General features: G+C 39.6%; 4 protein-coding genes and 1 long non-coding RNA gene across 6 annotated transcripts; 3 read left to right on the plus strand and 2 right to left on the minus strand.

The window, feature by feature from the left end:
* The first annotated feature begins 2,191 nt into the window (after positions 1-2,191).
* On the plus strand, positions 2,192-7,881 carry lrrc3ca (leucine rich repeat containing 3Ca). The gene is made up of 2 exons (XM_006801006.3): positions 2,192-2,656; positions 6,616-7,881. Exon 2 carries the CDS (start codon positions 6,701-6,703, stop codon positions 7,493-7,495), a length of 795 nt encoding a protein of 264 aa, XP_006801069.2. The 5' UTR covers positions 2,192-2,656; positions 6,616-6,700; the 3' UTR covers positions 7,496-7,881.
* Positions 7,882-20,550: 12,669 nt separating this feature from the next.
* Positions 20,551-22,739, plus strand: csf3a (colony stimulating factor 3 (granulocyte) a). The gene is made up of 4 exons (XM_087845390.1): positions 20,551-21,105; positions 21,344-21,451; positions 21,549-21,695; positions 21,793-22,739. Exons 1-4 carry the CDS (start codon positions 20,953-20,955, stop codon positions 21,982-21,984), a joined length of 600 nt encoding a protein of 199 aa, XP_087701516.1. The 5' UTR covers positions 20,551-20,952; the 3' UTR covers positions 21,985-22,739.
* Positions 22,740-22,745: 6 nt separating this feature from the next.
* On the minus strand, positions 22,746-35,166 carry med24 (mediator complex subunit 24). 2 transcript variants are annotated; one of them, XM_006801008.3, is made up of 26 exons: positions 35,070-35,166; positions 34,714-34,844; positions 34,553-34,635; positions 34,389-34,427; positions 34,226-34,299; positions 33,750-33,973; positions 33,294-33,405; positions 33,040-33,190; positions 32,751-32,864; positions 32,421-32,474; positions 32,219-32,301; positions 31,654-31,740; positions 31,325-31,424; positions 30,922-31,064; positions 30,735-30,772; positions 30,542-30,624; positions 29,583-29,761; positions 29,078-29,177; positions 28,412-28,587; positions 28,019-28,283; positions 27,318-27,499; positions 27,136-27,229; positions 26,917-27,016; positions 25,984-26,064; positions 23,782-23,930; positions 22,746-23,060 (listed from the first exon to the last, which is right to left on the minus strand). In XM_006801008.3, exons 2-26 carry the CDS (start codon positions 34,841-34,843, stop codon positions 22,944-22,946), a joined length of 2,958 nt encoding a protein of 985 aa, XP_006801071.1. In that variant the 5' UTR covers position 34,844; positions 35,070-35,166; the 3' UTR covers positions 22,746-22,943. The 2 variants fall into 2 exon arrangements, with proteins under 2 accessions (XP_006801071.1, XP_035768069.1); XM_035912176.2 differs by having other exon boundaries at positions 31,325-31,436.
* A 75-nt stretch (positions 35,167-35,241) lies between these two features.
* LOC148101738 (uncharacterized) lies at positions 35,242-37,579 on the plus strand. Its single transcript, XR_015719420.1, has 3 exons — positions 35,242-35,280; positions 36,500-36,645; positions 37,513-37,579. It is a non-coding gene; the product is annotated as an uncharacterized LOC148101738 (long non-coding RNA).
* A 10,887-nt stretch (positions 37,580-48,466) lies between these two features.
* Positions 48,467-49,802, minus strand: kcnj12a (potassium inwardly rectifying channel subfamily J member 12a). Its single transcript, XM_006801009.1, has one exon. The coding sequence runs from the start codon at positions 49,766-49,768 to the stop codon at positions 48,467-48,469; it is 1,302 nt and encodes a 433-aa protein (XP_006801072.1). The 5' UTR covers positions 49,769-49,802.
* Between the last annotated feature and the right edge of the window lie 22,287 nt (positions 49,803-72,089).

Below are 72,089 nucleotides of genomic sequence, written 5' to 3' on the forward strand. Positions count from 1 at the left end.
GTTTTAAATCTTTTTTTTTTAAAACATAAACCAACATTGACAGTAATTTCCAGTAATTCTCTGTCACTTGGTTAATGTCACAGTGGTAATCCATCTTTTGTATACAGTCTATGGGATCAACATGTCAGCAACTGTGATCAACTGACTAATTCTAAAAACTTGATCATGTACAGTTTATGAAAAAAGGTTTTCTATCCTTGACACATCTTTTGACCACGTAGGTCCACTTTTGGGTCTCCTACCCACAAATCTGAAAGTGAGAGCCACTGCCCTGGAGCATATCAAAAACAAGATTTATGTACAGAAACAACATTACCGTTTTCCAGCATACCGCTAGTGCATAAAGCCATTGATAACCTGCTTTTAGTGAGATTTAAGACACCAAGGTTTGCACTTAGAAGCTTTTGAAATGGCTCTGGCAGCCGTAGCTCTGTGAGCGGCGAAGGCTCAAATGAATATCTGCAATACTTTCATATTGGCACCCTATTGTTTAATGTCAATAATATCAGACTTCAAAGACAAGACTCCTCGCAGAGAAGATGAGGTGAGGTGACCTAAGCAGGCGAGAAATCCTTTTAATACACTGTTCTCGCAGCTTTTGATTAAAAGGCTCAAGACAGGCAAGGAAATAAATAAATAAAGAAGGTTAGTGTTGTATTCACAAAGACAAGACAGGGCTTTGATCTTGAGGATGAGTAACCTGGGAGCAGGAGACAGCGTGTGCGTGTTCCCGTGCTCTTAACTATATATGTATGCATGTGTAAGACTTTGTGTGAGCAGACCAAATGAGAATGAAAGAGCGGGATCTCATTAATATGAGTCCTTTTGTTCCACTGGAACTCAGAGTACATAGAAAAAAAAATTACATTCCCACCCTTTTGAGATGACATTGTAAAAAGTTTGGTGCTAGCATTTTCTCAGCCAAATCCCCACTCAGCAATTTGACTTCATGGATTAATGTTAGCTTGTAGGTATGCCACCTGCACAGGTACTGGGGTAATACAGAGGACGCTTGAAGCTGATCATGAATGCAGACTAAAAAACCCCCAGTTACATAGAAAAAAAGGGAAACTTTGATCCACTTGGAAGTTCACTCTGTCAGGACTAATGCATGGTTTTTAATGCACCATCTAGCTGCCAACCACCGTGGAGCATTTAAAATAATCTGATTAAGCTGAGAAAGACTGACTGCCAGTGCACTTTCCTCTGTCGATGAGGAAAGTAATCCTATTTTCGGCTGTTTCTCTGTCATATGCTTTTCCACCTATCTGATCCTTGTCTAATTGACAAGAGCAGTCTCATAACCTGAGGGCTGCAGAAGGAGCAGCAGCACGGAACGCCATGTTTCATGTATCTCTCATGAGGACTGAGACCCACAGATGTGTTATGATGCTTTTATCCAGCCTGAATCTCATAACACAAACAATTACTAGTCCCTAAAATAATCTTACAGTAATATGTCTGGACAGACAAAGAAATTACACGTTCTAAATTGAAACAGGCACTGGGATGGGAATTTGAAAAGGATATGTTGGAAAACAGTGATTTTTATTTTATTTTATTCTTTATCTCTCACTGCTCCAGGATTATACAAAAAGCAGTTCATAGATGCATAAAATACTGTATTTCAACCCAAATAATCAGAAATTCTTTATGTTTATGCTTGACTCTCTTCCTTAGCACACATTCATCACTATCAATGAAAGAAAAAAAGAAGTGAATCATATGCCTTCTGTTATTCCAGAGCACCAGGGAGGGAGTTTGGGTGAAGTATCCCATTTTATTGATTTTAATTCCATTAATACCTTATGACTGGCTGCTTGGCAGGCTCTCCCAGGCTAGTGGCCATGCACGTCTGTTTTTATAGTGGATTTGATTGGACATCCTTATCGGGTGGCAGCAGGCAGGAAAGGGGACTGGAGACCGGCTCCAGATCCACAGCGCTGGCAGCCAGGCTGCATGTTTGAAACAACAAGCTTCAGATCAAACATGATCAGTGTAGGCTGCCAGCACAACCGAGCCATGTTTGTGCACTGGATTGTGCATGAGCTCATTTCTGCGTTTGTGTGTGATGGTGTGGGAGGGACACTCTTTTACTTTCCTGGCACCTGATGCATACACACTGAACTCACGTCAATCCCAGCAATTAGTAGATTCAAACGAATGAATGGATTAAGTCATGCCATCACATGGACTTTTCCTCTGTATATATGTCCAGCACTCAGCTCTAAGCAGTGGGAGAAAATATCCGACCAGTGCGTAAATGCGCCTTGAGACTGTGCATTAATATCAATTTTGCCATGTATTTGGATCAAAGTCAGTGAGACACCGCCGTCACTGAAAGTCATGCCCTCGCTCTGTTTGCTTGCCAGTTCGCTGAGGCTTGGGCAATGTTGCCTAGTTTTCTCGTTGCGTGGAAACTAAAAGGCTGCTCTGAGTGAGAGCCCTGGAGTGAAGGGGCATTTCCACTGGCGCGTTGTAGTTTCCAGAGCGGCTTTCGCCGCAAGTTTGACGAGCTGCAGGAGGACTTACTGGAGGCGAACCAAAATATCGAACGAGCCGCTTGTTGGAAAGCGCACTGATCTGGTGGAAGATATTATTTTTGGACACTTGCCTAGAAACGCGCCATGGAAAGAAGAGGGAAAGCGGCAAAGACGTGAGTGTTTGTGTTTGTGATACTGGGCACGATGCATGTGTTTTTGTTCTTTGTGATAATTTATGCAGCTAATTCCCCCCCCCCCCAAAAAAAACCCAAACAAAAAAAAAAAAATCGCCGTTTAAACAAAGATTTTAAAAACGTAGCTGCTGTTGGGAAAAGGCGCTTAATGGTGCTGACTATAAACAGGATGAAAGACAAACTTAACAAAGGTATCGGTTCCACGAGGTATCACCTTTATCTGCTTTCAGTTCATTTTAACCAGATGCTTGTACGTGAGGAAAACTGGTATTTCTGCAGGACCCGGTAGCCGGTTTAAGCCACTCGTTTTAGCTCCTGTGATGTCAGCTGGTGTTGTCATTATCATAAATTAAAGTTTAAAACTAATGGCATCACTAGGCTGTAAAACTTTATGTTGAGGATTTAAAGATTCAAGTCAATCTTGAGGATACACCGATGAGTCAGTGACACAGTTTTCTAATCTCCAGCACGGAGTGAGAGCCATTGCATCAGAAGAGCTGGCTGCTCGGCAGTATTACTGTTTACTGTACTGCTCTCTAAGTCAAGTCAAAAAGATTTTTATTTGGAAATGGAAATCTACCGAGTGCAGTGTTCTGCACGGAGCCAGAAAAGTGTATCCAGAATAGGGCTTCATGAGCTGAAATCAGTGAAATAATATTTGGCCTGCATTAAAAGGACCAATCCAAGTTAAACAAGCTATATCGAGGATGTTCATTTGTCCTTTCCTTGTTGCTGTTTACCCAGGCCGCCACAAATAACTGTCAGCTCAGGGGAGAGTGGGGTGAATCATGCCAGTTTTTAGTTAACATGACTTTAAAGCGAGGCCATGACAGTAATGCTTTCAAATAAAATATGTACATATATTTTAGGATGTGGTGCAGCCTTGGGCACAATCACTTTGAATCGGAATATAGTATTTAAGAAATACAGCTTTCTGGGGAAAAAAAAAGTGGCACAGCATGCCCCGGGTGTGGGGTAAGTTGTGCCTTTGGAAAGAATACATTGGGGTAAATTGTGCAACTGATTATAAATGATTCTTTGTGCATACTCAAAAGCCAGTTCAAGGCATTTCATGGGACTCAGACCATAAAACATTGCTTCTAGTGCCTTTATATTTTCTGCGAGTTCTTTCTCCTATGCTCATCAAAGACTTGATTGGCAAGTCCAGTTCTTTTATTTCCTGGCCTTATTTCTTTTCCATCTATCTTTCTCTTCTCACAGTATTGTTTTAATGTTATCCTGCATATGTTCATCCTCCTTGCCACCTGACGAATGGACTCCCCCTTCTCCATCTCGGTCTCTGTCCATGTCCTCTAAAGGAGTGGAAACCCTGCCTGTCCTCCTCATTATAACTCCTTGGCATGATAGTCTAGTATTAATTGTTGGTCTGAAATAAAGATTGTAGTATAGTTTTAGTGGTAAAGTGTAGAAATAAAAGCTACAATTACAATAAAATAATATGTTTAAAATATTCATAATTGGGGGTGAGTTGTGCCAGTGACATAGCTTAACCCAGGCCCCTTTGGCACAAATCACTCCAACCCTACTATTTTGGAAAAAATGCATCATCCAGCAGTTTTGAACAAACATCATGCTAGCTGTGTGGACTCATAGTGTAGCTTGTCAAAGCATTAAAACATTTTTGCAATGTTTTCAAACTTGTCTATAACTGCTCAGACAAATCAACTGAAAAACCTTGAGCCTAGAAATTTTACTTTGAAAACCGAAAAACTGTTGTTTTCTAAACTTCAATGTGCTTAATTCTCATGCAGTGTCGTTCCCTTCTTTGCAGGATAAGTAAAATGGCTGACTGTTCAAAAATGTGTGGTCACATGACCAATTTCTTCTATGGTTCCCTAGAAACAGGGGGTGGCACAACTTCCCCACTGGCACAAATCACCCCACTTTCCCCTATTTAAAATTCACGTGGTGTTCACAGCTGCCGCAATAGGCTACTGTTGTGAGACTACACACAACAGACACTAACATATATTAGATCTTAATGACTCGGATGTCTGGGTGTGTGTGTCCACGTCATTGCTCCATATTAAAATGGTCCCCGAGTGTGCGCAGGCCTGACAGCAGTGAATTTAGGAAGTGAGAGATTGACCTGTGGCTGCAAAAGCAATGCATTTGCAGTGCCAGCTGCATCGTTATTTATCACATTACTTTAAGAAGACTAACTGTTCCTCGAACATTTGCATGCATGCAATCTTTTGCAAATGCATTACAGATTTTTATTAATTTTTTTTATTTTTGCAGACCCGTGCCCCACCCTGCTACTCATCCAGCTTACACCATGTCTACTGTCTTGATCTTATTTACAAGTGTCCCTTGCCTTTTCCCTCTCCTGCCTATGTTTTCTCTTCCAGCTGTCTTTTTCAGCTGCCTCTTTGGCTTACTAACATCTGCCCTTTTCCTCGATCTCTCATTAGTGTCACGCAATGTTCTCTGTGCTGTCACTGCAATGTTACCCCTCTCCTTAAATCGTTGTGATATCATTCTTTCTCTCACAACCCTGTGCTTGTGTGTCCAATTTCCCCATCTCACCCACATGCTTTCCCCATCTCTGTCACCAGCCCTTTTACTTCTGCTCCCCCATTATCTCTCAGCCAAATACCAGGCTGGCATGCTATGTGATGGGAAAAGTACTGCTTTTACAGAAGCATAACACTAGCCGTACAAGACCCTTAATTTCCTTGGGTTTTAAGCTTTTCTGTCGTGCTGTTTTACTTTCTCGTACACCCTGCTGCCACAGAGTGCAGAGGGAAATCCTTTGAAAGTTGCTCTGCCTGGCCTTGATGAAGACGGATAAATGGCATATCTGAAGGAGGCAAACCGCAGCAGTCAGTGCTTAATAGCACAAGCTTCATCTGTGCTTTGCATCAGTCTCCCCAAATGGCTCATTATTGAGGTTGTCTGACACTCATTTGTTAACTAGTGTGCACTGAGGGTTTTAGCTGCATCTCATGTACACACCACCAGTGCCACTACTCACTACCCCCAACCCCCCCAGTCATGTGATACTTTGAGGTACTTAGAGATCGATTTCATTTTTAATCTTGGTAAGTGGATCTTGCTCAGTCCCTGACCATTTTGGAGAAATTAAGCAGCCTGGTGAATTCTTCTTTCTCTTCAAACAAGGCAGATCATCACATTGTCTGTTTAGTTGTTTTGGGGGCATTAGCATTTACCTCAGCATAAGGATTGGGTGGCCAGCGCTAACGTTACACTGACTTAAGGAGTTTTTCCTGAAGAGGATTAGTAACAGGATAGGAGTAAGCCCTTATCAGCTATTAATGAAGTGTGTTAAGGTGGGTTGACCTGCAATTTTCAAAGACTTACCTACAAAATATAAAAGTTTTATCATTTACAGGACACAAAGACAAGCTCTTATCTCTGTGTTACTTGCACTTCCCAGTAAAACTAGAACATGTTAAATAAAAAATCTGGAAATGTGACAAAAGATGTTAAAGAAAAAAAGTTAAAATGTAGGTGGAGTTATGTTCTGTTTAGAATATTTTTCTTAGTGTCACACTACTATGTTAATGCCCGTCTATGTGTACTGAAATAGCCCTGCACTGCAGGGATGTCAATTATAAAAGAGGCACAGTGACAGCAAAGTATTTTCTTAGCTTGTTTATTGTTCTGGGATGAAGGGAATCTTTGATCCTTTGAGTTTCTTGGAAACACCAGTTGTTGCTAGTTGGCAACACGCTGAAATGAGCGTACAGTATTCCCGTTGCCTCCACAGTGCAATTAGATAAGCTCCTGTTGCTCCCTTAAATAACATCACCGCTTCTGAAGAACATTTACAATCATCAGTGTTTTACAAAAGAAAAGTTTTTCACTGTACAAGCTGTTCTTCATTTCTTTTTTTTCAGAAGGTAAACTTCCCACAGCCTGTGTCACTTTCTGTTGTTTTTTTTATGCAACAGGTTCAACAGTTATTGGGGAGGTTGATGTGGACTTCAGCCCTCAGCTGAGGTGGTCCTCCCTGGAGCATGCCCACTGTATCCCACAATGTCCCTTCTTGCAGACTGGCTGCTACGCCACTCAGTGGTCATGTGTTTGCTGCTGCATAGTTTGGTGCTGATGACCTTCTGCTTTCATCATGCTGCCACGAGTTGCTCCAAGAACTGCTACTGCACCGAGAGCGAGAGTGGCGGAAAGACGGTGCGCTGCAGCAACCTGCAGCTCACAGAGATCCCACAGGACATCCCCAATGACACACGGCGTGTCTACCTGGATTTTAACCTCCTCACCACAGTTCCAACAAATGCTTTTGCCGATTTAACCCAACTGGTTGAATTAGACCTTTCACACAATGAACTAAGTGAGTTAGAACCAGGTGCGTTCAGAGGCCTCGGCTCCTCGCTACAGTTCCTGGACCTTTCTTCTAACAAGTTAGGAAACTTGACCCCTGATGCCTTTGAGGGGCTGCGAGCTCGCGCCAACCTAACAAACAATCCGTGGCACTGTAATTGCAATTTACAGATGGCCATGCCTCGTGTGGACCTGGAGCCTGCATCACTGACAGGCGTTGTGTGCCACACTTCAGAACCTGAGAAAATAGGAGTTGAAGGACTTGCCTTCCTGTTGGCACCAGACATAGACCTCTGTGTGGAGATGAAGAGGACTACAGATGTGGCCATGCTGGTTGTTATGTTTGGCTGGTTCACCATGGTCATCTCCTACCTTGTCTACTATGTCAGGGCTAATCAGGAGGACGCACGTCGACATCTGGAGTATCTCAAGTCACTGCCCAGCAGACAGGGCAAGTCAGAAGAATCTTCCACCATTAGTACTGTGGTCTAGGACTGATAATGGAGCTTTGCGTGGGAACGGAAATGGTATCCCACAACAAATAGGACTGAGGTACTGCCCAGCTGATGTCACGGAGCCAAGTTGGGCAATAAAACATGTGCCTGCACAAGAAAACCAGGCAACCTAGCCCAGATGAATAATTCATGTTTCAGCAGCCCATTAGGAGTTTTCGTTGGCTGAGTTGATGGTTTAGTCTGCGCGCTAAAGAAGTAAAAGCTGTGGCATCTTTTTTCTTGAACTCCAAACATGGGATACAAATAGAATTTATCCAGTGGTGCATGCACATTGATGTACCTCTCTCACAAACAGACAAGTGAGGAGGAAGCATCAAACAGCAATGTAAACTGTAGGACAAGGCAACACTACAGTATGGAACTCTGTACACCTGTTTCCCATTAAAGTCCTTACAGTATTCACCACTATAATATAAGTGAAGTGTTGTTTTGGGGGGTTTCTTATATTGAACTGAGCTGAAAATATATACAGCATTTGGAATCCTAGTCACTCTTTCGCAGATGCATCACTTCTCATATCTCCCTGCAGATGTATGCACGATGAAGCAATACTCAGTTATTCTGTGATGAGTTTGATAGCAGCTATAGTACCAGAGCACCATATCGATGAGAACAGCCGACGGCCAACTGGCTCTACAAAAGACTTGCCTTTTTCTTTTTCTGGTTGTTAAAGATTTAAGAGGATAGATTTGAGAGATTTGGTGGTTTATCTACTTCTTAACAAGCAACCTTTGCAAAGTCATGACAATTATAGCCTACATGATATCACAAACACATTGAAGCTCTGGAAAATGTGCTAATCATATATCATTCTCAGGAAAAAAAAAGATTTCAGGAGGTAAGAATTTGCAATTATTTGTTATTTCATATCCAAGCTTCCTTTTCTTAGCTGGTCGGAAAAGCCCAAACATACATTGCTTTTATCCCTTTACACAGAGGAATCCTTTATGATACCTGGTTATCTAGTGTCTGCTTTTGTGCTGTTTTTCATATTCTCTCAAGCCTTTAAAAGGCTCCCATGGTGCCTGTGGGAACCATATTGTCTGATGCGGTCACTGGCATGGGTTTTCAAAATAACATTTATGAGGCCATGACCTGCTGGGTCCATTTAAAGAGCTGGCGGGGAAGTGAATCTCCGATTTCACCAGAGAATGGAAAATAGGAGGATGCATTTGTATCTCCTTTGATGAAATCATGTTTTTTTTCTTTTTCCTGGTATAGAAAGGTAAGAATAGCCCAGTGCAGTGCTGAATAATGAAATTTGATGTCGAAGATGAGGGGAATGGTTTGTCAACAAGGGCTTCCCTGTGTCGGACACACAAATTGCCTCTAGAGCAGAGCAAGACCAATGAATGATTTATGGTGGCCATAAAACACTTGAGCAGAAAGACTGGGACTGCACCCTTCATCTTCTATGACCCAGTTCTTGAGGAGAAATTGAGGGAGAATGCCACAGGGGATCATCTGCCCCCATCTCTGCAGCCCAGCTTACTCTTGCTTGGGAAAAGCACTTTCCAAATGTCCTTCGGCTGCTCATTGATGGTCCACAGAAGTTGCAGTAAACTCTGAGCCAGTTCCATCTCATTCTCAAACTCACTTTCCCAAAGGCAACCCTGTGCCTGTAAGGAATAGTCTGACAATTTAGGAAATACTCTTTCTTGCTGGGGGATTGAGATCAAAAACTGGGGTGTACTCCTAAAAAACACAAGTTTCACTTTTATATATCGATTGATTTATTAATTACCTGTACAAAAGCGAAACTACCAGATTATTTCTTGGCTAAGATCTAGGGTTAAATGAACATGTGCTACTAAATGTATTTTTAGACAGTCATGCTGGGGCTATGCTATGCTAAGCTAAGCTAAGATATGCTAAGCTAACGTCAGGGGCGAGGTAAAAAAAAATTGCTTCATACCCAAGTTATGAAGCGGTTCTTTAAGAAAAGCTTAGAAAAGATTTAAAGTTTCTGGGGAAAAAAATACAAATTTAAAGGTGGTTGTTGGTGTTACGTGCTTGAGTAACTTTTTCTGTTAGCAATATCTGATGAAGAGGTTTCCTGCTCCTGAGTTTCAGGAATTTGTTACAGAAAACGATCATCTCTTTGGATTTAATCTTAAAGAAACCCAGGTACAGCCTCCCACGATGAGCAGGAGCTTCAGCTGCACTGAAAAATAGATGGTGTACCTCCCTGTGACATTTCCTGCCACAGTCACTCACTCACACACACACACACACACACACACACACACACACACACACACACACACACACACAAACAAATAGCGATCTCTCCTACCCTCTTTCCTCCAATAACACACTCTCACGGTGGCTTTGAAACCAGCCACCGTAAAGGGAGCCTAACTGCAGGGGGAGATAAGCATTAAACTAGTAGCAGACATGTGTTTCAGTAGCTCTTCCAGCTAATATATGTGAGTGTGTACATTTGTTCGTATCAGAGGCGCGGGTGCATGGCGGGTTTTGAGGGTGCCGGTAATGCAACACCTGTTCCCCATGCACACATAAATGTTGCTGAGGTTAATTTAAATTTCAGGCCAGCTCAGCTTGCCCCGCCTGCTACCTTGGACACGTTACACTGGTGTGAGCATTACAACTGCTAGGTAATGGGACACAAACTAGGGGATAAGGTGACTCATCCAATCCCACAGAGCACAGCGCTGTTTGGGGTTGGGTTGCAGGTGAAAATGTTTCCAGGTTCTGAGATCACATAGTCCCTGAGTGAGGACCTGAGTGGGCACCTGTCAATTTGCTTTTTTAGCCAAAAAGGTAAGTGACACCTTCAAGGCTTTATCTGAGGAGACCGTCAAGGACATCCTCTGGGTAAGTGTCAATATTCTTTGAGGCTGATCTGAAGAGACTTTCAGGAGACATTGTTTCAAGGTCCCAGCTTTATTTTGTGTTATACAGCTCCCCCTGCGGTGGAAAGTGTGTAAGTGTGAGGAAAATAAATGTCCATGTCTATACATTACAAATAGAATTTATTGGTCAAAGAAGATTGCATTTAAAAGACAATAACAAGGGCAAAAGTAGATAGCATACTCTAACTAAAAATTCATTTTATTTAGAGTATACTGGGAGCAAAATGACCTGCGGGACCCAAATTGGCTTGCACGAGTTCCCCCTGACCCATTTTCCTATACTGTCATTTTTTAACCTTATCAGTGACTGCTAGAGATCAGGTTGTGATTTATTTATTTTTTTAAGAAAATAATGTAGCTGAGCAGTGCAAAAAAGGGCAAAAAAGAAAATATCTTTAAAAAATTACAAAGTTATATCTACAAAATTTCAGGATCTGGAGAAACCACCATTAACTACAACTACTGGGTAGTACTGCATTCAAAACAGATGGTTCTGTGGTGGAAATCACTGCATGGGCTTGGCAGTGCTTCTGAGAAATACTGTGAGCTAACCAGGAAAAATACAACATCTGCTTTCTGACCAATTAGAATCTGAAATTCTTTTTTAGAAATTGTGGAAACTCTTTGGGCTAAAGAGAAGAGAGGTCTTTCAACCTGTCACAGATGTTGCCAGATTAAAAGTCAACATCTCTGACGGCACTGGTGTCCATCAGTGGACGGTATAGGGGTACATCTGTTAAGGCAGAGATATACAGGTTGTGCCATCTGCAGGCTGTGTTGTTCAGGGAAAGTAAAAACTAAGTTTTGCGTGCATGTACGGGCATCTATACAGATATACAGATTCTAGTCTTACTGAACACTCAGAGAAGAATGCTCAGAATATTTTTTTGCTGGATTAATATTTGAAATGAGAATAAATTTGAAAATAAGAATGACAATTCTCAGTTTCCACGCTTTATGTTTTCAGTGCAAAAAAAACTCACATTGTTTGTAAATTATTAGTGATAGTGCTGAGGAGTATAACCAAATGCAGAACACGTGGCTGGACAAACTAAAAGCGAGCCTTTACACTGTAAAATCTAATTTGTTCCCAGAACTCAAAAACTATGCAAACTCATTGCCTCAAAAAATTGAGAAATGTTTACTTAAGATAACTAAGTTAAGGCAACTTATTCACTTTGAGTACAGAGTAAAAACCTATTTAGTTTCCAGAACTAAAAAAAAAAAATGCAAACTTGTTGCCTCAAAAAAACTAAGTAAAGCTTACTTAAGATGACTGTTAGGACAACTTATTCATTGCAAGTCTGCAGTATTAAGAATAACTTGATATTTCTGACTGTGCAATACTAATTGTTTACCTACTGACAAACATTTCAAGTTCGACTAAATGAAAAAACAATTTGTGGTAAGCTGAATATGATTAAAAACAATAAACAACACTTTTTTTTAATGATGTTAAAATCAGCCCAACTTTTATTTTCAAACACAACAAAGTATAACAGCCAACATACTGGACACTGTTCTGCTGAACAACAAACAATTATATTGCCATCACTGTTATGATCTTACAATGAAACAAAGTCTCAGATGTAATTATTCTGAAACTAAGTTTAGGCCTACCACAAGTTTGTTTTGTACTTACATTACTTATATAATCAAAATAAAATATTTGTTGTTCTGTCACAAGTGCAGTCTCTAATTTAAACAACACATTTGTTTTTCATTCCAACACAGGAGCTGGAATGTTGTAATGTTTTAAGGATGGCTTGTTTCCCGTCCAGGCATTACTGCCTGAATGACTATCATGGATCGAGGTGATCCAAATGTAGGTGCAGAAGAAAGTCTTTAACTTCCCTTAAGTACAGTGGCAGTGGATGTGGGTTGGAGATGCAATGAGCTTGAACCTGCAGGCGACCATCTTCACTGACCACACCATCTGTGACGGAGGACTCATCTCTCCTGGTGTCCTGCAAGCAAACAATCATATTTTTTGGAACATGAACTTAATTGCTTTCTTAAAACATTTTTTTCTGCATTTGGTATAGAACAGACTCCAATTTAGACAATCTCAGGCCCCATCCCCACCAGAGAGGTGACATTCAATGTCCCACTGTCAGTCTAGATAGCCGTGACCACCACCCGACACACAATAATGTCATGAAAACATCATTTTAAAAAGGGCTATGCAAACATGGCCAATAACTTTCATTCTAATGATCTGCAAAATGATTTGGGCACAAAACAAATTTTGCTGTTTGAAAACTTGCAGACTTCACTATATACAGTGTAGACCAGGGGTCGGCAACCCTAGGCACGCATGCCAACTGTGGCACGCGTGCCTAGGGTTAACTGATGGCACGACCATAGCTGGACTGGCCATTTGCTCGATGGCCCGGTGATTTTTTTTTCTTTTTTTTTTTTTTTTTGTAACGGTATAAATAATGAAAGGTGGTGGATTGGTGTGTAAAAATAACTCAGTTGTTTGGTGGTAGCTATGGCAGAGCTTCCACAGATTCAGTAAAATTAACAAGTGGTGGAGGCCAGCAGGTGGATGAGGGAAAGGGGAGGCAGGAGGAGCAGAGACCCGAAGCGGCTGCCGCTCCGAGTGTCAGGTGAACTGAACTTCAGGTAAGAAGTTAAGACCTGCAGTCTACCTGGGTCAGATATAAACCAAGTTCAGGTGGAGTTTATTTTTGTTGTGCTGACTTTTTACAGTCAGTTACAATAACTCGTACTGTGTACTAGCTAGCATGACAGAGTTTCTATACAGCTGGATCGGTGCTATGATGTTACTGATAGTGAAGTTTATTTTATTCATAAGGTTAGTAGAGTTGCCAACCGTCCCGTAAAAAGATGAATCCTCCCGCATTCAGAGAAATTATTACGCATTTCGTGTTGAGCTGAGAAGGGACGCAGTTTGTCTAGGATGGAAAAAGACATAAAGCTGGATTTATTCTGTTGTTACGCTGCACAGCTGCCTCTTCTTCTCTCATTCTCTCCCCCTCCCTCTCCTGTTTCTACTTCAATCATGAAACTGATCAGTGATCAGCTGATCGGCTTTTCTCTCTTGTTTGTTTATCGCCCACTTTGCGCCTGAAAGAGGAAACCGCCGGATGTCGCGCTAAACAGCAGCACGTTTAAGCTTGATCAGCTGTTATTATAATTTATTTAATATTAATTTCTAGTATCAGCTTATGTTTGCTGGAGCCACAGCTGTAAAAGCTGCTGGTCATGATGTTGGTTTGGATATGTGGTGAGAGGGAAACATGAAGATGAAACCAGGAGATGTCCTTACTGAATCATCAGAGCTGAACAGGTGATGGAGAAACAGGTTTACCTTTTAGGTGACATGAATCAGTTGAAGGAAAGTTATGAACTGTTTCTGAGAGACAAATAACACCAGCATCCTTTTCTAAGTAGCTGACAGCTGGTTACTGTGCAGGGGCGGGTCTAGCAAAGTTTTGCCAGGGGGGCCAGGTAGGGCATTAACAGGGAAAGGGGGGCACAAAGAAATACTTTCTTATTCTCATTTAAAATGTCTGGCTGTTATTAAATAATTATCTGAAGCTTACAACCAAAGTTTTTATCTGACATAAAATGTATAGAAATCATACATATACCAACAAGACAGTGTACATCACTGTCACAACAGCATTTGTTTTAATTCAAAGGCTTTATGGCTTTAATACCTGGTGGGCCGGTCTCTAGTCAAAATGCCCGGGCTGTTTTTTTTGTCTCAGTCCAGCCCTGGGCACGACATGCAGTGAATTAATCTGAGAAGGTGCATCAAAAAATAAATGGCCGCGCCAGCGGTGCACATCGCAAACCAGCTCGCATAGACACATTAGTTGTGCCGCTTCTTAATGACGGTATCTTAGCCAACAACCCAACGACCAGATTCAACTTGTAATTGGCTAAAAATAACTTAGCCTACCGGTGAGAGGGACGTTGTTAGCTTTCCACATTCCGACACTTCAAAAGCTTCAGCAGCTTTCCGCTCAGCACAGCATCAGCACCACAGAGATACACGGATACATCCGTAGACTCGAGACAGAATGTATTTTTGGGACTTTCAGGTGTATGGACCAATGTTTTATTTTCTGAACAAACCAGAAATCTTTAATGAGCAGCTGGATTTGTCTCGCATTAACTGGCTGAGTTAATGCCAGTTAATGCAACATCGAAGCAGCTGGAATCCACAGCTGTGCGTGTTCATGGAACTTGCATTTTCACCTGCTGGACATCACTACCTGACAAGTTTAACTGTCTTCAGAACATTGCAGAGGCCTTATTGACAGTATTTGGCTCTACATATCTGTGTGAGCAGATTTTCTCTCACATGAGTGACCATAAATAGCATTTGTATTTTCTGTTGTACAGTTCATTTGCTGTTATGGATAAAAAGTGTCTTTTTTTTGTTTCAAAATAGCTGATAACTATTCACTGATAGCTGCCAACATCTGCAAACAAATATAATTCTATAAAGTGGTTCTATATATTATGTAACTGTTCATATAGAGCGTTATTAAATTTATTGCTAATGCAATCATATGGCACACTGACTTCTGAGGAAATTTTAAATGGCACTCACCATCTGAAAGGTTGCCTACCCCTGCTGTATAGCGTTTTTCCATTCTGAGCACTCAAAGTGGTTTATACAGCTTGCCTTATTCGCCAATTCACACACGCCTTTTCTATGTAAGTGCTTTCTATCTAACATTCACACACATTCATACTATGATGGATGCATCGGAGAGCAAGCAGTGGTTAGTTTCTTGACCAGGGCTATTTAGCCTGCAGACTAGAACAGCCAGGGATCAAACCAGCAACCTTCTGATTTGCAGATGACCCCCTCTCCCACTACCAGAGCCTTGGATTATGTTCTTTATTTCAACTTTAACCTATATAAACTAGCTCATTAAAACCTTTTGTAGATTGGGCCAACCACAACCAAATGGAAAAAAACTGGGTTTATCTGTGTTGATGACACAAACTTGGTCCTAGTGATGAAGTTCATACAGGTTTTGGTTACAATCATCGAATATAAATTGTTGTTTATCATCCCGTTGGTTATCAGCTCGAACTGATTTAAAGAGGTGAAATCGGGTCCTTCAGGGAGAGTTGGGCTCTCTGAATGCTCTTGTTTGACATGTAAATGCAAATTAGATGTAACACATTTATTTCTCTTTTTTGCCCAACAAAACATAATGAAAAGCGAATGGTTCATTTGCAGGATGGAGATTAACAAATGACAAATGACTTGTGGTCTATGCAATAACAGGAAGTCATAGACCAAATCCTCATAGTTCGTGTGTACAGACAGCTACACATTTTGTCATGACAAAGTCATGGAATTACTAGTTATATCATAGTCACCATGTCTGTGACGTGACTGACACTAAAACACTTCCCCAACATGATTTTTTCCTCTTCAGACATCTTTTTTCTGAGGAACCTACCTCGTTAGTTTCAACGCATATCTACCCAGATGGGCTGAGATTCCATGTAAAACGAATGATGCAAACCATCTTTCTCAATCCACATGAAATGAAAATCTTTAAAACTGGCTTTTGTAAGCAGTTACCGGTATCGACTGGTTAAACACAACTGTCTTTATAGAAAATCAGTGCACAGGCCTTAGCTTTAGTGGAAAAAACAAATACAGAAACAGATGAGGATTTTCAGCACAGTGGCGAATGATTCTGTTTTAAGGATCATTACATTCAGAAGAGCTCTCCAAACCCAGGAATAAGACTAAAATATTAAGAAAACCCCTTTCCTTTAATTCCTTTAACTATTTGTACATTTTATGGTAATCGTTAGGGCTGGGTATCGTCACTGATTTCTAGAATTGATTGAATTGAAAAGGTCCCGAATCGATTCGATTCACGATTTGATTCAGTTCGATTTGATTCGATTTGAATCAGGGAAATTTTGCCTCAGAGAGTCAGAAATATTATAATTCAGATCATGCATCTGCATGCATATGCATTTCCATATTTTTATATCTATAAAAAAGAAAGCTGACACTTGCAAGACTTTATCAAAGGTGTAAGAATCACAGCAGATGCCTTTGTGTCAAAGTAACTGAGGATTAAACAGAAAAACGTGATCAGGACAGCCTGGGCCTGGGTTTTATAAAAAATATTCTGCAGTAGATCAAAAATGAAAGAAATCCATTAATCAACATATGAACATTACCTGATGCTGCTGACATGAAGCAGAGCAAAGTTACAGTGGTATGATTAGAGACACAGCTAAGCGTTTTGCGATTTTGCATAATTTTAAAAAGTTTAAATTTGTTCAGTAGCCTATTGAACAACAGAAATGAGGCTTTCTTTTCGTAAGTAAGTAAAAGAAAAAAAAACAGCGGCCGACAGCGCTGTAAACAGCGGTAGCCTTGTGTAATAAGCAAGCGAATAATGCAGAAAACAGATTTTTAGGCGGGAAACTGTTCTTGAAGTATAGAGAGAGAGTTGTGGATGAAGTGTGATTTTATCGTGGTTGAAGCAAAACAGCGAAAGCCAGAGGGAACTCATGACGATGTTTATGTGAAGCTTAGTTTGGATCTTCTTTTGCTGCTGGTTCAGTCAATATTGTTCGGAGAGAGATAAAACCTGCAGCTTCAGAATCGGCGCAAAAAGGGCCGAAACATCAGAATCAGCGAGCTGTCGACTTTCAGCCCCGACCGTGCCCGTGCTGTCGGGTGAGAAAGGCGACATCTCACTGATTCTGATGCGTCGGCGGGTCCGCGCTTTGTGTTTACGTCTTTGTGCAGAATCCGTGTACCTGCTCTCATTTACCGTTTTAGCTTGAAATTTTGTGAGGTTTAACCTGAGATTCTGGCTTTTCGGGCAAAATAAATTTATATAAAAAAATCGATTCAGGATTTTAATGAATCGATATCGCGTTATCCAAGCCAGAATCAATTTTAATCAATAGATAGATAATCAAAACCCACCCCTAGTAATCGTGCCCTTTAATCATTTTCTGGAGGGGTTTCAAGGCATTTAAGGTAGAACTATCTGTTTCATGTCCTCACATGCCAATTAAAATTCCATGTTAACTGCCACAGTATGTCCAGATTCATCCGTGGATCCAACGTTTACAATAAGAGCTGAGCATTTGTCAACATAATTCAAAGTTCACCACACCACAAGGCTTTCAGGCACAACTGACATATTATACAAAGTGTAATCAACTCATGCATCAGGTATCTATCCTCTTCCATTACGCAGGGCACGACTGTTCAACCCTTCTCTGCTTAGCCCAGTGCAGGGCCAGCACATTGTTCCTCTGTTACAACCAAATCATGTTTCCAACAAGGTCGCTGCTGGGCCGTAGAGAGAGATTACAGCAGTGAATGAATGCCTCCTTTCACGGAGAGGAATGATTGGAGATCAGAGCAGTGTAGATTTCAGGGATCAGATTTGACAGCTTTATTTCACAACCCATCAAGCATGGCCACATATCAGAGCTACGCCGACTGATCAAGTGCCTCATGTTAGAGCGGTAAGAGAACCGATCCTATCGACGGCTACAGAGGAGACACAGGACTGACCTGCGAGGTGATTACACTCTGATTAAGATGTTTAGACATGTTTTCAAGTCACACCTGATAACTAAGGCAATGAAACTGACCAATAATTGTACCTTTTATTGTCTGATTGTGCAAACAACAGTCTGAAGTAAGGATACAGGAAGTATGACTTTAATCATGACTTAACATAAGATCTTGTGATAGAGCTGAAATGTACATGAGGTAACTGTATCTCACACATGCCTTGCTACATCAAATCTTAATGATTCATGAGTTATAATAATGTTCCTGCCTTTTTTGTGGTCAGGTCTGCAGATCATGTAATAGACTAAAACCCAAGCCAGTAATGACTTGAAATTAATTCCTAATGCTGTAATCATGATTAATTCAGAAGAACTTTATCATCATGCCATGATGACTTCAGAGGAAGAGGTGACCAGATCCACCTTTAGCACTCTTAAATAAAGGATAAACATGTATTTACGGAACAGGTTGGCAATAAAACAAACAAACAAACAAACAAAAACACTAAAATAATACATGATACAATTAACACTCACATAAAAGCCTTCTACCACCTGAGGAACATTTCCAGACACCCATCAGACTATGCAGATGAAACCCTCAGTCCTTTCTTCATCACTTCCTGGCTAGACTCCTGCACTGGTGTGCTGTTAGGTCTGCTCAACAAAGCCCCAGAGAGACTGTAGTGTGTTCAGAACTCAGCTGACAGACTTCTTACCCTCTCTCAGTCCTGATAACTTCTGAAACCCACCCATATGCACCTCCACTGGCTCCCAGTCGACTCCAGTGTCTCCTATAAAATCCTTCTCTTCACCTGCAACTCCCAGATGCTACATGACCCCCAGCACTTACTGGACCTTCTCCTCCTCCACACCCCATCATGTAAATATCACTACTTAGGGACATAGTGTACAGTTGAAATAGCTTGTAAAATAAATAAATAAATAATAAAGAAGAAGAAAAAACGATGAGATATATATGATTATTATAATTAGATAGATCCCACACTCACTGGAATTAAGTGCATTAAATTCCATAACTGTAGCCTTTAATGTGGAGAACGTATTGAATCGTGATAATTTGCATGGCAAGTGTTCAATACATATACTAAGACGAGCCCACCAGGGGGGACTGTTGTATCTGTTGTAAGCCTTTTCCCTTCGAGGCAAAATCCGGTGATGTCACTAACCCCAAATCAGTGGGCAGCTGTGTGAATGACAAGAGGAAAAACTTTGATCATCCTTAATACCGCAACAGGAACCACAGTAAAAAAAATAAAATAAATAAAAATCTAAAAACAACGTTTACAGTGTGGGGGTGCAGCTACGTGTAGATATACGAGATTGAGGTGACTTCATCTCTTGACAGATTAGGCAGCTACTTTTCGGCTGCTCCCTTATTGACAGGGGAGCTGTTTGATCCTGGGATGAGATGTCGCATGTTTCAGTCTATTAATAGATTTAAAAAAAGTACGTCATCAGATGACTCAATGGACTAACAGGCAAAATGACGACTGACAACATTAGAAAACAAAAGAACACATTCAGCCCAAAAATCCAGTGTTTCAAAAGACAATAATTCACTGAATTCTTTTTCATTTCCGTTTCCTTCTTTCTTTCCTTTACATTTTACTATATGACGGTTTTGCACAATCTGTAGGACGACAGTAATTGAGGAAATTTCACTTCCTAAAACGTAATTCTGGAATTGTATGACTTAACTGTCAAATTTCTTTTTTCTCTCTTTTTTAAAAAAAAATATTTTGTTACAATAAATAAATAAATGAATAAATAAATAAAAAAATAAAAATCAGGTCCATCCATTTAAGAAGTTTCATTACGACTTTTTAAATTTACTTTTTAATTATTACTGTTATTATTGGGTTTTTTTTTATTTATTTATTTGATATTGTGTCCGTTTTTCAATTTAGTTATTTTATATTTGAATGTGACTCAAACATTTTTCATATTTTTTAAAACAAGTGTTTTATTTATTTATTTTTTGTTTTATTTTGTTCCTATTTCTCCCCAGATTTATTATTATTATTGTTAATAATATTAATAATAGTAATAATAATACTTATTATTATTATTGTCATTATCATCATCATCATCATTATTATTATTATTATTATTATTATTATTATTATTGCTAAAATGCTACAAATGCTAAAAAAAACAAAAAAACAAGCCATAATTTTAATGTGAACTTGATTAAATTACTACTCACTTATTGGGCCCAATAATTTGTAATTTTTTTTTTTTTTTTAAAGTGCAAACGTGTACATTTTTAATGGAAACACCATCGGATGAGTAATTGGGGGAATTTCCTCCACACAGTCCAGCTTTACATATATAAGCGTACCATAAATCATTGATGGTGTTCACTAGAGGTCAATACTTTAAGGCATTCCCTAGCAGAGGCCATGCACATTCTGACTGGTGAGTAGTGAGGCAATCCTTACAGAATACTGATTTCTCCTCTCTGCTGATCGTCCCCAGAGAGCGAAAACACTCTGTAGAGTCTGTAGAGGAAGCTACAAGAAAAATTCAAAGGATCAGCCTTTGGACAAGCAGACATCTCTGACTGATAGAAAAGCAGGTTTGCTTTAGAAGCACCAGATGTTTTGATTCATTAATAGGGCTTTTATTCTGTGTTAACATCTGGTGCTTTTTAAAACATCTGCTCGGGCTTTCTTTTCCACCATGCTGATCTACTGCAGTTACTTTTGGCTCAGGCTTCACATTACACGGGCTGTTCTCAACTGCTGCACATATTTAGCCCCAAGGGGGGACATGCCCAAATCTGCAGCAGAGAGGACCGGTTGAGAGGAGGCTTTGTTCTGCCTTTTGTTCTCTGCCTCCACACAGCATACTGGATGAATAACGGGGGTTGTTTCTATGTTATGCCGCTGATGCCTTGAGCTTCTTTTTTTTTTTTTAATTTTTGTTTTGTTTGCTTCTCTTTTTTGCAGTTTTCGCCATTTCTTGCTACATGGCCACGTTCGCCCTCAGCGCACCTCTGCCGGAAAGAAGCGCACTTGTTGAAGGTCCGGAATTTCAAAAGATTGTACAGAACTGCAAGCTGTTGACAGAGAAGATCCTTCTCTCTATCCCCGAAACACACAAATCCTGCATTAAGACGGAGGTGAGACACACTAATGCAGTTTTGCCTGATTTCTTTAAAGCTTCTGCGTCATGACTTGTGTTTGATAAAGTGCTGTCAGCGTAAGGAGCATCTTGTAAGAACACAGGACAAATATTTCTGGTCTAGTTTTTAGGATGTGACATTTTAGTGCTTTAATTTAACGATCTGCTGTTGCCTTCACTGGAATTCCTCGCTGCTATACATCCTTAACAATTTGAAGTTATTTCTTTTATCGTAGACTCTGCAGCTGAACTCCACAGATAATGCGCAGTTTGAGATCATGAGGTCCAGCCTTGGCATCCCCTCTGCTCCTCATATCAAAGCCCTGTCAGAAAACATCTCTTTGGTAAGCATTCTTTGAGAGTGAACTGTCATCATGCTTCGAGAGTCTAAAAGCAGGCATGATGACCAGTTTGTTTTTCTCTCTCTCTCTCTTCCATAAGGAGGACGGTTTGAGACAGCTCTATGAGGGTCTGCAGACGTACCGGGCCTTGCTGAGCTCCCTCAAAAACTACCCCTGGCTGGCAAACAAAGATAAAGTCACAGAGCTAATGGCTGATGTAAGAGACCTCGCCATTCAGATCAAAGAGGTAGAATTTTTCTAAATTACATCCAGTCTGACAAATAGTTTTTGCATGTTGCATCTTCTTAATGCTTAAAATCATTTTCTTTGTTTTGCTTTTTTAGATGTTAAAAATTGTCCAGCCACAAGGTTCACCCCACCCCACCAAACCCTCCGCGCCCTTAAATCTACCAGCATATTATGAATTTCAGGTGGCAGCACACCTGTCTCTGGTGGACCTCCAGTCTTACATTCAGGACCTGGTCCGCTTCCTCAGGACTCTGGACCGCAGCACAGAGGTGGAGACAGAGTCCTGACCAAAAAGTGTCATACTTTGCTTTTGGCTCATGTCCAAAATGTACGTTATGGTATTTATTGATCTGTGAAAGCATTATTTATTTTTGTATTTGCATTTCATATTTATATATTTATTAACAGAACTGGACCAGACTATTTATTTTCACAGTTTAAAACTAAGGAAATGTTAACACAATTGACTAATGCTCTGTAAAGCAGTACATTAAGGTATTTGACAGTTGATTTAAGGTGTTGGTGGCACGTTAATCGATACCAACAGCAGAACATGAGTAAAATTTTATATTTTTGTATTTTTATTTAAATAATAATAATAATGTATGTATTTTATTTTTTTAAATGAAAAAAAAAAAATTCTGACAAACATTTGTACCTCTTTGTGAAAAAACATGCATAATTATACAAAACAATAAAATTAAACCTGAACTTCCAGTGAAGTTACTATTGTAATAGAGAAGTGCAACAAAGGGTGAAATGAGGACTTTGCTGTCATTATTTCCGCTACTGAACCAGACGGATGTCCTTTAAGAAGTGTTGCAAGCGGTGTATGACTGTGACAAGAGATGACCCACAGTGCCTTGTGTATGGTGTCATGTGTTGGGCTGGCTAGCATGTGATCATTCTGACTCAAGGGACAACAACGACAGTGGCCACACGTCATGTTACCGAAACTCAAAAAACACAGAGGTGCCATATCACCATGATGTGTCACAAAAAAATCACAAAACAAATGCAACCAATAAACACAGGCAAGCAAAAAAGATTTTCTGTCTGATTTCTTTATTTATTCCAAAATTATTTACAAGCGTGAAAAAAAATATATAAAAGAATATCAAAACAATGTGAGTCCAGAGCTCTTGCAAACTGTTTTCAGCCCTCTGCTGCGCTTTTGTTGCCCACCAACAGAAGATAAATCCGTCGATGCCTCGATTTATTTCGGAGGTAAATTTAAACCCGAGCCTCACAGAGCAGAGATGGCTTTGGCAGCTACACGTCTCCCCAGCGGCAGAGTCAGGTCAGTGATTGCAAGCACAACTTTAGGTTTGGCCAGAGCGGGCAGCTTCACCAACTCGTAAACCTAAATGTGCAGAAAAAAAAAGAAAATTAACTGTTATTCTGAGAGGCGGTATTTCCCAAGAAACAGTAAGAATTTTATTGTGTTGCTCAAGGCTAATTGTCATTCCTTTTTGAGTGGGTGTGTTCCTGACCCTTGATCTGATTTTCATGGGACACTCATGGTAAAATGTAACTAGAACAAAAGAAATGAATTAAAAAATACTTTTTCTCAGAACTAGAAAAAGATGTTCCACTAAATCAGCTAAGTTGCCTCTGTCTTGCCTGTCAGTGCGCCCCAGGATGGCTGTGGCTACAATGTAGCTTGCCATCACCAGTGTGTGAATGTGAATGGGTGGATGACTGAATGTGTAAAGCGCTATACAAATACAGGCCATTTACCATTTTTTGTCCATTACTCATTTTTTCTCCTTTCTGTTATCAATTCTGGTTTGTTCTTGGCATTTTATTCCATTTCAAACTCTGCACATGTTTTGAAAATGTGGCAACCCTAACATTTCAAAGCTTGTAGGAGTGATTAATATCTCTTGCAAATGCAAGAAGCATCTGTGCTGTGACCTTCAGACTCCCTCTTGATCTTATCAGAACACTCAGTCTTTAAAGGCAGTAGAACACTTGTAAGCAGGATTCCTGAACCCTTTCCGATAATATCTAAAGAAGCAGTCATCCTTCTCCCTCCTTTATCTCCACCTGTCTGGCCTCTCCCCTCACAGCTCATAACTCACCATTGTAAAAGGCATGAACTGCAGGATGCTCCCACGGCTTCCCTGCTCCAGACACTCAACACACTCCTCCATGAAGCTCTGCACAAACTGGGTGTGAGGTCCAGCCATCTTTGAGCCAAGGATGGAGGAAATGAGGAGAAAAAGGTTGGCTAAAAGAAAGAGAACAGATAGTAAGTACTACCCTGCTGAATTATTTTATATCCCAAATCATATCATCCCCAATATCAACACCACTGACAAGATGAGTCGTCCTCTTGCTGCAGTGCACTGCTGGGCTGGGTGTTAGCATTCTTTGGCATGAACCACCCATCTAAATGTTTTGATGCATGTTTAATCATCCAGGTAAGGAAAACTGTTCATCAGGAGAGCATCTAACAAAAAAGGCTACGTCCAGATGAACCCAATCAACTTTCTAAATGTTATTGCTGATCAAGCGCTTTCATTTGTTGTAATGGCACTCCCTGATGACAGCAGTTTCCCAAAGCAGCACATTGCACTCTGCCACACTGCAGAAACTGCTTGACAAAGGTTCGAGTAAATAACAAAAAGCCTAAGAACCCCAGTCTCCCCAGATCTTAATTTAAACGAGCATACACGGAAGGCGGTTGACCCAAGGTGGTCCCACCCCAGAAACCCAGACAGACGGGGTATTTTAATTATTGTCATGTTTACCGTTTGGCCCGTGAAAGTTTGGATGATAACCCTTTTTTTGTGCCTTTTTATAACACCACAGTGGATTTTCAGCCAAATAATCTGAAATACTTGACTGGAAAGAAGATTTTCACTTTGAATTTAAAGAGCTTAACACAAGTAGTGCATTAAACATTTAGGAATTACAGCCATTTTAATATATGGGCCCCATTTTCAGGTGCTCAAAGGTAATTGGACAAACTAACATAAAGTTAACTATACTGATTGCCGCAAGCACCTTCAATTGCCGCTTATTAGTGGGTCTCTCTGCAGTGCTCACTTGGGTTGACTGACTTGGCCGCTGAAGAAGATCCCGCTTCTTTGCCTCGAGAAACTCTTGGGCTGTTTTTTTTTCAGCATGCTTTGGGTCATTATCCATTTGCATCGTGAAATGCTGACTAATCAGTTTTGCAGACTTTGGCTGATTCTGAGAGGCAGCACAGCCCCATGCACTTAACACTTCATCCTGCTACTTCCATCAGCAGTCACACCATCAACAAATTTTCCATTGACGAAGGTGTCTCTTGATGGTAGACCTTTAAATGCTACGCCTACACCCTCAATGTGTTTTTGCTGTGGTTATATGCTTAAAGGAAATAATTCTGTGATCATGCACTTTTGTTTTCTTCTGTGGTCTTTAACACTGTTTGGTTTTGCTGAGTTGACCACTTCATGCTTTTTTTTTTTCACCGTCTCTCTAAGTTTTGTTTTGATTTCTGTTAGTCTAATGAAAGTCTTCTCTGCTTGCATCTCTTTGGACTTCATTATGAAAGCTCCAGTGATAAGACACCAAATACAAGTTCAACAGATGGAATCAACTACAGATATTATAAACTGTTAGTGTGTCATGATATAAAGAGGAAACAGGCCTCACCTAGTCATGAATCTGCTTTTCAGTAAATATCCAATTATTTCCAAGCCTCAGAAAACGGGCATTATGAATAAAAATGGTTGCAATTCCTAAGCAGTTGATGTAATACTTTTGTTAAATCACTTAAACGAACACTTAAAGCTTTTGCACTTTAATTACAATGTTTTGGTCTAAAATCTATTGTGGCGTTTTGCAGAGGCAAGTTCTTTCTAATATATTTTTAAAAAAAATCATGCAAATTTTAAAAACTCACATTCATATAACATATAGCATTCTTGCTAACTTTAAATATGCAAAATATAATTCTCAGTAATGTCAGACATTTCTTTTAGCGTGACTTTGATTTAAAAAAAAAAAAAAAAAATCACACTAAAATTCACTTTACATGAAAATAATGAGTGTCTTAGCTCTGTGTTTGGCCTCGCAAACATATTCAAGGGCTGGATGACGTCCCATTGGGCCTTCAGAATGGGAGATCTTGTGGCTTTAATCACAGCAACATACCAGCCTCTCCAGTTTCACATCAAATCGTTTCCCTGATTAGTTAATTCAGGATTTTTCTTGAATTTGTTCATCGTAATTTAGACATTTTTATGAAAGAGATGGGGATGAGAGAAGAGAGATGCTGGTAAAATTCTCACCCAGGACTCGGTTGAGGGGGTCCCTCATGTTGACAGTGTGGAGCTGTGAGGCAGATAGAGAGCTGCTCATAGACCGGTCTCCTGTACAGAAGACAAGGAAGATGTGATGGATGAGTTGACAAGTTTCATTTTCGTTCTACTAATTTAGTCATTCGAGGAAATTTTATTCCCCCCTCCAAAAAAAACATTTAAAAATCTAGAGGATGTGAAAAAGGAAGTTAAGGATCTGTTGACGGTTGGTTTCCACTGCCATCTTACATCATAATCATAATTCCTGGAATTCAATGATACTAAAAATGAAAAGATGACTTTTTTAACAAAATTAATTAATTGATTTTTTTCTTAACATGGAAAATAAACGTTTCTTTCTCCTTGCGCTAAAAGATGTATTTTATTCATAATAAAATTTTAAAAAGTCTATAAAGTGAGGCATCCGGCGTTGATGAACGGTTTCTAAATGATTGACTTTACGTAGCAAGAAAACCAGTGTCACTTTCAGTCTTAACATCAAAGCATTTTTTTCCTAAGTCATGCAACACACTGAAGTTTGACATCCTGTGTGGGGGTTTCTGTGTAAAACTAAACCAGGGAAAGTTTCCAAAGCAGTTAATATAAATGCTCATTACTTTAAGTCATGTGAATAGCAGGATGAAGGGGGTATGCTAACTGCACAATCGCTCAAAGCAAGACGCACTGGATGGCAGCGTTCAAGTTAGAACCTGCTGGCAGCCAATGCACTTGAAGGATAATTAATGAGGAGGAAGACCAGTTTACAAAGCAGTGCTTACTAGAAGTAACTTGCTGTTACAGTTCTGAAACTCTCTGGTATTACCACCATTATCATCCTCAGCTCAGACTAGCAGACAGACATTTGTAAACCACAGACTTTATCATTTAACGGTGTATTCAAATCCAGGCACAAAGGGGCCTAACCTGGACTGGAAAGGGCTACAGGTTCATCCTCGTTGGAGCTGAGCAGCCGCATGAGTTTAGATGGTTGAGTGTCATCCAAGGGAAAGAGGCTGTTGTAGTCCTGTAGGGAATAATAAAGGAATCATGTCAGTATTTCTACACTCAAACACGTCCTCTTACAGAAAACACGTTCTAATTTTACCAAGTTTTAAAATTTTTATTTTTAAAGAACTTCTTTACCTCAATATCTTCTCTCTGCCTTTTGCGCTGGCGAGCTGAGAAAGAACCTTTGTGGTGAGAGGAGTAAGAGCTGAGTGCGCACCACACAGACAGCCTGAGGGGACATCCAGAGACAAAAGTCAAAACCGGAAGTCAAAAACGCCACAGCGACTGCTGCCCTTGGGATATTAAGCTTCTCTTACTTGGCCAGTGCCTTTCCAGGTGGGTCTGCCAGGCTGCGCCAGTGGGCGGAGTCTGTGAGTAGATTGGGCAGTATGGTACCTAGCAGCGTGAGGGTGATCTGCTGGGTGTCCAAGCAGAAGATGCTGTAGAGTAACTCTACCACTCGATTGGCCCACTCCTGCCGTGTCTCCTTTAACAGTTCCTGTGTTAAGAAACAGTTTCATGGTTTCACAAACTGGCCATTGATTTGAATAAAATGAGATTAGTGACCATTAGTGCAGCGGAATAATGTCAACAGTGTTTTATGCACAAATGTTTGCACAACCGACAACACGGACTCCTACTAACACTATTTAAGGTCAATGACGTGCAAAGAAACAGCTACAGGCTTGGGTAAAAAACAAGTACATAAATATATCACATATTTGTCAACATTTTATGAGGAAATTAATGCATGCAAAGCTTTTCTTTACCTAATGTAACCACATTGGTTTCACTAACATCTTTGTTCTGGCTCGATGTTCTCACTTTTTCTGCTTAAATTTCAACATTTAACTATGTTTCTGGCTAAAGGTTGCTCAAGAAAAATTGTAATAGATCAAGGAAGCCAATAAAGAAAATCTTCCAAGTTAAAAAAATAAAATAAAAATAATTCGCCTTTAAAGATCGATAGTGTTGTCGATGGTCACTGCATAAGCCATCAGACCTTTTATCCCCGTACCTTGACCAGATTGTTAGTGAACCAGAAGACACCTCCCATGTTGAGAAGACTCTCGAACAGATGCAGAGCTCGGCTGTCCACCCAGCCTTTACGCAGCACTGCCTGGAACTGCTTGCTGAGGGCCATGTGGATGGGTTCTTTGGGTGGCAGCAGGTTGCGGTAGGGGATCGGCTCCTGGCCCTCCACTGGGGACCGCAGGGTGGCACCCGTCTGTTGGAAGACGTCGGCACACATGTGCTCCATGATGGAGCTCATTATGATCACGCTGGTGAGATTGTGGAAGAAAATGATGTTACTTTTAACTCGGGTGATGAGAGACGCTGAATCAAACTGAATCCAGAACAAGGAAATTTCTCAGAATTTGGTGTGGATGTGCTCTTTATGCGTTTGTACCGTTCATTGTAAAACTGCAGAGTGTTCTCCCCATAAAGTGGCGTTACAAGCTGCCGGATCATAGTCTGGGGCTTCTCCCTCTCATCCCTTCCAAGCATCCGGACATGGGCTACCAACCATGCCACCGCACAGATGGCCATGCTGCACACTTTGCCCTTGATATTGTCAGTAATCTTCTACGCTTGCAATGGCAGCACCCAGGAAAGAGGAAGGATGTGATTAGCAGAATGAAGAGAAGGAAGGGTTAGAGACGGTCGAATTCTGACTAAAATGGGCATCCTCCCACTTTGCATTAGAAAACAAAGTTGAAAGGAATAGGGAAGAAGTGACAAGTTGGCTACACCTATTAGACGTCACTAATGATGCGCGTTTTCACAGCTTTTTTTTTTACTCAAGTAATCTCGAAATATTCAGTGGAAAATGTCAAGCCATGACTCAACAAAATACAAGGGTGTGAGGGGTTGAAACCTCAAAATCATATGAGATACTTAGTCAAAGGAGCTTGCAAAGAAAAGCGTCTGGACTTCTTTAAGACGCTTTTCTTTGCAAGCTCCTTTGACTACGATCACCTGGATGACTGAGAACCTTCACAGACATGAGATACTTAGGAAACCACAAGAAATCTTTATTACCCACAGGAAGGAAAAATAGTGAAGCTAGACAAACCTGGACCGCCTCTACAGAAAGCACACCATTCTCCCATGCATTCAAGACTTCCAGTATGGCCGCTGGAATGCTAAGGCAGATCTCATGCCATTTCACCTGCCTGTCACAAGGTTAGGAAAAAAACCACACATTCAGAGCATTGCTGGCCACGTTTAAGACATTTCTAAACACTAAATAAGTGCAAGTTAAAATCAGAAACATTTATGTCGAACAAAAATACAGTACAGTAAAAAACTGTGCTCTTCTACGTCTATCGTAATTGTTATTCAGGCATGTAAATGAAGTTCAGGGTGTTAAGCAACTTCATGACGGGGTTGAGTATGCCACCATCTAAAGAAAAGATCTAAAGAACTCGTCCAATTTCTTCTTCATGATCTTGATAATGACGTTGTCACGGTATATACGCTGAACCAGCATGTCTTCTCTGGACAACACCAACAGATCGCAGCAATGCCAGGCAACATCTGCACTGACTGTAAATGATTCATTTACAGATTTCACTCACACTAGTTTCATCTCTGATGAGTTGTTCAGCAGGGTCACCAGGCTCTCCACTTTCCCAGGCTCGGGTCTGAAGCAGGGGTTTTCTGGGTTCAGAGTCTTGCCCTCTTCAGGCATACATGTCTGCAGCCAAGTTTCGAAGAAGGGCGTCTCTCCTGAAGGACTGGGGTCTGACAGGATCACCTGGACAAAAGTCAGCTGATCACAGTCTCCTCAAAAAGACAATATCTCTACTGTTTATTATTTTGAGGTGACCACCACACTTTTCTCCCTTTTTAACGCTAGCAAATACCTTTATAGAATATTTTAATATGCAAAAAAGCCTTGTTGCTTAATACAGAGGCAAAGTAAGTCTGTCCACAATTAACATAGTTAAGACTTGAATTTTCAACGACATAAAACTCATTTTTATTTTACCAGAGAAATCCCCCTCTGTCAGCATAAAGAAGTTTAACTACACATTTAACTCCTGAGATCTCTTAATAAAAGAAAAAGGAAAAATTCTCTTTTTTAAAAAAAATATTTTGTCAAGATAAAGAAATGTTGCAGTTGTAAATTAAAGAAATTCTAAAATTAAATTAAATTTAAAAACTCTTTGTGCTTAAACTGTAAGAGATGTGTAAAGTGACATTGGAATTGTTGGCAGCTCTGTGTGAATATTGCCCTGTAAGTATAAAAGCTTTTGTTAATTCACAAAAACAGGTTTTTTAAACAGTAAAATTATATATAAATAAAGTAATTTCTATAGTATGCAGTGAAAAAAAAATTTCATACACATCTATTACCTAATTATAACAGTGCAGTATGAATGACGATGGGCGATGTCTTTATCAGTAGTAAAAGTTTTAAAAGTTGTGAAAACAGAAAGCCTTCTGTTACATTTTCCAAAGCCGTCCAGCGAGCTGCAATAAAGCCATTCCTGGGCTGTTTTTGTGCACTTGAACTTTGTCAAACTGAACTAACCTCAGATCCATATGTCTGCACCACGTGGCAGAGCATGAGGAAGGAGATGTCGAAGAGCAGAGCCCGTACAGATGCAGACTTGGCTAACGGAAAGGAGGAGAACATCCACAGTGTTAGTATCCCACTGAAAGATCGTGTGAATGAAAGAAGAAATTCCCTATTCGGAACATGTCACTCCTGTATTTGAACTCACATCCTTCCCCGCTGATGTGCTTGGGAAACTCATTAAGCCTGGAACAAAACAGGGGGACGAAACATTACACAGTAACACACGAAAACTTCACGTTCAAGATGACGTTGCACATAATCTCCCAACACTTGAACATTGCCGGTCTTACAAAGTTCTTGTTACTAAAAGTTCAAAAGCGTAATTTACTCACTTAATGAACTTCCGGGCAAAGGATTTGAGTTTCCCAGTGGCTGCTGCTGCAGCCAGGAGCAGATCTAGGCTCTTCCCAGACAACATGTGGCCAAGAACACCGAGCAGACCCTCAGGAGACTTAGAGTGGTCTGCATCTACTGTCTAATGAACAAAAATGGAAAACTTAAACTTGTATTTTTTTTTTTAAAACACTAACCTGTTGTAATGTTGTGACCTTTAAAACACATTGATTCTGATATTTTCAGACATTAGGTCTCATTGGTTGTGGATCACTTTTACAATCATATACATGATTCTCTGAACCTTCTTTGGCACTTCTGTCAATGGCCAACACTACATCTGCATTTTGATATATATGAATTAAAAACATGCACAATTCAAACATGGTTATGGGGTGCTACCTTGAGAATATTGGTAACAGTGGGCTCCGCCCTCAGGATGAGGCCTGGGTTAGGCTGGATGTTAGCATTTTCTGCGGTCTTTAGCCTGGGGGCGAACTCCCTGTCCTCGGTCCTGAATCAAATTTGCAGGGGGAGAAGGATAAAAAGGGACGGGAAGAGGATGGGGATAGGATGGAGGTATTGGGGGAAATGACATGAATATAGTGGATAAAATTCCATTCTCATTTCTCATCAATATAATTAAAATTAAAAAAAAAGAAGAAATATAGGTAATCTTTGTCCTAAAATATCCATAATCACATGTTTTCTGATAGCAGAGAAACCCATACCGCTTTGATGTGAGGTTAACTGTATTTGAATCCGACAGCAGCCCGAGTTTATTACACTCTGTCAGGAGCATTCCAAGGCAATCGCAGCTACGTAAAGAAGCAAAAGGGAAAAAAATAAAAAATTGGAAGCATCGTTGAACTTGGTATATACAGCTAAACATAAACAGCTATACTATTAGAATACAAGATGGTAAATGGAAGATGGGTAATAATTCTAATAATAGCCGCTTTAACAATGTCACAGACAGCAGTACCTGAATATAAAAGACATATTTAATTACTGCCATTTCAGTTCAACTCAATTATATAATGTCAAATCACAAAAACAGTCACCTCACGGTGCTTTATAGTATAAGGTAAAGACCCCTGCAGTAATACAGAGAAACCCTAAAAATCAGATGACCTCCTATGGGCAAGCACTTGGCGACACTGGGAAGGAAAAACTCCCATTTAACAGGAAGAAGCCTACGGCAGAACCAGGCTTAGTAGCTTTAGCTGCTTGTCTTATCTATATAATCTTATTATGAGATCAGGAGCATCTCCAGTGACATTTACGAACACTTACTTGCATCTCTGATCTGCTTTGTCCAGGAGTGGCGTAAGCTTAAGTAAGTACTGAAATGCTATGTTCACATCCTCCATGAAATCCTGGGAAAAACGTTTGCAACGTTTGAAAGTGACAAAGACAGTTTATGACATTACACACCCAGCGCTCAATATCTAGGTGTTAACTTCCAATACAAAGATCGGTCAGGCATTTACTTTACCTGTCCTCTGTCACTCTGAGGATATTTCTTTAGTCGGAGTAGAACTTGTGGGATCTGAGATGAAGAAATCACAAGTTAATTTCATCTGATTTCTGTGAAGTGTAGACAGTAATATTACTACCAAATCAGTTTCATGCAGACGGCTCAGAGGGGAGATTTAAAAATCACCGCACAAAATTTTGCACACTATTCCTTCTCTAAACTACAATAAAAATCCACAACAAACAGAGTCAAGGAAGCAGTCAGTGATATAAACAACAAGTAAAAGCAGCAAAAGGCAGACAAAAAGACAACAGAAGACCAAGTTTTCCTCGTTGAAGTGGATCTAACCTTAAGGAAAGTAAAAGCAGTCCATTTAAGCTCCTCTGTGCCCTCTGGTGACTCAATGAGGCCAGTGAAGCAAGCTTTCCATATCTCCAGGACAAAAAGGGGAGCAGGGATTCTCTGATGGGAACAGAAAGATTCAATTTGCATCACACAAAACCTCACCAGGAAAGGCTGCGTAATACTTTGGCCAAAAGCTGAACATTTTCTTTTTTGTGTGTAATGAAATTCCTTTGTCTTATAAAATCTGTCAGTCTAAATTTTTACAGGTTTTTTTTCACAGCTTAATATTCACCTGCATTCTTTTGATCATCATTAACTGCTCCACCAGTGGCTGTATCTCTCCTGTCAAATTCATAGTCCCTTCCAGCATGATGAAGGCATGAACTGATGGAAAAGAGGCATAAACTGGAGGGTCACTCTGCTCAGACAGCATCAGGGGAATACTGAAGAAGAGAGTGAAGAAATCGGCACAAAGAAGTCAGATGGGACGCTTGAAACTATTGTCACATTAGGATCATTTGCTCATTATTAACATGTCAGCCTCACCTTTTTACTAGTGACAAGCTCTCCTCTAATTTAGTATGCAGTTTTGAGTTAGTCACACTACTAAGACCATCTGTCAAATTAAGCACAGCTTGCTCTACATTGCTCCAGGAACCTGTGGAGGAAAAGCAGCAGCAGAAACAGTGTTTAGATGCCACGCTCGGCACAAAAACACACATTCAAGATTTGGCCAAAAATGACAGTTTTAGCTTAAGTGAGATTTTTGAATCACTATGGCTGACTGCCAGTAAGTTTGACAATTGCCAGATTCCACACATATGCAGGTGTTTGCCTTAGAATTACTTAATATTAAAAGGCAAATAAACTTTTGAGAGCATGTTAATAGAGCCTCTGGTAATTTATACACTATATAGATGTACTGATACATCAGCAGATTACAGCCAGACTTCACTGAGCACAACCCCGTGTGTAAACAAATACCCACACACACTTCTATACCTTGGTCCTCCAATCTGGCAATGTGGACCAAAGCTCTGTTCTTGGTGCTGTTCATCAGACTCTGGAGCCTTTCCTGGCAGGCTCCAAGACTGGTCTCTGTGCTGGCTGATGGACCCAGTTCTCTGAGCTTCTCACAGTACCATGCGCAGCCCTGCAGCAGCCACACTACCACTGCCAGCAGAGCCCGACAAAGCCCGATGCATTCCTCTGTTTTTCCGTGACAGCTGGATCAATAAGAGACAAGAAGCAGTGACATTTTAAGCAAGATACACACTCACTGGTCCCTTTATTAGGTACACCTTGCTAGTACAGGGCTGGATCTCATCGGCTTTATGGTTTGTCGTGTTGTTTGATGTGTTGTGCATTTACAGATGCTCTTCTGCAAACCTTGGTTCTAAAAAACATTTCTGCATCCATCAGAATTTTAAAAGACGTGAATTAGATTCATGCAGATGCATTAGAAACACTTAACATACCTAAGGCGATGGCAGAACATGTCCATTATTTCTAACAGTGACTTGACACAGAGCTCCCGGGAAAAATCATCAAACTGTCACAGAAAAGACAAGTATTAAGATCATTCACATTTTCTTATAGTAAAAATAATTTTGCATTGAGTATTGTCATGCAGAAAACTACCTTGCTGATAGCCATAAGCACACTGGAATAAGACACCATCTATGGCAAGAGAGGAGACAAATCACAACATGCAAAACAACCAACAAGGTTAGAGAACCTTCTCAGTTTCACACGTTTTCATTTGCTTTTTTTTTTTTGTTAAATACAACAGTGCTTTATCTCACCTGTGAACTTATGGCATATTTGAGATAAGACAAGATGAGCGGGTTAGGGGATGGTCCAATCATCGCCTGCTCCATCAAAGCCTCTGAATTATATACAAGGAACAGTTAGAGCAACTTTAGAAAACACAAGAACCGGTATACTTAAACAGACTACTACCAACCTGCAAGGTTGAGATAGTCCCATGTTACTCCCTTTGGGAAGTTTTTCTTTATGTTGATGGCCCACTGGTAGTCACTCCAACGATCTTTCCAAGCCTGCAGAATCGCTTGCTTCAAATTGACCATCTTCATCCTGGCGGGGGAAGAAATCAATAAAAATGGCCACCATTCAGTCACTGTTCGTTTTTACGCTGTAACACTCAAGCTTATTTCACACTATTTCCTAGCTACGTTAGCTCATGCTATTTGCTAATAAAATAGTTAAAGAAAACTTCTCCCGTCGGATACAGAAAACAAAGTTTTCACAATAAATCAACAACAAAACGAGTCTTAAAGCGGTGCTAAATCTGATACCTACCTGACGCTTTGAGTTTTTAGAAGCTTACGCTAAAATACATTTGTTTATAGGACCCCAGCTTCACAACGCAAGAAGCGACGTTTTTGTTTTGAAAGACATACCCGTTCATTGGTTAACCTCCTGACGTTTCAGTATTCTTCGCGCGGATTGGTTGAAGGGGAATACCGGCAGAGCTCCGCTCGACTAGCAGCAGATGTCGCTGTTTACAAAGGTAAGAATCATAGCTCGACCACAGTATTTATTCCCCTTTCTATACATAAGGAAATGAAGGCAGCAAAAATGTTGTTGTGCCTTCCAGCTAAGGGTAAAACATGAAACCAAAGAACTGAATCATTTTCTAATATAAACAGCTATTTTAGCCTGACCCCTGTGATGTCTTGTTAGCCGTTTGCAGTGTCATTTTGTTTGTTAGTGAAAATGAAGGAAAGTATAGTTCTTGCAGAGGCATGACTTAGTATTTTTGTGTTATGCAACTTTTTGTTTCTAGTCCTTTAAATTTTGGAGGAAAATACAGGACTTTATACACCACCTCATTTATTGGAGATTTTAGCTAGGTTTAGTTTACTCAGCAGTATGAAGACCAAGTAAAACTAGCTACAACTACCATATTAAACTTGTTTACACAATATTGATTTGGTGATATTCTGAAATGAATCCTTATGGCTAATAAGTGCTTTTGCTTTAGGTATTTTTTAGAACAAAATTTTCTAATACACTTGCAGTTTTCCAGACCAATGATGTATTTACTTATAAATTTCAGCAGCCCCACATGTGTAGGTGTTATTATTATTGCTTTTTTATGACATAACAATCCTAAACTAAACCCAAACTTAACTTAGTAACAACTGGTGTTATTTGTTTCCACGTTAACTGATTTTTTCTTGTACTTTTAGCTGTAAAATGATGACATAAGCTATACCTGATATAACTAAGTTTCATTTATTTTGTTTGATTATTTCATCCATGCATACAGTGAAATGCATTGTTGTCTTACATAACCACCTCATTCAGCTGTGTGATTCACTACCTTGGTGTACCTCTTTTGTGTGTGCCAGTCCAGTCCCTTTCAGCAGGATTTTGTTTATTATGTCAGAATGTTGAGGTGGAAAATAAGCAAAACATGACATGTGTCTTTACAACAGCTCACACTCTTAGAAAGCCAGAAAGAAACAAGGGTGGAATAAACTATGAGCACATGTGGAAATGGCTCCTTTATTTAGATTTAAATAAATAAACAATCTGGTTACTCACAAAGCACATGCTCAAGAAGAAAATATATTCAGAACAATGCTGAAAGTGGCACTGGTATTTAAAACAATTCTACTCAGGCAGGGGTTTCTCTATCTCCTTTTAACTTTTGAACTCAGTTGTATTTCATGCTAAAAGGGATACTGTTCTCTATATCAAAACCACCCAACTACTTCTGTTAGGGAATATCCTGTATTGAGTTTATGACTACAAAGACCCTTATTCTGCCTGACACTGGAGACGGTGTCCTGATAGAGCGAAGTCTGTGTCCTGGGACGGCCCTGTGCCAGCCAGCAAGAGATGATCCATGCGTCCTGGCGTTGTCTTGGTAGGTGAAGGTTGGAGAGATTGTGAAGTTGTGAGGTGTGTGTGTGCAGCGGTGAATTTGGGCAGAGTGATCTTATCCCCTCTGCCTTCTACATAGTGGAGAGCTGCATTAGTGGAGGGTACTGAGAGATTTGAGTTTACCCCTGGGGAGACCAGAGAGACTGAAGTCACAGCTCTGTGTCTGTTCTCATGACTTCACTGCCGGGACAGACCCAGTTTTGCTGACTCTTATTTTTCTTCTATGTAAGCTATTGAGTAATCCCATTATAATGGGACTCACTAGTGTTTAGTTTGTGGTGCTCAAAGTCTCTCAGGATTACCTGGATGTAGATACTTTCACTATGAAAGAGCCCTGTATTGACAACTTATCTAATTTTGAAAATGGCACATAGTTTTTAGAAGTATTATTTTCAGATGCTTATTATTTTTTCAAACTAAATTTTTAAAATTCTCTCAACACCACCAATACCTTTCAGCTACATAATCATGAGATAAACACAAGCTACTATCTCCAAACACACCAGCAATTAACAATGAAACAATGTGGATTATGTGTTGCGTTGTGTTTTGTGTAATCAATTTATTAAACCCATTAGGGCCAATTGCTTAATAATCATCCACCTGTATGGGGTGCACAGAGAGGCAGAAGATAATGATCCCTATGAAAGAGCAGAACTAAATAAATGTGATATTTCATAGCATGTGTTTCTATTAGATCTTTATATCTGTTATACTTCTCTATTCTGTTTTTTTTTTTTAAACACAACATTACTGTCATTCATTCTCTCCTGGGGCCTCTGGGCACACCAAGATAATTACCAAGGGTTCAGAACCAGGAAATGAGAGTGGCCCTCTCCTGTCCCCTCAGGTTGTCCAGTGATGTTGCTTCATGAATCAGGATAGACTAGAGGCAACTACTGTAACCAAGAGAAGGTAAGGCACATGATGTGTCAGTACATTTAATGTTGCATACAGCTTCTTTCTCTCAGGTTTGAACTCAGGTTTTTGAAAGTCTTTCTGGAGGGTGATGTACAAACAGCAGCTTTAACATAGGTGAACAATAAAGTGAGAGACATGAACATCTGGTTAAAGCTGTTAAAGTCATGGCAACCGACTTTGGGAGTAACATGTGTATGGGGAGGCTTTCTAAATATGCTGACCCACTCTTGTAATACAAACAATGTACATAGGAAAAGCACAGTTGCAGTAAATAACATTATAACAAATTTATATGCACTAAACACTCACCTTCCACTTCATTAGTTACACCTTGTTAGTTGTGGGTTTGCCTTCAGAACTGCCTTAATTCTTCATGGCATAGATTTAACAAGGTGAACATTCCTTAGGGATTTTGGTCCATACTGACATGAGAGCTTCATGCTATGTTATACTGAGATCTGGTGACTGTGGAGTCCATTTGAGGACAGTGAACTCATTGTGATGCTCAAGAAAGCGGTTTGAGATTATCTGAGCTTTGTGACATGGTGTGCTATCCTGCTGGAAGCAAGCAGCCATCAGAAGATGGGTACACTGTGGTGATAAATGGACAAACAGGAACAACATTCTGGTGGTGTGTTAAATGATGCTCTGTTGGTAAAAGTAAAAGTATTCCCTACATCATTATATTACCTCCAGACTAAATCATTGACCCAAGGCAGGATGGCTTCACGCTTCCATGCTGTTTATGCCAAATTCTGAGTCTAGAATTTGAATGTTGCTGCAGAAATGGAAACTCATTAGACTAGGCGACGTTTTTCCAATCCTCTATTGTCCAGTTTTTTTAGCCTCAGTTTCCTGTTCTTAGCTGACAGGAGTAGCACCAGGTATCATTTTATGCTACTGTAGCCCATCTGCTTCAAGATTCAGTTTGCTGTACAAGAGGTACTGTTCTGCATACCTTGGATTTAACAAGTGATTGTTTGAGTTGCTGTTGCCATCTAGTCTGCCCATCCTCTGATCTCTGACATAAATAAGACATTTTCAACCAGAGAAATTTTACTCTCTGGATATGTTCTCTTTTTCATACCATTTTCTGTGAGCCCTACAGATGGTTGTGTGGGAAAATCCAAGCAAATGAGCAGTTTTTGAAACGAGCCCGTCTGGCACTAGCAACCATGCCACCTCCAAAATCACCTTTCCTCTCCATTCTGATCCTCGGTTTAGACTTCATCAGGCTGCCTTGACAATGTCTAAAAGACTAAATGTTTGAGTTGTTTTTACCCATATTATATCTGTCTTACTGATGTGTATAGTGAAGTTGAGGATAATCATTTTGCTAAAATAAAACAATAAACTTGTCATTTGATATAATAGAGAATTTCAAAATTTTGCCATTTCTAGTGTTTGTATTAGAGCGCATTTATAGAACAGACAAAGAGCCCAAAATATCAGGAATAATAGCCCACGCTTTAAGAAAATAAACACACACACACACACACTTGGAACTACAACATACAACTGAGGACTGTAGCACTAACAAAATACCTGTAGCTAGCAAAATTTTTTATTATTATTCTTTTTTTTAATCTATGCAGTCTTTTAACGTCTACTGGGGCACGGCTTACAGCCGTGGGCTTTTTACACTGGATGACAAGGATGGGTTGTAGGATAAGGCTGTTGTGTCTCTTCCATTTGGGCAACTACAAAACACATCTCAATAATTGGATAAAGTCCCATCACACTTCAGGATCAGTTTGTACTGTCACTCAGCAGCGCTTTCAACTGGTTTTATTTTCATTTGTCTGCTCTGGCATACAAACTGTTGTGAAGTGTCTGCTTGTAAAAATACATTGCGTGTCTTTATAGGATATATTTATTTATACCTCACTTCAATATAGTAATATCTGTCTCTAGATTATGTTGCTGCTATCATATTAAATCGTTGTCTGTTTTTATATAACGTCATATTAACCATTTTTTGCAGCATTCAATGAGCTTTGAACTACTTAAATTCCATCTAATAATATTCTCAGTCATAGTAACACAGATTTCAGAAGTATCTTTCATTGAGTGATACTACCACAGCAGCTAATTGAGAGTACTTCGAATATTGAAATGCTGGCTACGGATAAGAGCCACATGTGGTTTGACACCAAAGAGCTTTATATAGCTGCTTCAACACAGTTTTCCCCCATTTTACTGTCATCAGCAATTCAGCCTACAGGGAATGTGTTCCAGCATTATTTATAACCAGTCTATATGGGCTAGGTGGCAGAGATCCTAGCCAGGCTATGTCTTGCATCCTTTCATATAGTTTAATTACATTTTAGTAGGTGTAAGAGTTTCTTTTTTTTAGATCATATTAGTAAATGTTTCTGTCCAGACCCCAGCTGGCTTCTTCGTCTATTCCCTGGGAGTCACAGAGGGGACATTCCCATGGGATCCAGGTTGTCAAGTGTGTTGCATAATTCAAGTCATTCTATCTATCTAACAACATAACAAAGTTGACAACATAAACACTTACGGCCAGTTTAGACTTAACAGCTAACCTTCATGCATGCCTTTGGACTATAAACTCCACACAGAATGGCAGCAGGTACAGACCTGATAACAGCTAACCACTGCACTACAAAATACAATAGTTAATGGCGGTGTATTGTAATAGTAACAAAAGCATAGGCTGTTTACAGTATTTTTTGTTTTTTACATTTTTAAGTTATGCATGTTGAGATGTGTTTGAAATAAATTGTTTTATGCATCAGGACTCAATAAAAAATCATCTGGTCCATAGCAGGTTTTAAAATGATGGTATTACAATCAAATATGAGCTACAAAGCATGAAATATTACACTGTGTCGTTATTTGTCTAACAAACCTTAATCCAAAATGCAGGCGGAGTATACAGCATATGCTTCAATAGCTTCTAGAAAGACGTTCAGCAGCAATAACTTGAAGTAACTGTTTTCTGAATGACTTTATCAGTCTCTTGCATCATTGTGGAGGAATTTTGGCCCACTCTTCTTTACAACATTGTTTAATTTCATTGACGTACGTGGGCATTTGTTCACGCACAGCTGTTTTATGGTCCTGCCACAGCATTTCATTAAAAGTGAAGTCTGGACTTGTAAATACACCCTTACTGCTTCCAGAGGAGTTAAGAGAATCAGCCAGGTGCTGATAATCAAATGCACTTGATTAACTGATCATGGGGAAGTGTGAGCACCTCTATAAAAGCAGACGATTTTCAGGTCTGGAGCATGCAGGTTTGTGTTAGCTTAATGCCAACTAGGAAATACATCATTAATGAACTTAAAGAAGCAACTGCTGTTTCCAATCAATCTGAGAAGAACTGTATGGCCATTTGAAGTTTTTCATTCTAGAGTGGGATTTATTATTTGTCGTGGAAAACAGTTGAGATGGTTGCTAATACTCCCAGGAGTGGACGTCCCAGCAAATTCACCCCAAGGTCAGACCGTACAAATCTCAAAGAAATTGCAAAAAACCCACAGGCTACATCTTAGACTCTACAGGCTTCTGTTAGCTTAAAGTTGTTAAATGTTAACATTCATTACACTGTAAATGTGATTTTTTTGTAGTGGTTTACAAGAGAAAACCTTATCTATCTTACAAGAACACTGCAGCATAACCTGAGTTTGCAAAATTGCATGAACAAACCACAAAAGTTTTAAAAAAGGGCCCTGTTTCGTCATAATGCACAACATTAAGGTTCCCAAAACCAAACACAGTATAAAAACATGAACACCTCACATCAACTGTCAAGCACGGTGGTGGACAGTTGATGGTTTGGGTTTGTTTTGCAGCCACAGGACCTCGGTATCACTGAGTCAACCATGAACTCCTCTGTATACCAAAGTAATCTAGAGTCAAATATGAGGCAGAAACTGAGTCATGCCACAGGACAGTGATCTCAAGCTCAGCAGAATATTATAACAGAATGACTGAAAAAGAAAATAAAAACAAGGTTGTTGTAATGACCCAGTCAAAGTCTGTTGTCAGCCCGACTTGAGACAGCTGTGTGTGGATAAATATCCACAAGCTGCAATGAAGTGAAGCAACATTGTGAAGAAGAGTGGGTCAAAATTGACTGATGAAGTCATGCAGAAAGTAAATACTTCAAGTCACTGCTGCTAAAGATGATTCCATAAGCTACTGAATCATGGGGTTTATTTAATTGTCCACACACAGCTTTTGCATTTTGGTTCAGGTTTTGTTAAATAAACCTATCCCCACTGACTGCATGTCTTTGGACTGTGGTAGAGAGCAGCAATACCTAAACCCACTGGGAGATCATGCAAACTCCACACAGAAAGGCCCTGTCCGGGTAGTCGAGTCAAACCCAGGACATTCTTGCTGCGAGGCATCAGTGCTAACCACTGCGCTAACACCTACTACGTGAATATTTTAGAATTAACAGATAGTGCATTTTTGTTTTACCACGATTTTAGGTTAAACAAAAATAGGCATATTCTACAGTTAAAGCTATAAAAATACAAAACAATTTTTATTTCAACATAATTTACCAAACTTAGAAGAAAAAAAACTCACATCCCAGCACTGACCGAGCATGACTGACTTGCCTGTAATTAATATACTGATTTGGAAAATTACTTTTAGCTAATAATTTTGGTCTCATGATACATTGTCATATGTGTTTATATATGACTGAGAAATTGAGAAATTTGAGCAATTTATTAAGGTGGATAAACGGAGGCCACAAAATACTTAGCATAGCAAGAATTCAATGGGATTTCAGTTGCTCGGGATAATTAAAACTGAAGTCAGAGTCTCCCTGTCCCAGTAGGCTACATTTTATCCTGACATGCCCTTAATTATCCAGGACCTCTTGATGTCTAATCCTACTGAGGAAGTACACCAGTTTGACATCTCAGTCCTCTAAAGACGGCTAATTTTCAGTGTTAAATTTAACTGGCTTCCACGACCCCTGTTACAGTTCATCACTTTAAGTAAAGTTTCACATTTTCCATGTATTTCTGATACTAAGCAATGCAAAGCACAGCATACACTCCCTAGTCCATGTTATATAATCAAAGTTGGTAAAAGCTTTCAGTGCAGCCTCTGTGATCCCGGTGTCAGTTAGTGCTGAGGCCCAATGCCTTATCTCAGCACAACCAGCGGTCAGCAACGTTAACCCTATAACTGGACCTCAATGTGTGTGACTTAGTCACCCCAACTTATGGCCACAGATCTCATCCAAATTACAGATAAATACATGTTTTCTTTCAGTATAGCTGCTGTTGTCAGTATGCCACTATTGTATTTGTAACTTCTGCTTTGCACACTCTGTGCGTCTTGTTAGGAGGCGATCTTTGTGATAGCTCTGAAGAATTATGTCAACCCACTAACCACCAGCAGCAATATTGTTTATGAAACCTGTATTCTCAATTTCAAATGTTTTATACAAACAATAAAATACTCTTACATGTACTTGGGCAACAACATTGGCTGATATTATCTTATAATGACTTTGTTACTTAGCCTAGTTATTTTGTATGTCAAGGCTGTACCTTCCTTTAACCCAATGACAGCTGCGATGGCTCCATCCCCAGCCCCCAACTTTGAATTGCATATCAAAGAAGATGGATGGAAAAAGTTTAAGGACCCCAACAAAATAAATCGCTTTAGATAATTCAGAGTTTTCCCTTTCAAATAGCAGCAATAAACTTATTCAGTGTTGTTTGGGCTTTAATCAGCAGTGGAAGTCCTTAAACTTAAAAGAAAAACTTCAACGTATTTTAGAAAGAAAATGAGAGTTATTACTTATAGCAGCGGTCCCCAACCTTTTTTGCGCCACGGACCGGTTTATGCCCGACAATATTTTCACGGACCGGCCTTTAAGGTGTTGCGGATAAATAAAACTAGTACCGGTACCAAAAAAAAGAAGATTTATTCATAGCACACGTGAAAAGACCAAGGAAAACCGAGTTAACGATAAAAACGATAACAAAATAACGCTGAAAACCGATAAAAACCCTGAAAACCATACATTTCACACCTGAGCCTCAACTCTCGCGGCCCGGTACCAAACGACTCATGGACCGGTACCGGTCCGAGGCCCGGGGGTTGGGGACCGCTGACTTATAGCACTATTCAGGCCACACTGTAAGTAATGACAACAAGTCAGCATGCACAAAACTAAGATGCTGAAACTATCATCCATCTTCTTATTAACATGTGTACTTTGTCTACTGTGTTATATCAATTTGTCTTCTGTGAAAAACAGTAAGGTTTATTTTTACTCTCTTGTAGCAAAGTCATGTGTTGTTGCCATATTGATATGAAAAAGTCCGCTGCAGGCCTCCTGCTCAATTCCCCAGGGCCAAAAGGCCTCTGGCCCCAATAGTTGTTTGTATGTCACAGTGGTTAATTGATGAGCCTTCTTGAATAATTGGCCCAAGCCCAGGAAGTTATCTGACTGTGGTGACACGAAGCTCGATCTCTCTTCTTCACACGCCCCTCGTGGTGATGTATTACCTCATGTGAGGGCATGCTCGAGGAAACTCTAGGTTTGAATTGGACTGTACATTTCAATACATCACAGACCACACTTGGTAGGGATGAAGAAACACAAGAGATGAAAAAAATTCACTTTGTTTTTAATTGAATATTTTAATGACTTTGAATTAAAATAAAAAGCCCAGTAGACATTTTGCTGGACATAGGAAGACTTCTACAGAGGTCAAAGGTTTTTCCAATCATCCCTTTAAGAGAAATACTTGTTTAATCATTAACTTCTGTGCAGAAAGGAAACAACAGAAAGTGAAAATTTGAAAACTAAGACAAGAATTACATTTTAGCCTCTCAGTGTGATTTTTATCGTAGTGCTCTGGTAAAAACAGATAAATATTGATTGTTGTATTCTATGAAAAAAAAAAACCCCCAACAACTTTGTATAAAAATAAGCAGGTTGTTCATCCTGGCTGCTCCTTATTATCATTTTTATAATCATTGTTCTTTTTACACTATAAATGTTTTATTTAGCTAAAACTTTAGTGTATGCTTCTTTTTTAAGGGCTCAGGTGGGCAACATGAAAATTCAAAACAATCTTTGAAAAAAAATATTCAGTAGAAATTGAATTTAATGAATCTCTTTAATGCAGCGTGGAAGCTGTAGACCCTTCACCTGTTTTTTATCACTAAAGTTTCGTGAGTAGGTGCAGAGGCTTCACACATCAGTGTGCAAAACCTTCTCAGAAGGTAATGAACATATGAATGTTCAGGGTAGGTAAAGGATGCTTCATTTATAAGCCCCAAAAAATCTATTTATGTTTCACTGCATCCTACAAAAAAAGCAACATATAGCCAAGAAGTATCTTAGACTCACACGTATGACAACTTAACTGAAAACATTAGTCATTGTGACCAGCATAATAACCATTTTATGGTTCCTCTTTTCTATTTCCCATTTCTTTAAATCATTTATGGCCTCAGCCAAACAGGCACAGACAGTAGCTGGTGACCCTTGGCAACCACTGGTTGCTAGAGAAACTGGTGTTTCCTAACCAGTTATTGAGGGGTTGCAGGAGGTTTCTAGCTATTGCCAGGTGAAATCGGTCATAAAGAGGGTGCTCTACCCATCCTTATTGTGATTGCTTTGTTAGCAGATAGCCTTGGTTGCTGACAGGTTGCAAGAGAGAGCAACTTTGAAGATACTTTTAATTTGAAGCCAAATGTTATGTGTTTGCCCATTTGGATCAAAGTTCGCACAATTTATTTTCTGCTCGGCAAGTAGTCAGCGATTGTTGGCAGACAGTATGCAAACTACAGACAACAAAGGCAATCTGCTTGTGACTGAAGCAATTGCAAGGAGATTTTAAATGCAGCACCGTATACTTCTTTGTGACCAATTTCACCCAACGACAGCCAACAGCCTCACCACCTACCAATAACCGGTTAGAAAATACAAATTTCTTCCTAAATACCAGTGGCTGCTCAGTGGCCACCGACTGGTCTCTGGGCCTGTGTGAATGAGACCTAAATCTCCTTCTTTGCACATATAGAATCTTTTATGTTTGCCATAATTTTTTGTATAGGACCATGAAATACACATTTTACTGAGGTAATAATTAAGCTGAACTTTATGCTAAACATGTTGAGGTTTGGATGATAAATTGGCATGGTATAGAATAAGGGCTCTTTTTTAAAATCTTATTGTCCATGCCATAGAGAAAAGCTATCATGCTTAATAATTCTATATAGTTACTTTAACCTACTCTCTATATAGCAAACTACAAATAAAAGATTACTTGATTTGGTTTTAGATTTTTATTTGACAGATATATACTGTATGTTTTGATGTAGTTTTAGAAATGATTTAAATATGCAAACTGGAGACTCAAACTCCTTCTTAGAGCCTATCTACCCATTCTGTCTGAACTGGTTTTGGAAGATTAAGGTGGGAGCAATTACTTAACAAGTTAAGTCCAGGCTACACTCCACTACTTTGGTATCAATCATGAGAAATTATTTTTATTACAAGTTTTATTATAAGTAAAATACAAAAAAACTCCAAAAACAAACAAAAAAACCTCTATGGTCATTATTCTTGCACAAAAGCTTTTACTTGTTATCTGTGAATGAACATGAATAAGCGCATTTTTAAAAAAGTGTGCTTCAGTGTTTATTGCTTCTATTCTGAACTCCCTCCAGTGTCTTAACTCATTTATTAGCATATTGCTAAACTGCATTTAGCTGTCTACAGTATGTACTGTTTTAAAAGCAAAAGTCAAGTATTAAAAAAGGGAACACTGTCCTTTTTTTGTGTGTGTTACTGTTGGACGTCTGACTTTTCAGCTTAATGAAGGATCAGTTTGTTGTATCATCAATAAAATGTTGTCATGTAAATCTACAATCCAAGTATAGTTTGAAATAAGCTCTCTTAGTAACATTATAACAACAGTAGTCAAATATAACCACTGTTGATGTAAACTGAATAGAAATGTCAGAGCAGTTATAAAGTTGGTTTATACATTTTGAGTATTTTAAACTTAATCTAAAAGCACAAAGTGTTGTACACACACTCATCTGCCTAATGGGGTCATTATGCTCGCTGTGTCGCTGGTGTTGCGCGCTGATTTTGATGTTACATCATCTGTTATGTACCTTGTGCTGGTTGTGTACCTCTCAATTTTTGTAACCTGACGTGTGACGCCGTGGCTGCTCGCGGCTTGGGTGAAGACACGAGTGTATGAGCGTGTCGGCTTTTGCTGCCATCTTAATGATACTCCGCCACAGAAGCTCAGAGACATACAGATATACAGAGGGAGATGCAGGAAATGTTTGAGAGTTTGTGGAAAAAACACTTAACAAAGTCTTGGCTTCTGGTTTTGACTTCTTCTCCTCCTATATCAGCACTTATGTGGTGATATTGTATCATTCAAGAGAATAATGCAGCAGCTTCCTGCGCCGTACTGGCGGGTTTAAATACAAGAGACTGTGAGACGAGGTTGCAGCAGTGAGCGAAGCAACCATACTGGAGACTTTATGGTGCTCATTCATTTAGGATACAAACAACTAAATCTTAGATTTGTGATTTAACCTAATCATAGGCCCACTCTCAGACAAAATAAATCTATCAAGCAGTCTTCCTTTATCCATTTTTGACAGTCAGTTTACTGTAAATTTAATTTAACTCTGGTGAAATAAACTTCAGTAGCAGTTACCTTTGGAAATTGACACCATACCTTTTTAATTTCAGTTTGTTTTTTTAAGCATTGGGCATTCGTTGAATTAATCCCTTTAGATAATTTTATCTCACACACTTAGCTCTATAGGATGCTTGTCCCCTGATAGGTTAATATGCATAGATCCATTTTTAAAAAAACATTAAGTGTAGTCAGTTTATACCAGTTTTGTCTTGATAGAATTCTGGATAAAGTAGTGAAGAGTGATAACATAAAGGTTTTAGTTGATCTTTGCTTGTCACATAAGTGGAAAAAGTAAAAGAGCACTTCAGTGTGCATTCTTAAGGGTTGTTTATTTATTGATTTGATCAGTACAAACTTTGATATTGCCACCTGTAGCATGATTGTCTAAAATCAGTGATTAAGTTTTGTTTTACTTGACTTCTTAGTTGAACCGTATTTGCAAATGCCATCATATCTAAAGGCAGCCAAATTGTGGTTTGTTAGCTTGTAAGAGGAATTGGGTCATTATAAATAGGGAGTCCATTCAGTTTCATTTCTGTTTCTGACTTTATATTCTTGTCTGGGTCCCTAGCTTGGGTTTCGAATGAAGTTGTAGACTTGTGTTGTTCTTAGCGGCTCATGGTCAGATGTTTGATCATGGCTCATTGCATCTGAATGCTGCGGTGCACAAATTTTCAATGTGTCACTGAATGCAATTCCAGCAAATCGCAGCAATTCGAAGAGAGCTTAAGAGAAGCCTTCCAACATTATCTTTGATCTCAAGAACAATTTGAAATAGCAACTTTTAATTTTAAAAGTGTTTTTGGAAACTGATACTGCACACAAAACATAACTTATCTAATAAATGTATTTACACCTAAGGTTCGATTATAAGGTTTTGTCATAAAGGTTTTTTGATGCTCTATCAGTTAACACTCTAAACTCAAAATGACCGTGTGAAAAAAGATTCAAGTTTCCATAAAGGAAGAAGGTATCCCTCTAGCTTTTTCCTTGTTTGTAGACATTCTTTACCACAATTTGCCAAGCTGCATACACCCACTTTTACCCATTTCTTCCAATTAAGTCCCTTTTACTGTTGTCCTGTCACCTTTACACTCTTTCACAGTAGTCAGCTTTTCCTATGGCACCTTGCATTGTTCTGCATTTTTACCCTTAATAAAGTTATTGAAATTTGACCCTCAGGTCAAAGTGTAGAGGTCATATTTCCGATTCTCTACGATATGACCTTTGATCCAGGACCCTGGTGGTCTGTATGCGTTCAAATTCCGGTCGGCTATTTCGATCTGGACTGAGGTTTGCCAGTGCTCTGCTTCCACCACCTACATCCTCTTCCTCATCATCGCGATTAAGGAAGGCCAGCTCGTTTTCATAGCAGAAAGAATTAGAGTTGGGGACTAGGTACTTGTTTTCCACCATGTCCTTGGCACTGCAGCGGGGGGTGGACGGCACCTCATAAGTTTTGTGAAAGTGAGAGTAATCCACCTTGTACAGGTTCTTCTCCTCAAACAACACAGGCTCAAACCGGTGTCCCCAAAGAATCTCTGAGGCCAAGTAGGAGCTGCGAGCCTGGGTGGTCATGGCGGTTGCTTCAACCATTCCCTCCAAGATGACAACAATCTCAAAGTCTGCGGTCTCCAAGTCCTGTTTGCTGATCCCAAAAAGAGGGCTCTCCTCATCTATCTCATGTAGAATAGTGATAGGTGAAACCAAGAAAATCCTATCCAGGCCTTTGTCAAAGCCCACATTAATGTCTATCTGGTCTAGAGGGATGTATTCCCCCTCGTCAGTTATCCGAGGTTTGATGAGCTGTGCTCTGACATGGGCCTCAACAATGTGGCTCTTGCGCAGATTCCCTACCCTCCACATTAGACACAGCTTTCCATCCCGCATGGCAATGACGGCATTGTGGCTAAACAAGAGCGTTTGTGCTCGCTTCTTAGGCCTTGCCATCTTGGCCATGATGGCGCCAATCATGAAGCAGTCAATGATGCAGCCAACTATAGACTGAAAGACCACCATAAAGACAGCTACTGGGCACTCTTCAGTCACACAGCGGTAGCCATAACCTATGGTAGACTGCGTTTCAATGGAGAATAGAAAGGCAGCCACAAATCCATTGACCTGTAGAACGCATGGAGTGAAGTTGTCATCTCCAGCTGGGTTGTCCAGATCTCCATGCAGCAAAGCTATAACCCAAAAAGCTAAGCCAAAGGCCAGCCAAGAGACAACAAACACAAGAGTAAAGACTACGAGCATCCATCGCCAGCGGATATCAACACACGTCGTGAAGATGTCGGCCATGTAGCGCTGCGACTTGTCGTCCATATTGGCAAACTGCACATTACACTGGCCATTCTTTTTCACAAAGCGGTTGCGGCACTTGCGGCGTGTGTGGATCTTGCCATTGCCAAATCCATTCATACCATGCATGGTAGTGAGGCGCAGACCCTCTTCTTCAGATGACACAATGCTGTAGCGGTTGATTCTTCCCACGCTCATGTTACTGACGGCACCTCCAGCTGCAGGGTTAGAGTAGAAGGGCAGACCTGGAGTCCCAGTGTGGGATCAAGGCCCCTTCACAGCTTGATCACTGGTTCAGTTGCATGTCAGTGAGTCATTTAGGTGGATGGTTGGTAGCCTTGTGTCTTAATCCAATCCCTGCAGAAAAAAATCAGAAGAGGAGAATATGCCTGAAAATCTTTCTGTTTATTTATTTATGTATTTGAAATTAGATATTCATTATTAAAGCTTTTAAATGATACATGTATAACCACTTTTCTGTCCAGAAAATGACAGTGAAATGTGTATTTAAGCCTACAACAACTTGGTTCTTTGCATATATTTATCTGAATGACAATGTTTTTTCAGGACATCATATCATTACCTTTTACAGCATTATACATGTTTTTATTTAAAAAAAAACACACAAAAAAACTACACTGACCTTCTGTAAAATTTCAAGTTATCACTAGTTTCTATGTCCACGTGTCTTAATCAGTGCAGTCAGTCTTGCTAGAGTCCATCTTCTTTTAAGTTTGTAGACTCCCAAATCTATGCTGAATAAATAAAAAACAAAGACTTATGTATTGTAGCAATATTGTTTCTGTTGTACTTCCTAGTACAAGCTGTAGTAGTAGTATTCATCTTCCTTTCTCTAAACCTCACAACTCAAAATCCAATTGGTCCTCACTCAAGGGCCCTCATGTCTTTTGATGTCGACTGGGTAAGTGAGGAGCTGGCCTCACAGCACATCCACTTCTGTCAACTAGCATTTCCTCTGCTTTTCTCTTGCAAATTATAAAGAAGGTTCACAGTGGAGGCCTTACCCTGCCAGATGTTTATTATTACTTAATGAACAAATTAACTCTTGTATGAGTCACTGCTCCTAATTGTTCTTTTTTAATATAATGAGGATGCCTGTTGAATGAGCAGTGTTCAAAAAGTTATGAGAACAGGTCCATTAAAATCAAAAGCCTCACCTGATTTAAATTTTGCGGATCGTAAGACCCTCAAGCCAATTTTGAGGTTTGAGTTTTGTTTTTGTTTTTTTTGTTTTTTAAAGCTCTTTCAGTGAAAGTGTCATTATGTTGCCATATTAACTGGTGCTTCTACAATCGGCACAAGTGTGTCAAAACTGCAATTTTTCAGGCTTGATGAAGGTGCAGCCACATCTAGTGACTGATCCAGGTTGTGAACAAACATTTCGCCAGTGTAGCCACGAGACTCCGGAAATGGGACGCTGGTACACACTACCAGCGTCATGAAAGACATTGACATGAAAGACAAGTTTAAGTTTGCTCTATACAATTTTGAGGTCTGTTGTCAAATCATAGAAACCTGTCTAAGTGATCCGAAAAGAACTTCCAGGAAGAAATCTAAAAATATAAGTAGCACAAGAAGATGCTTTAGATAAGCCATTAAGTAATAAGGAATCCTACAAAGTGGTATAAACAGTCTATGAGTATAATTCTGCCATTGTTTCTTTTGAGGCCATTGTCCTTTTAGCATTCTGCTTCTGCCAGGGGACTGGATGGGGTAGTACTTGTTTATTTAAACTCCTAAGGGTATGTGTGCCACTGATTCTATGGACATGCAATTCCAGATGCTATATAAAGAGATTAATAAAGACGGGCTCTATTTATTTGGCCCCATTCTGTAAAATTTCCAGGGTTATTAATCATGTTGTGAGGGTGCTGCAGGTTCATATTCTCTTCTCTTGCTGCAGCATACAAGTAGGTAGAGGATTTTCTCCTGGTACAGTGCCCGGTATTGCATAATAATTCTTAATTATATGGTAGAACTTGAGCTTACAACAATATGATGAGGTAGACACATGATAAGTTGATATTTTAAACCTTGCGAGTGTAGAAATGTCAGAGTGGGATAAAATGGATCACAATTAGTAGAGCTGTAAAATGACTGTTTGGCAGCAGATAACCTGGCCACTGAGCTAGATGTCGAGCCTGGGGGTTAAGAAGTTTGACCCATGGGAGTTTACTGAGGTCCCTCTGGGTGCAGACAGCTTTTATCGCCTGGACACATCCGTTGTGTGTCTGCCTTCATGATTTGGACCCTGAAGACTAGACAGTTCAGTCATGTGCAATGTAAAATCCCAGGTGTCCCACCGTCTGCCTAACACTCACACTACGCGCTGCTCTCATTCACACTCTTTTCAGGTGTAAGTTCTCTTGATCTCTAGCCCAATTACATCATGCACAGTCTTTAAATTGTCCAATTAGGTAAATTCTTCCGTGTCAGGAAAACAAATATGCTATTTTTACATGTTTGCTTTCGACAAATGTTGCATTACACTCCCAGAAGAGCACAGCTAAAAATAGCAACCTTACGTTTGTTATTTACACACAGACACACACACACATATATATATATATTTCATTAGCTGAGGATCATGTCAGTCAGTCTGGAAGTTGCAACAGGTTCTACATATTGCTTGTTTAATTGGGATCATCTTGATTGCACCTTTATTATTATTTGTTAATTCCTATATCAAGTCAGCATTAAAATGTAAATCTTACGCAACATGCAGCGTGACAGTATCTCAGAGGAAGGCTATTAGCAGTGCATTTTTTTTTTTGCATATTGATTTGTTCTGTGTTTAAAGCACTTCAAGTCTGAAAAACATCTTTGACACATCTTTCCTTTAAAAGGCAGGGCACAGAAAGTGATTTGCACCAAATTCAATAAAATTCTTGTGTAACCTTTTTGTGACCTCGCCCATCGTGTCTGTTCTTAGGGAGTTGAGAGGAGCACTGGGGGAGATAATAAGCTCGCCTGCTGATTAGGATGAATAGAATGAATAATTGGATGTGCAAAATAAAAGAAGGGATTGGGCGGCAACAATGAAGTGGACTTGGAGAGGGCACCTCATCTCAAGACAAGCTTGCAGAAAACTGAGCTGCTGAGGAACTATGATCCCAGCCCACCTCCCAAGGCCATTGTAAAGGAAGAGCCGAGGCTCAGGTGTCATTGTATTTTCCTATAGCTCACCATGTGGAACCGTCTCGTCTCAAGTGACCCGCAAGTATTTTACTATAGAAAGTGACACCACCTCGACATGGAGAGATGCTGTCTGAAATATGTTATGCAAACAACTTTACATCTTATTTTTTATTTTTTGGGAGTTTTCAGGTGCACCAGTGACTAACCGCTAGACAGAAATAGTAAAACTATAAACAGTTACCAACACCGGAGGCTGGACTCTGTATGTAAGTCATCTTCCATGCTGAAAAACCATCTTAGGTGCTCGGTGCATTGAATTGTACTATAAGACTGATAAACGTAACATAAATTACTGAGTCGCCTTCACACATTGTTAGAACAGCTGCTTTATTAAGTAGAACAACATTAGTGGGTTTTTTTACAGCTGCACCTGTAGCTATTCCACTGTTCAAACACCTGGTTCCCACTGATTGATCATTCCCACATGTGAGCTTCACTCTGGGCTTTTTTGATCTTTACTTGTGCAATTTATTTTAATTGTTTGTGCCCATTTTCACAAGCTGAATCATCCATATTAAAGCCAGACTCTGCAATTTCAAATATGAAGTGACGTCTACGGTAAAAAACTCTGACAACATTCGTTTTAATACAAAACTATTCGTACATTATGTCAAACTGAACTAAGCTGAGATAAAAAGCGCGATGAGGTCATTGAACTCTCGGGCAGGATTGCATAATGTTCATTCTCTTCATCCTGTGTCTCCTTTGTACCTGCACATCAGTGATTTCTTTATACACAGGCAGAAAAGTGCACCACCTGAAAAAGCCCACTGGTCCCTTGATACTTGCTGTCCTCAACTCCCACAATATTAAGTTATTTAAATGTAAAGCAGGCAGATTATTTATTTACGTTGACTGGATTTATGCTTCGGTTGATTGACAACCTCTTGTGTTTTGAAACAACAAACTAATTCATTTAATTTATGCCATTAATTATGCTACCAGATGCAAACCATATTTGAAAGTGAAAAGCTAAAATTGCCTATTTAATTTGACCCATTTTTATAAATATGCACAGATATAATAAATAGCATATAAGCATGACTAAGCATAAGCATGATTTATAATAACCCAGATCAGAAACTCGCAAAGTTAACACATTTACCAGTTTGGTGTGTAGACTAAACTGGTAAATCGGAGTTGCTGCTGTGCGTGATTAAACCATGTTTATTCCTCATTTTAATGCTTTTTCGCTCTGCATTCCTATTGTACTGAATAATAATAGGTGATTTGGATGAAAGTAAATGCCAGCTTATTTTTATTACTTTTGTTTTAACCCTGTGCGAATTGGAAGCTTGTCGATATCCTGCTGTGATATCAGCAGGGAAGGCCAGAATCTGATGCCATAATTAAATTAATTAACCCTGCATGCATGAAAGGTTTCTGGTGGAAAAATCCATACAAACTATAATACTATATTTATGTTAATTTGTGCGTAATTTAAGCTATACTCTATAACACAGTACCTGCTCTGTGGATTTTACACAACACAATTAAACTACTAGTTCAATTTGTGGTTCTTACACTTATCAGGTCAGGTATCATTGCGTGGCATTGCTCATATTGAGAGTTCTGGGTTCGTGGGGACATGTCCATGCTTGAAAAGATGCACATGACTTTGGTTTAGTCTAATTCAAGGATTTTTAACAACTACTTCAGATTATTCTGATTGAATTTCAGCAGAATGACTGGTTGGTTCTGTTGGGAATTCTTAAAAGTAGAAATTGCCGTTTCCACTGCCACAGAGCAATGATATTTGACACAGAACGACAATAGATTCAGGCCCCAAGTTCAGCTTAAAGTTTTCTCTCCATATCTTACCTTTATGATTACTTGTCCTACACCAGGTTGCAGAACTAAAAGATAGTATCTTCTCTCCCAGTATCCCTGTTAACCAAACTGAAGCATTCTCTCCATCTGCCACTACAACTCCTCCTTCTTTGTTGCTAATCTAATACTGAAGAAAACCACTCCTTCGTCTTCAGCAAAAGGATAAGGCTTCTTTTGAGTTTCTTCATCCTTCTTTGATTTCTCTCTCTCTTTCTCTCTCTGTCGTTTTCAGGTGCTTTTGCGAGCGCAGGTGAAGCGGAGCTCTGACGAGGCTGAATGGCACCAGAAACCTTGGCCCAATCAGCCGTTACTCAGTCAGCGCTGGACTTGCAGAACAGGTGCAAAACGAGAACTATCCAAGTGAAAATTCAGGTTTTTGTATCTCCATCTTCAGAGGCATTGTCTTCAGCTGGTGTTCATCCTTAATTTTTATTTGTATTTAGTCTGCCTGTCATATTTTCCATAAAACTACTTATTAACAGAACAGCTCTCTCTATCAATCTTTTGCAATCTGATCTGGTTGGACTGCTGTTCCCTCTCTCGCGCACACACTCTCTCCCTCTGACTGTTTCTTTCTCACTCTCCCTCTCCCTCCCTCCTTCCTGTGGTGTCACAGAAGCTGCCATTTGCAGCCTCTCTCTCTCTCTCTCTCTCTCTCTCTCTCTTCTCCTTCCCTATTCTCTTTTTTTCTCTCTCTCTCTTGTTGTCTTCCTCCCTCCCTCTCACATCATGGTACTACCAGTTGACAGCAACTTGATGCACAGACGTATCATTCAGAAAACACACGCAGACCATCAGACATAGTTAATCAAAAGTAGATGAATAGCTCTTAATTCACCACTTTTCTGAGGACCATTTGTTCAGTTTTTACTCTGTAGATGAACGTGATCCTATATTTTAAAAGTAATTGAGGTTACTCTGTCATGTATTCCAGGTTCAGGTGACAATATTGACATGACCAGGGCAAAATGATAATGTGTCTTTTTGACCCTGTGGCAGCCAATTCCACGAACGAACGGCTCCATGGGTTCAAAATATCATGCTGCTGGGTGCTGTGTCTCAGGGAAGGGAGATGCCTTTCACACTTGTCACCAACAACTAATCAAACACATCTGACCACAGGATGTGTGTGTGTGTGTGAAGCTTTTAAATATTAGAGAGATGACAATCACTATTGCCCAGTTCCTCTCACCATATACTGAAACAGCGTTTTCCAAATAACCTCCACCAGGAAAACACAGTAAACTCACAAGTGTATTTGTTTTGGTGCGTCACCGTGCCTGCAACGCTCTCCAGTGTCCCTGGTTTTTGCCTTAAGTTGTTTTTTGGAGAACAAGCTGCAGCTTTTTTCTCAGTCATCACCAATGTGGAGTACTTTACCGTTACCCTTGACAGCTTCAAAACTGTGACATTACCCTCAGAGCTGTGTGTCTGCTCCCCTTTTCTCACATCTTCTCAGAGAGCCTGTCATCAGTCAAACGCTAAAAGAGATGACAATTAGTAAGAGAGGGGGCTGAAAGAGTGAGAAGTTTCTAAATACAGCCATACTGGCTCAGCCCTAGCTTTATCACTAATGATTCATCAGTGCAGGAACCCTCCCTCTCTCTGTCTTTCTCTCTCTTTTTTTTTCCCTTTCTCTCTCTACGCTCTTATTCTTTCTCCCTGGCAGCCTCTGATTTCAGACTTCTGAGGGTGATTTGCAATAGCCTGTGTGTGATCATCACCAGCCTATTGTGTTTTGCTGAGGACGTCAACCAATGGAGCTCAAAGAATCCTTTTAAGGGGCCTCTCAGTCTGTGTCAGCAACAGGTACTGTACTGGTTCCTGCATAATGTAAGGCCGTGGCGATGCAAGCTTCGAGAACAGTAGATCACACAGTTCACACATCTAGACTGTAAACCTCGTTATGTAACCGCACCATAATCACAGGTGGCTGCTCACATATCCATGTCTCTGTCTAAATGAGAGGGTTTTGCCTCCCAGGGAGATCGCTGAGTGGGATCACTCGTGCTTCCATGGCTACAGGTGTAATACACTTTCAATATTATCAGACCAAAAAGATCTGAAATGAAGCAAAAGAGAGATGAAGCGTGAGCAGAGTCAACAAAAGCTTCAGCTTTGGCTATGGAAAAATGAGTCTTCTTTTTTTCTTCCTCTATCAGCTGTTCCCTTTAGGTGTCACCACAGCAGATTAGTTGTTATTATTTATCTGTGTTTGTTAAATCCAAGCAAATCTGTACTATTTCACACCATGTTTTTCAATGTAATCTGTATTTAACCAGGAAGTCCCTTGAAATTAAAATCATTATTCCAAGGAAATCTTGGACAAGAAAGTGCATCATTACAAGGTTACAAAAATGATAAAGTCTAGTGTAACATCAGTGGACACATGGCAAACAAGGAAAAATAAAATAAACAAATAAAAGACCACAGAATGCAAAGTCCAACATATGATGTTGGAGGGTGCAAAATGAGTGAGCCTGCTCCACCATGTTCATAAGAGAAACCATGTAGAACAGCAAAAATCATAGCAGTTAGCAGATAACAAAGGCATATGCCCAGTGTAAAAATATACTAATACTGTTGTCTCTTGACACTCATAAAGTACACACTCATGTGTACTGGACAATGATGATATAAAATGATAAAATGATATAAAACATAAAGAACTGTGATGCACAGTGTCTAGAAAATGAAATGTGCAAGAGCCAGCATGTGCGTAAATAATGTCACCATAATCAAGAACATAAACAAATGTAGCCTATACAAGCGTTTCCCTGACTGCTAATTAAAAAAAGGCCCTATTTTAATAATAAAAAATTCCAGTTTAAACTTCAGTGCTAAATATTTAGCTTAAAGGAAAATTTAATCCACCCACATACCAAAGTTTTTGTAAGGTGATTTTTCTCATTTCTGTTATAGGATATGAATACCAGTAGAATATTGACTCGTCGACATAAAGGTGCACTTTAGCTGTAAACTTATTCTTACAATTATTGTCTATAAAAATAAGAAATAAAAGAGGACCTAAAATTAAACCTTGTGGGACTTCTTTTGAAATTCACCAGGAAATGTAATCTTCATTTTGGTGACCCCAGTAGTAGAAAATATAGTTGTAGTGTAACTGAAATGTGATTACGATAACCCGAGTAAATGAAAAATGCCATTTTTAAATGATGATTTCATTTATTACAAGGAAAAAAGCTACATAAACCCATCAGGCCCTATCTGAAAAAGTAATTGGCGACTACATTCAATAACTGATCATCCACCCCTTTACCATAAGTGAGTTAATCTAATGAGTCTTTAAAATGACTATGAAGGAATTTTGGCCCACTCATCTTTGCAGAGTTGTCATGTTGGAGGATTTTCCAGTATGAACAGCTTGTTTAAGGTCATGCCAGTGCAGCTCAATAGGAAGTCCAGACTAGGCCACTCAAAAACCTTGTTTTTATTTTTATTCAGCAATTTGTCTTTGCTGATCTGAAACATAGGTGTGAGAATCATTAAAAAACAGGAAAAAGGCAAACATTTTCATGACTTATATGACGTCATCTAATGCACTTCTACATGTAAGTCATGCCTGCATAAGCAAATAATAAGAGTGAGGGTCCCCCTTATAAAAACAGTCTAACTCCACTGTGCCACAGATTTCCGGTAAAACCTGGAAGCGAGAGCTTGTTAATTATTAAAACAATGGCTAAGCACAGAAAGTGAAGACTTCGTGGTAACGTGGTCCCTCTAGTTTTTCCAGGCGTGTGCGGCACTGTGTAATTTGCATTAATCAGACAGGCCCTAAGAATAAACTTTTCACAATCATTCTGGTGATAGTGATTGTGGCATTTTCATTTTTTTCCCCAATGACACTTGCCCAGGGCAGACACCGCACAGGAGCTCTGTTGAATTATTGCTGCTGACAGCTCAATCTCGCTCCATCATAATCAAGGAATATCATCAAAAGGGTTTTGACACACAAAGATGAATATATAGGAATGTGTTATTGATGTAAAATGCATGGATTTAATGAAATCAATTCTATTTTTGTCTGATTTACTTTAAAAAAAATATTTAAGGCTTTATTTATGCATTTTTACAAAATATTAAAGTCCTGCATTCTGTCACACTTACTGTTATTAAAAATCGTAAACAAATTCAACCTTGCTATGCCTCTTTACCCCTTATCTTAACAAATTTTTCCATCATTAATGCTTCTTTATACAGCGGAAACCCAGAAAAGCTCTGAACTCTCCCCTTCCTTCTCTTCCTTCTTCCACAGCTTTGTCACTAAGCAGCCCAATTACATTATTCTCTAAGACTCCTGTCTGTTGCAGCTATTTCAGGCTTTGGAGCCATTCCTGTTCATTTCATTTTTGCAACTTTGTTTCTTGTCAGCAGGGATTAAGAATGTGATATTACTGTACTCACACTGGCTGCAGTAGTTGTGAAAAGTCCTTCTTGTTCTTGGGCCCAGCTGGTTGGTGATGGTGCATACTTGTTGGGGGTTGATTCACTCTTGGACAGTGCGGAAATAACGTCTTACATTTACACGTAAGGATTTTGAAGCCTTAATTCTTTTTGCCGTTCTTTCATTTTTGGGGCGATTGTTGCAGAACATAATTGGTGCTTTTATCATCATTTCTGGTGTCCACTTACAGGTAGGGATTTTTTTTTCAAGAAGTAAAATGCTATTTATACATATAGACTCATATCTGCCACTTTACACCCTGCTATTACAACGGTGGACCCCATTTTGCCCTGAGAACTGCCCTAATTCTTCATGTTTAAAATTTAAGGTGCTGGAAACATTTCTCAGAGTATCTGGTCTATATGTGCTTTATGGGATTGAGATTTAGTGACTCTGGAGAGCATGTGAGCACATTTAACACTGTCTTATTCAAGCAGACAAGGTGAGATGATTTGAGCTTTGTAACATGGTGTATTACCAGCAGGTAGCAGGAGATAGTACACTGTGGTCATTAAGGCATGGACATGATCAGCAACACTACTCAAATAGGATGTGGTGTTTAAATGATACTTAGCTCGTACTAAGAGCCCCAAATTTGGCCCAAAAAAAATATCCCCCACATCATTTCACCACTACAACCACCAACCTGACTGTTGATACAAGGCAGGATGAAACTAAGTGTTTATGATGTTTACATAAAATTCTGACCATCACATCCAGATTCATCATACCAGGAAACACTTTTGGATTTTGGATGGATTTTGGTGAGCACATGCAAGCTGTAGGCTCAACTTACTCATTTTCGCTGACAGGAGTGGTCCTTGGTGTGATCTTACTGCTGTAGCCTCTGCATCTGCTTCAGGGTTCGAATAAGTTGTACATTCAGAGATGCTCTTCTGCATACCTTGGTTGTAACCAATTATTATTTCAGTGACTGTTGCATTCCTAGCTGTGCATGATTCACAGTTAAGACTATATTTTATATACCTTACACTGAGCCTTGGTGAAATCATCCTCCCACTAAATCAAGTTGTTTTACCTCTTTTCCCTGTAAGGCGACCTTCTGATTGGCTGTATCTCATAATCAGAAGGGTTAAACAGCAGGTAGGTGGGGCTGCTGCACATGCTCACAATCAGAGCCCACATTAAGAATATCCTGCCTCACTGATGTCATAGAGTAGAAGGAACTATATAAAAGTGAGCATTTGGAGCATATAGAGCCTGAGATATTGGTTAATACAGATTACTTGAGCATCAATTGTTTCAAAAATTAAAGTAAAACATGACATACATTAAAATCTCCACTGTTACATTCAGTCTTGTTAGAAATTCCTGTCGTTCCTAGTAAGCAAAGTTTTTCTTTTATGGCACACATATGTCCAAGACACAAAAACTCAACAATAGTGTCTTCCACAGTACCTCCACTGTCACAAGGGCTATGATTTAATGTGAGGACACACGCTATTAATGCTTTTACATAATGATTTCTTCATCTGCACTTAACATTTCTCTGTCTCCACGCCTTACTCCATGTGGCAGGTGCTACATCAAGCTCAGGAAATGAACAATGATGGAGATTTAATCTGAAGAACACCTTCAATAATGTGCCTCTTATCCTACGCTAAGAACTGACCTCCACTTATACAGTGTATCTGCTGCTTCGACTTAGTAATTAGGTAACAAAAGAACAACAAGCAACAGTTCTGAATGTCTAGGATGTGTTTATTAAAATTGTGCAGTTAGGGCTGGAAATATTTGTACACTCACTGAAGCTGTAGAATTTATTTCCACTTCCCACGAACACTACAACTGATTTAAAAAGAAACCATCAAGATGTTATTAGAGATTTTCAGCTTTATTTCAAGGAGTTGAGTAAAAAAAAAAATACACTGAATGTTGAGAACTTACACATATTGTTATGCAGGGTGTTGTGCGCAGTAGTGGTGTGTATATGCATGTGTAGTGTTACTCTCTCCGATGACTTGGGTCCCGCCCCTTTCCCCTATGGAGCCAGTGTACAGCTGGCTCCACTCAGCAATCAACACTGCAGTATAAAGGCTGTGGAGACAAGGTGTGCAGCTTCAGTGGGCTGGCTCTGGCAGTGCTGTAAGGTTCGCATGCTAGCGAGGAAGTGTGTTACACTGAGTGGTTGCTGTTTTTTGGCTCCTTTGTTTACCCCTCTAGGTGTCAGAATGTGTGGCTTCTTTTGTTTTGTTTATCTAGATTTTCTTGGCTTAGCTTTCTGTTAAAGCTATGTAAAAAGCAAACAAAAATCCTGTTTTATTTGGGAGTTTTTTGGTTTGACCCTCTTTTCATTTGGATTCTTTGAATTTGAAAAAACACAACAAAACAAATTATCATCATCATTACAACATTAATCATGTTTGGATGCCATGGGTTTGGAGCATTCTCCATAATGTTTTGGACAAAGAAACATCTCCTGTAGTTCTGCCTCTGTACACCACCACAGTTGATTGTAAATCAAACAGTCAGTATGGGATTGAAGTGAAAACCTTCACCTTTAATTAATATTTCATCATGAACCATTTCAAGAATTCTCCATGCTTGTTCCTACCTGTTATTTTGGTACAGGTATGATCTTATTTTCATGTGTTAAAAGAATGACATTTCAGAACTGCTCTGTTAATCTGGCCTTCTTCCTTTTGCTGTTATGAGTAGTTTTTCACCTAGTCTTTAACCTTCTCTATGTTCTCATATAAATTCTTTTCTTTATGGCAGATGTCGATAAAGATATGGCTGCCTCTTCAATATTCTTCAGCGTTTATTTGGCTGGAGGTGAAAGAGTCCTGCCATCGTTCATCACTGAAAAATTTTCTTCTGTTTTTCTTCTACAGAAGCCTATTTGACTTTCATTTAAATCTGTGACTTTATAATAACAATTTGTTTTGTGACATGAAAGCATATTTAGATATATGATTGAGGAAAGTGTGAATAAAGTAATCCATTAACAGCTGATTAGCACCTAATACTTTTAGTTAAGATGATTAAAAATCATAACTCTTTGTCTTTAAATGTCCCATGGGTAACTGCAACAAAAAGACCTCAAGCAAGACATTGTTCATTAAACAGTTCAGTGCAGTATCCTCATTGATGACAAATATTACAACAACACTCAGTGGTGGCAAAAGTATATGCATTAGTCAGTTTGATAGAAACACAGATTCTTGTGTTACAAATCCTTTTAAAAGTTGAAGTATAGATTTAACCTTGTTGCTCAAATAGAAATGAAAAAGGACAAATTCTGAAAAGTATGTAAAATATAAAAGAAAAAAATATCCCTGTTGCTGTTTGAAATGTTGCATTAAAAATTAGAAATGCTATCATTAATAGCTGACAGCAGAGTCATTCTCCTGATAAATTACTTGCTCTGATTGGCTGAAAGTCTTCGTGTACAGCCCTGGAACTTGTCTGCTTGCTTTTCACGAGACTTTCATTATCTAATGTGCAGTGCTGGGGGTGAAAGTCGGGTGTCTATGGTTCCCTGTGTCCTCACCTAAGAAAAGCACCTGTCTGATTTTCCACTGATACCCTGGGGGTGAGAAATTAATCAGCTCAGGATCCAGTGTCCCCACAGCCACCCCTCCCTTGGCTGACCCTGACCTCAGCTTTAGCCCAAGTGACACAACATCCCTGTGGTGATCGAAAGCTCTCAACTCCTTTCGCATAGGTGCGAGTATATTTACTCAAACACTCTTAACATCGTTTTGAAGTACATGTGCTTTTCTACACTATTTCCTTCCTAACACAAGAGACTTTAGTATGTCAACTTTAGTAAGAGACTCAATCAGATGGAAATACAGCACCGCAACACATTTAAAATCATACAAGCACAGTAGTCCCATATTTAAAGCAATCAAGATTATCTAGGGTGCGTCACTGGAAGTGAGTTTGATTATATTAATGACAAGATCATAAGATAGTAGGTAGCCATAGCTAATTAGCTCCCACATTTTTAATCCAATCACATTTGAATTATAAATCCTCCATATTTTGGTTCCAGGGAGTTAAGTCTTTATGCCATTTTTTAAAAGTGGTCTTCAGTAATAGTTGTCTTTTGAAGGCCTTTGAATGTTTTTCTTTGGCTGTTTATTACTCACTTTCAGTCCAGGCCTTGTAGCTGATCATTTTCAGAGGAACGCTCTTCATTTGTTAAGCCACTTAACACTGACCTATGAATCATTCAAGCATAGAAAGGTACCTAACTCAAGGGATTAAACAGTGTTGTGTCTATGCGTATTAGACAACTTAGAAAATAATCAGTTTGAAATGTTTTAGACACTTTGTTACTAACATAACATACTTAACAAGCATAAAATATTTTAATTGGAAAAACTATCTACAGCAGATGAACTCTCTCAGAAAGTTATGTCAGCAAGAAACAGAAAAACTCCCCAACAAAGACCTGACACAGAGCCTGAAAGATGTACCTAAGTCTCCAGTTGATCTTTCTGCTGTTCACTGAAGCCTCATCAGAAATGGTCTCAGTGGAAGAGCGGGGCTTCCCATGTCAAGACTTCCCATTCTTAGGGAAGGGAAACAAGGAGAAAAGGCTGAGGTATGCCACATTACACAAGAACTGTGTATCCAGAGAAGGTCGGGTAATGTAGAATAAAAGTAGACTAATGAGTGCCTACAATCATAATCTGTGTAAAACACAGTGGAGGCTCCCTTCATGGTTTGGGGCTGTATTTCATCCAGTTCTGTCGGAGCTTGACAAAATAATGAATGCAGAAAAGTATTATCAAAGTTTGGTCCACTATGCAGTGCCAACTAGAAGACACCTGATTTACAAGGATTTTTTCAGCACAACAATAATCCTAATCCTTACAAACACACCAAAAATGCAATAAAAGCCATACCAAGACCTGAATTTAATAACTTGCAGTGGTACACTATCAGTCATGGATTGGTCTCCTCAGAGCCTGGACCTCAACATTACTGAAGCAGAGTGGAATCATCTTAACTTAACAGAGAACAGAGGCTGCCAACATCCAAAGAAGAGCATTGAGTGCCCTTCAAGAAATGAGTTCAGGTTGTGTTGAAAAATAAAGGTGGTCAGAATAAATACTGAATTGAACTGGACAAATTGCAGCTGTGTAAAGGCAAGAATTCTCCAAAAGAACACAATGAACATAGTGATTTGACACTGATATAGCATTGACAGACTTACACTGCAGTTACATTTTTACATGTTGTAGTGTTTTGGGGTTTGTTTTGGGGTTGTTTTTTTTGGGGGGGGGGGGGGGGGGGGGCCTCAAGGGTCGGACTTGTCACATGGCTGAAAATGAATTGTACTGTAAAACGATGTAAAAGATCTTCTATTGACATCTTGAGAAATCTTGTGTCCAGCATGCTGTCAGCTTATTGAATGCACTGCCATAGATTCTGGAGGAAGGAGATGTGACAGGAGCCGTCATTCTGAAAATTTTGAACACCATGATTTTTATCAAATCTAAGTTGTCCCCTTTCCCTTCACCGATACTACGAAATAGACTAATTCAGCATTATTAGCTGTGACACATTCAACACCTGGCATCTCGGGTAAATAAGCATCTACAACGACAGCTGGGAATGCTTGTTGATTTGTGGAAAAATGCTAATGCGAATCCCATTAAACCAGATAAATGCAGAGCAAGATTTTTCCTTGTTCATTCGTTTCAGGATTTAGGACATTCAGGTCCTCTTAATTTCTCCACATAAAACACTTAATGACTGTTTTTTATGTAAGCCACCCTTAGGTTTAGTGCAGCTAAAGCAGTGTTCCCACTTAATGATGTAATGTTGGATAAGAGATGGCAAAATTAATTACGACACATGTGGACATGACACAAGTTCAGCCTCTCTCTTTTGCAGAACTGATTATGTCTTCAGGCACTCTTGGTTCTGTCTTTGTGATGTTTATATATTAGAGATGGTTTCTTCACAGTAAAATCAAATAATCCCTTGCATTTTCTTGTGGGTTAGCTAATATTAAGAACAAGTACTCAGCAGATAAATTGTGACCTCATCAGAGCTACAGTGTATGTTCACACAATTTTTTATTTTTTGCTTCTCCAATCTTGTTTTTGGAGCAGCGATGTGACTGGACAGTTAAGAGTTGGTCCAAAGAATTAGACATGATTTCAGAACTGAATGAAACCAAGTGATACTAGACCAAAAACCAGATCTCATACTATCATGTAGTACATGGAGATAGAGGAGAATGAAGGTAAGATCTTTATACCGCTGTCTTGTTCTGCGTGTGCAGCTTCTTTAATGATTGCATTTATGCGTTTACATGCATATAGAGACTGTGTGCACATATTTGTAGCAGGTCTAGCTCCTTGGGAGCCCTCCCTCCATCTGTCGATGCTACACAGCGGAGCCCAGCGAGGCTCGAATTTTACCCTAAATTTACCAGCAGCTGACCTTTTTTTCTCAGCAGCGTCATAGATGCTCATCACTAAGCATCGCAGACTTTGTCTTTGCCTTCTCGCCCATACTGTCTACTTTACTTTCTCCCTCATTCCATCAACATACACTCAGGAGGACCATGCACCTTAAGCACTTATGTGCTTTCACACCTACACACTCATCTGTAATGTCACCAGAATAGACATAAGAGACAGTAGATTAATGCTAAATAACAAGGAGCTTTTGGAAGTTATAGATATAATTGGAAAACTTAAATGTCATGCGGAACAGGAGGTTGAACAAATATTCAAGTGTGTTGTTTGACTGGTATGTTGAGGTGATGCAATAGAGGCCTGTGGCCTTGGAAAAATGAATTAACCAGTGGGGCATATGGTAGATTTTTGCAGGCATATGGTGAGATGCCATTTGCCCCTCTAGCTCTGGGCCTTTTTGGAGAATACTGCAAGATACCATTCATAAGACTGGGTTAAGAAGCTCAGCTTTACACGTTAGACTTGAGAGTGAAGAAGATGTGCCAGGACCATGTACTATGCTATGCTAATTTTTAAAAACATTAACTTAGAGAGGCTTTTTGGGGGGGTATGTTGTTTATCCAGCTGCACCTTGGGGATTTTGAAAACTACATATACTGGTGTGCAGACACCAAGAATTTCAGACTTGGATGACTTTCTGCCATCATAGTTTATTTATTAAGGAAGTCATGATGTCCTTAAATACACCAAACAGACTCAAAATGGTGAATGCAGTCAATTAGCCGTTCGTGTTCTGATAGATGACAGAGCTGTTAATTTCATGGTCACTAACACAGCCACAGAGGTTTGAACTCTAAAGGAAACAGATTATCCTTTCCTCTTTAGTCCCGGAGATGCAGTGTCCGTGTTTTCCAAATAATCTTAACATCTGGCCTCATATTTGTGCCAATTACTCAACCTGCATTTGTGGATGGCACGGTGAACTGGTACGGTAAAAAAAATAGTAATTTCCGGATGTTTTCCTGAGAACGTGGGGTGATTTTCATGTCTGTTTTCAGTGTAGTCCCTCACAGAAATTTCTCCGGATTCTCTGAATCTTCTGATGATATTATGTACCGTAGACGATGAGGTATTCAAAGTCTTTGCAATTTTATGTTGAGGAACATTATTCTGAGTTGGTTCACAATTAATAGATGCAGTCCATCTTTCCATCTTTGCTTCGGAGAAACTCTACCCCTCAAGAATTTCACCAAAGCATTTTTATAGCCACTCTGTTACTGACCTGTTGCCAATTAAACGAATTAGTTGCAAAATGTTCCTTCTTTTTATTGCCGCTTTCTTCCCAGCCTCTTTTCCGCCCAACTTTGCTGAGATGAGTTGCTGTGATCAAATTCAAAATGAGCCAATATTTTAATGAAATAATAAATTTTTTTGAGTTTGAACATTTGATATGAGATCATTGCATTTTACTTTTGTTTCTTTTATTTTCCCAAATTGTTTGGCAGTCAGGATTATGTGATAGCAAAATTTCCTCCATTCATCTTTTACCCAATTCAGGTGACTCTGGAGCCTAAGCTCCTGAAGTAAAGATTAATTTAACAATAATCCTAAATGCTGGCTTATTGTTCCCACATGCCAGGGCAGCATTTTGGTAAAGTGGTTAGCAAGCCTGCCTCATAGCAATAGAGCTGTGTTTCAGTCAGCTGTTTTTTGCACAGGTGTGGAGAAGCAAAAGATGTCTTTTCAGTTAATTAAAAAATCAACAGATTAACACCTTTCACTTTTTCACCAACTATTTAATTATCTCAGCTCTGTGGATTCAGATTGTTTTTGCAAATCAATGTTTGCTCTTCCTAATTGTCCGTTTTAGAGTAGATAAGGACAGGAGTACAGTTCAACAATATTCACACCCATATATCCCTTGGTGTTGGTGTGGTAATACCAATTGTTCTCAACTTTGGAGCTTTTCAGGTTAGGTTCAGTGTTGCATGGCAGTAGCTGATCGCTAGGCCACGGCAGTGTCGTTGCGTCAGCTTTATTCTCCGCTGAGGCTTTACGCTAATTCACTGCATCCGATCCTCCAGCAAGGCGCTCAATGGCCCCGCTCACTGGCTCCAAAGGCCAAACATTTCTCCCTTTGTTCCCTTGAGAGAGGCTGGATTTAAAGGGTTGGCAAGGGAAGGGAATGATATTCAGCAATTTCTTTTTTTTTTGGATTGCTATTGTTGAAGTGAGTGAAGTTCACCAGCACTGTTAAATCTTTAGCGACAATCTGGTAGAGTAGCATACGTAACTAATAAGAATGTGTATTTGCGTATCACTGACCTGGGATAAGACACAGGGATTCACTTTGGCTTTGGTGAGAGATTAGTCTTTTTTAGTTGCTATCCATCTTTAACAGCTCTCACTGTGGGCGTGTGGATCGAAGTGAGAAATAGACCGAGGCTGTGTGAAAGCCAGCCCTCATTTTAGTTATGGGAATCACGTAATGTTGAGATACAGATTTATCAGGTACGCTGATTCATATCAATCACTCGTTTTGAACTACAAACACACACATTACTTGAGACTAGGTGTATGCTCATGAAATATTGATCCCATAAGAAAACATTCTTACTGTTTAGGAAGTTTTGTTCCTGTGTTGAGTATATGTCATTTTTCTGACTCAGTATTTAATGTGGCACTTAAGCAAAAAAATCTAAACAAAACAAAACTGGCATTTTGAAATATTATTAATGTTGTTCAGCAAATCACAGCATGCTGAATAATATTTGGAGCTGAATAACACACACATACACATATATACACATATATACATATATTGCAACCATGTGCAAGTGCAAGTTACTATCTTTGAAATGGTTCTTTCAAAAACGAGGCCCAGATCTGTGGAGCCAGTTGCCATCTTCATAGTGAATTGAATGCATCAAGATGGCAATTAAATGGAGTCAATACTATCATTGTGGTATCAGTTTGTGATTGAATGTGTTTAAGTTGGCAATTACCTTCAATCTGCAATCTATACGGCCATCGACTGGAATAAATCGTCAAAAATCGTGAATCTGTTCTAAATCTTTTGCCACCTACATAAACAGAAATTCGTATTAACCAGTAGTTTCAGAGTCCTGCCAGAATCTCATAGATCTGAAAAAGAAATTCAAAACATTTCTCCACAATAATGACAAAGTTGCTGCAAAGTAGTGATTTAACTGCAAAATTACATTGTTGCTTGGCAGCCTTGGTTTTATAAAGGAGTATTACCAGGATACAACAACCAGTCACCGGTGCAGACTGACCCAGCCGGACTGACCTGTAAAGTTAACTTGCAATGGTGGTCCAGAGATTATTGTGTTGCTACTTGCAGTTGATCTACAACAGCCACCGTTTATTTACAGTAGTGTAATTGAGCCATTAAATAGTTGCTACTTAAGACCTTTACACAACATAAAAATAAAATTAGTTCAGTTAAATCACTGCATTTGGCAACAAGTGCACTAGTGACTCAAATCGCCCGCCGGGACTGAATGCACAATGATATGAAAATAGTAAGATATCACTCTTTTACCTCAGACACAGAGCTAGGCACTGCTCAATTTGAGTAGTGTCAATCTGAAATTATTTTCCTGTCCGCTCAGATGTGGTCCCAACTCTCCTAACAAGAGCTCAAACTGTCCCACTGACAATTTGAAATATGTACGAAAGTGGCCGTGATACAGCTTCAACTCCGGGATCAAACCATGAAATGTTCCATGCTGCTCATGACAGTTGGATGGACCCAGAATCTCAGTTTCTTACTTTTCTTGTTAACAGTCAGGACCAGCTCATCATGGCTGAATATTGACTTCATCTTTTTTGACAGTGTGTTTTTAAAGGGTGAATTTTCTGTGAAAACGCAATAATTCAGCCTTACCTGATAAGTTTGGATGCAGAAAATTCAGGATTTCGTGATGTTTTTTTGCAACAAGTTTGGTGTGAAAAAAAAAATTGCTACAAGAATTTTAATGACCAAAACCTGAGCACAGACCTCTTGGACAGGTTGTTAGTACAATGCATAACTGCACAGAGGGTCATGTTATTTGTGATGTAATATCATTAAAATGCTCCCAAATATCAAAACACCACAATCACAGTTGAGGGTTTGAGTTCAGTGGCTTGATTAAACAAACGCGAAACCTACCAACTGCAGTCATTTGTGTCAGCATCCATTTTTCACTCAAAGCAGTGTAATCGAGTCCAATTTTTAGCCCTAATACAATCTAAACAGCAGCTTCATTATTTAGCCCTGGAGGATGGCGTTTGGAAACTAATGAACAGTTCACACAGCCATAAACAATTCCTCAAATGGATTTAGGTGTAAAGTTGTACCTTTTGAGCTTTCTTTAGATCACTTGCAGTTTTAGTGCGTCTAATCTCGTGACTTTAAAAACCTAAAGCTGCCCACTCATAATATTATCCAATTCAGGAGACACTGTGAGGGGATGCTCTCATTACAGCAGTACGCTTCCTGAGTGAGCCCTCCTGTCACCATGAGGTTCAGACCCACAGCACTGTGAAAGAAAAGGTGCAAACTGCCACTCAGCACTCTTCTCTATTACACTGATGGGGAAAGCTTCTTATTAATCTGACAACACATATGTCAGTAAGATTAGGACTGAGAGTACCCCCTGAGGTTTGTCACACCTGTAACCCCATCTCATTCCTACTAAACATTTTACCAAAGTTAACACTTTGCTATAATTCAGTAAAAGCTTTCTATGACCTATTGGCCTGATACAGTGTCACGCTGATCTTTACGCTTGTTTTGACAAGATTTGTGTTTCAGAATTCAGTCCCAGTTAATGTAATAATCTTTATCCTTGTTCAGTGTCGAAATCACTGTTCAGGCTGCCTTATTCCTGACAATAATTCAGGCTTACAGAGATTGTTTTGCCCAAACACTACCTCCTACAAATAAATGTAATTTTGTGTTAGGGTGCTCACTCTGGCTGAGGCACAAGTGTCCTACACCTGCAGTGTTATTCACTGTGTTGCATCACATCTTTACCAGGCAACAGAAGTAGAGGACAGGAAGATCACAAGTGATGATGCTTCATGCTTTCATTTTTATGGACTTTTCTTATTTTTGGGCCTCAAGTGGCTCTGTACAGTGACCTCAGTGTCTAGGCAATTAAGGCATGACAGATGGAGCTCACTCGTCTTGCCTGTGGTTCCTGAAATTATTGGTTCGTGTAAAGAATGACACATTAAATCAATAATAACCTATTTAAGTAATATCCTGGTCTATTTCATAGCGACTGAGCTTTAGATAGTCACCAAACACCGATGAAATGTTTTCTTTAAAAATACCCAGAAGACAAAAATAGATTATTATTAGGATAGGATTGTCAAATGGAAGAACAATGCAACATGGACATAGGATAAACAAAACAATACAAATCAGAAGTAAAAAACAAACACTATGCTATTAATTATGCGTTTTTAATATGTCATTTCCCCATTTGGTTTCCACAAAATGTCTGTATTTATTCTCTTTTTAATATTTATTTATTTTGTTAATTTATTTCTCCATATTAAATGTTGTATGAGCTTTTACGTTTTTGCATATTGTTGCTCTGTGGTCATACAGAAATAACTGTGATGGCAGCTGGAAAATTGACCATTTAACCTTTCAGTAACTGGAAACAGTCCACTAATTACTTTAATTGGTTGGTGAGGAAAAGGGTGTGGTGGCACCCTGATCACTGGCCTCTCACTGTCCTCTGAGCATCATCACCTCAGCTGCCTCATCACCCAGGACCACTCTATCCGCTCGGATTGTGTTTCACCAGTCTGCGTTTCATATCCACCCCTTAACCCCCAACAACCCCATAGCAAAGTGTTTCTGTATGAGCAGAAGACCTGATTATTTTATGGACTGATAACTGATTTTGTTTGTGTGTTGTGGCATTTGAAAGTGAAACCAAAAGTGTACCAAAATGCAACAACTGTCGCCTCCAGGCACTTTATATTATAAGGTAAAAACCCCTCAATAATACAGAGAAAACCCAACAATCAAGCACTTGGCAACAGTGTGAAGGAAAAACTCCCTTTTAACAGGAAGAAACCTCCAGCAGAGCCAAGCTCATGAAGGGGCAGCCATCTGCTGTTGGGTTTTAGGGGAGAAAGAAAGGACTAAAGATGGACTGTTGAAATCCAGAGATCAATAAATGCAGAAAGAAACTGTTATAGCTGCCTCCCCTTTTCTCCAACAATAACAGTACTCTCACTTCCATTTGATCTCAGCTGATTTGATATTCAGATGAAACGCTGACCCTTTCTGACACCAAAATGAAATGAAAGTGTAAAGAAAAACTCGAGGCCATTGTCTTTTACAACAAGACATTTCTCCAGACTCTTAGAGCTAACGGCGAGGCACTTTTTGAAGTAACAGAGGCAGGAGGGATGCAAAGGAGAAGCAACAGTGTACGTTGCTGTCAGTCTAGCTTATTATCAGGGCCTCTACAGTCAGTCTTCGAGGCAGAGCACCAGCAGAGAGGTGACAATCCCAGGACATGCAACCTTTTCCCAACAGTCACCCTTGGACTGCTCTCTCCACTGG

The sequence above is a fragment of the Neolamprologus brichardi genome, chromosome 8, assembly GCF_056152115.1.
Source record: "Neolamprologus brichardi isolate AB-2024 chromosome 8, ASM5615211v1, whole genome shotgun sequence".
NCBI lineage: Eukaryota > Metazoa > Chordata > Actinopteri > Cichliformes > Cichlidae > Neolamprologus > Neolamprologus brichardi.

Excerpts from the sequence above, each read along its gene's own strand:
- lrrc3ca (XM_006801006.3), top strand. The coding sequence starts at position 6,701 with ATGTCCCTTCTTGCAGACTGGCTGCTACGCCACTCAGTGGTCATGTGT.
- csf3a (XM_087845390.1), top strand. The coding sequence starts at position 20,953 with ATGGCCACGTTCGCCCTCAGCGCACCTCTGCCGGAAAGAAGCGCACTT. Across the intron at positions 21,106-21,343 it reads AATCCTGCATTAAGACGGAG|ACTCTGCAGCTGAACTCCAC; the intron begins GTGAGACACACT and ends CTTTTATCGTAG. Across the intron at positions 21,452-21,548 it reads TGTCAGAAAACATCTCTTTG|GAGGACGGTTTGAGACAGCT; the intron begins GTAAGCATTCTT and ends CTCTTCCATAAG.
- med24 (XM_035912176.2), bottom strand. The coding sequence starts at position 34,843 with ATGAAGATGGTCAATTTGAAGCAAGCGATTCTGCAGGCTTGGAAAGAT. Across the intron at positions 29,762-30,541 it reads TGCAGACATATGGATCTGAG|GTGATCCTGTCAGACCCCAG; the intron begins GTTAGTTCAGTT and ends ACTTTTGTCCAG. Across the intron at positions 23,061-23,781 it reads AGTTCATGCCTTTTACAATG|GTTTACGAGTTGGTGAAGCT; the intron begins GTGAGTTATGAG and ends CTGCACATTTAG.
- kcnj12a (XM_006801009.1), bottom strand. The coding sequence starts at position 49,768 with ATGAGCGTGGGAAGAATCAACCGCTACAGCATTGTGTCATCTGAAGAA.